Raw genomic sequence first — 72,089 nt, 5'->3', positions numbered from 1 at the left:
TACCCAACCGCAAATACCCCAATACAGAATTTCGGCTGAAGGTGAGAACGGATTGAAGAGTATTGTTACAGATTTGGTGAAATTAGGGGTAATCGATGAAATTACAGGCAGTACATGCAACAGCCCGATCTTCCGGTTTATAAAAAAGGAGGCATTGAGGTACCATATCGTTTTATAATTGATTTGCGTGCATTGAATAAGGTAGTAGATCCACAAGTTCCTCTAGTGCCAGATGTCACTACAATATTGACAATGATACCTGTTTCAGCAGAATATTTTAGTGTAGTAGATTTGAAAAACGCGTTCTTCAGTATTTCAGTGGACAAGGACAGCAGATATTTGTTCGCGTTCACATTAGGAGGACGATCATTTACATTTACGCGGATTCCGCAAGGTTACACAGAAAGTCCAAGTATTTACAAAAGAGCATTAAAAGAGTAGCTAGACATGCTGGAATTACCCGTGAGTTGTGCACTCTTGCAATACATAGACGATCTATTGCTAGCTGCAGACACAGAGGAGATTTGTAAAGAAAGCACTGTATTACTACTGTCACACCTAGCGGCACATGACCATAAAGCTAGTTTGAAGAAATTTCAATATAATAGAAAGGAGGTGGCCTATTTGGGCTACCTACTTTCGAAAGGAGGGAGAAAACTAACGCCAGAACGCATAGAAAGTATTTTTTGTATGCCTATTCCAAAAAGGAGTCAGAGCCATAATAAGCATGACTTTATATTGCCGACAATGGATTGGTAATTTTGCGTTAATTGTGAAGCCGTTGGTGAATTTAACTAGAAAGGATGCGGTTATGCCTTTGCAGTGGGATGAGGAATGTCAGAAAGCATTTGATGGATTGAAAACTGCATTATTCTCGGCTCCAGTTTTGGGTACGCCGAATTATGAGAACATTTTTAGACTATTTGTGTGTGAAAGTGAAGGATGTGCATTGGCGGTTTTGACACAGGAACAAGGTGGAAGAAATAGGCTGTGCGGCTATTTTTCTTCTGCGCTGGACCCTGTAGCGCGCGCACTACCACGATGTTTGCGATCTGTCGCGGCGGCTGCTGCGTCAGTGAAACAAACGGAAGGGATGGTATTGGGGCACAGTTTAATTTTTATGGTGACACATGCCATAGACGTTCTATTAAATAGGACACAGACGCAACACCTCACCTCTGCTAGATTGACAATATATGAGATTATCTTGTTCGCGCCCCATATCCAAATTATGAGGTGTAGCGCTTTGAATGCTGCAGAATTAATGCCACCAACCATAAAAGAAATTGGGAAGAATGAATCACCCCCCCCCCACAATTGCTTAATGGTCACTAAGGAAGAAACCAAGGGGAGAGTTGATTTAAGTGATATCCCACAGAAAGAGCCAGATGGAGAGTTATTTTGTAACGGCTCATGTTTTAAATTACCAGATGGCACGACAACTGCCGCATATGCTATCACTACCCTAGAGAGCATTGTAGAAAGCAAAAGAATTCCCTATAATTCAGCACAAGCCGCAGAAATAATAGCATTAACCAGAGCCTGCGAGATTTCTGAAAATTTGAATGTGAATATATTTACTGATAGTCAGTATGCTTTTGGAGTGGTTCATAACTTTGGTCGACTCTGGGCTGAGAGAGGGTTTTTGACATCACATGGCGCCAGAATTCAACATGGCCCTTTGATTGTACGATTTCTGTCTGCACTCACGTTTCCAAAGTGCCTAGCAATAGTGAAATGCGAAGCACATAAAAAAGTAACATGCAAAGTAGGATAGGGAAACGCGTTTGCAGACAGAATTGCGAAACAAACAGCCACTGATTTGAATACCAAAATGATGACGGTTCAGACTAAGGAGGTACCCTGTATGATAGAAAATGGAGTTGCCACTGTCAAAGAAATGCAGGCCGAAGCTACGGCCGATGAAATACAGGGGAGGGCAGAGGGATCTGCTGAGTTGGATCTGGAGGGTTGTTGGGTGGACAAGGGAACTAGAAACTGGATGTTGCCAAATTCGTACGTGACTGCAATGGTCACAATGGCCCACAGCCCTACGCAAATCTGTGCGAAGAAGATAATACAGCACCTTTCTACAGTTTGGCAGAATGTAAACATAAAAAAGAATGCAGAGAGGTTGGTGCAGAACTGTATCACGTGTTTGCAACACAATGTAGGGAAGGGAACAGTGACTCCAACAGGCAGTTTTGGCCCGCCCTCTATGCCATTTGAGGTGATCCATTTTGATTTCATAGAGATGGAGAGGTGCCAAAACTTAAAATACGACTTGGTGGTGATCTGTGCATTCAGTAAGTGGGTGGAGGCATATCCCTTGAAGGACTGAACAGCAATGAGCACAGCAAAAGTAATGTTCAAGGAGTACTTTTCCAGATTTGGCTTGCCCCGTGTCCTATGGTCTGATAATGGACCACATTTTGTGGGCGTAGTGGTATTACAGATATGTGCTGGTCTTCAGATTGATAAGATATTCCATAGTTCAAGGCATCCGAGTTCTGCCGGTCTTGTGGAGAGGCACAACAGGATTCTTAAATCAAAGTTTAGCAAGATTTGTGCGGGAAGCAAGTTGAGTTGGGTGGATGCATTACCAATATCACTATTATGCATGCGTACGTCTGTACAGGCTAAAACTGGGCTCTCCCCGTACGAGATCGTGATGGGGAGGCCGGCAAATGTATGGTGCGCACCACAGCCAAAACAACTTAGTGAGGTAGAACATCCTGTGCTTAGTACTTATTTTGGCCTTTTAATGCAGAAATTACGTTTGATTCATCAGCAGGTCCAGGAGGCGTTACCAGTGACATACACCGGTCTGGGGCATGAGCTGGAGCCAGGCGACTGGGTGCTGCTTAAAAACCTTGAAAGAAAGTCATCATTAGCACCCAGGTGGCGCAGGCCCTATCAAGTACTCTTGGCGACGCAGACGGCAATACAGGTGGATGGAAGAAACGAAAGAAACTGTTGCCAGTAAGCAGCCACCTTATCTGCCAAAACGAGAAGTGAAACTCGAAACAAAGCCTGAGATGATTGCCAAAGAGGGGGAAGGGCAAAGAGTGCCCCAACGTTGCCCAGCAGAATCGACATCACTGCTGGCCGACACAAAATCTGCCATGCAAATACCAGCAGAAACAAATTGTGTACCCCTTTGGCGCCCACCAGCACTTGCCAACACGGCAAAGAATGGAACTGCATCATTGGCGCGGCGCACACCAGCACCTGCAGTAGCGCCACAGGCTGACTTTGAGCCTGAATCTGGAAGTGCACCGGCACTGTTCACGGATCACACGATACCAGGAGTGAGGCGATACAACTTGCGGCCTCGGAAGACAAAGTGATCCGCAGTTCTTTTTGGTGTTTATGTCAACCTCTGGTTCAGCTCATGGACGGAGAAGGAACTAGAGGTGTAGAGGAGAGAAGCATGAGAATTGTGCAAGTCGGACAATTCAAGACTCGCAGCTCCTCGGTGCGATCATAAAAGTTCATGTATCAGGAACCAGAGCGGACAAGCTGGGCACACATGGTACTATGGCAAATGAGATAACTGATTAAAAGTACATGTGTCAGGACCAGAGCGGACAAGCTGGGCGCACATGATACTAAGGCGATAAGATAACTGATCAAAGGTCCTCTGAGCAGTATAAGAAAGGACAAGTGATCTCGCCTAAAAACGAATAATTGAATCCAGGCAAAAAAAGGACAGGCAGAACTGAACTGTGACAATTCCGTTGAACTTATTGACATCAGAGCAAGCGCGACGAAGAGAGATATCCACAACGAAGTGTGGTTTGAAAGAAGAAGGACGATGAGAAACATGCCGGGGCAGGTTCCAGCCTCCTCCTGCACCACCACAGCTGAGAATGAGTCAATTATAAAGACTGTAAGCTTAAGAAAAACGCATGGTAAAACAAATTGTATGCTGGTGCTGACAATAATAATGTGCTTTATGAGCGTGGTAGCACCAATATTGGGTAGAAGCAATACACCCATTAGAAATGTTTTTACCAATAATTAATATATCCACTACTGAAAGCCCAGTTCAGGTGATCACTTATACCCTGCCCCCAATAGAAGAAAGACACAGGGAAGGTTTTGGAAATAATACTTTGCTATTGATCATGAACATGACACATGCAATTCTGAAGAAAACAAATTGCTGGGTATGTGCCCATTTAGCACAGCATGCTGGGAAAGGAATAGGGTGGTATGTGCAGCCACTACCATTAAGTTCTGCATGTAGTGCATCTTTAGGTGCAATGTTCTATGGGAAATGGAATGAGAGTAATAAGGGTCAATTAGACAGAACCAACATGAATGAGTTTGAGGAGATAATAATGAAGCCTGTGGGTTTTTCCATGTTCCATAAAGCACAAGTAATAGCCCCAGAGCCCACGAGGAAAAATACACGAAAAATAACATGACAAAATAGACGAGATAGATTGTCCCCACCAGAAAAAACATCTGTAATGACGTTTTGTGTAAGAACAGAAGGGGACAAAGATGCAATTCCCCCATTTTACACGTGAATTATAGCCCAAGAACTGTCCCTTTTTGTCTTAAAAAGAAAGGCTCTTTTTCAGTCGGAACATATACTGGTTGCATGAATACAGTGGTATTAAAATGGGAAATAGAACCAGTATATGTAGGTGATCCAGTATATTTTATATGTGGAGAGAAAGCATATCCTTGGTTGCCCAGAAACTGGGGAGGTACATGTTACCTAGGGCTACTGTTCCCAGGAGTATTCCTCTTAGAAACAGCAGCCATGGCCAGATTATCCAGAACTAGAGTCAAAAGGACTGACAAGGGTGTTTTTAATAGCAACTGATGTAGCAAAATCATTCCTTCCATTCTTAGGGCAGATAGTGAACTCCTATAATATAAGGCAAATGTCCAGAATCCTAAAAAATACAATAAACACAACAACAGCTATACTATTTAACATAATGTTGGAAGAAAGAGGAATCAGGTTAATGACGCTGCAAAATAAATGGCTCTCGATGTGATCCTGGTTGATCGTGGGGGAATTTGCAAAATAGTGGGATCAGCGTGTCGTGTTTATGTCGATGACTATTCTCCCCCGATCTTTGAAGCAATAAAGAAAATGCACGTCGTAAGCTCTAAACTCCCTACTGGAGAAGGGAGCTGGGGAATAGGATCTTGGTTTTGGGGAATACTACGTTCTTGGGGATGGAAGTTGATCTCAATATTAGTAGTGGTGTTTGGAATATTCCTAACATGCTGTTGTTGTATACATTGTCTACCCATAGTTTGCCATAGGTAACTGAGGGATGTACGGAAAAATGTATGCATATGATGACAAAGAAAAAACAACCCCATGGTCGAACTGACCAAGACCCAAATGAGATGAGAGCAGTAAAAGAGTTGATGGCAATAGATATTGATGAAGACGATGATGTTTACGATAGCATGCAAAATTCAGACATAAGTACTTCAGACTCATCATCGCTAGAGGAGGTTTCAATGAATAGATGAGACGTTTGGCATACGGCCAAAGGAGGGTTTGTCAGTCTAGAAAAATGGATACCTCTACTTTGTGACCGCAAACATATTTTGGTGGCCGTGGGCCAATCGTTTTATGAATGGCCATTTTGATGTAACAAGAATCGCCATTTTGTTTTCTAACCATTGCTCATTGCTTTCTGTTCCTATTGCTTTGCAGTATATTTCCCGCTTACACTGCTCGACTGTAAAACATTTTTGTCTGTATGTGAAAAGGACAAGGCCGCAGGGCCGAGAGGATAACAAGAGTTAGTTGAAACACAAACGTAGGCAGCGCCAGGAAGAATGCCCGGCTCCGTCCCGAATGTAGCCTTGAAGCAGAGCTGCAGGGCATTTAATCATTTCGCAGCTGCCAGCCAGTCTTGTTATATGGTAGAATATGCTAGAATAATACCGCTAAAGGCTTGAATTATGCTTTTCTTACGGCGCCCCTTTGCTGAGCCCGCTAGAGCGTGTCGGCCGCCAGGACACGAATAGCACCTAATAGATAGCAAGCTCCAGAATGCAACTCTTCCCACCCGTATGAAGCTCGCTTCCAAGAACAGAAGCGCTGTGTTCTATTCAACAACTGAAAGATGCCTTCACACTCACAAATTGCAAATTGTTACTAGCATAGATGTTTGAAGGTGTCATAGTTGTCGGAGATGTCCATCATCTCACCAAGTTCCAAGAAACCCAATAAAAGGGGGGTGTTAAACATGTCATAGCTGATTGTTTGATATGCATTTTGTATATATGTAACTGATGTACGTAATTTCTCTCTCTTGCGCCCCTCGAGGTCTAGAGATACACGTTGCGGGGCGTGAGACCGAGTTGGCCAACTGAGACTTTTGCTTTGCAATAAACCCTAGCTTTGGGAATACAACCTTGTGTCTGGCATATCTATCGTGTGTGGTGACTCGCCTTGTTACCATAGACGTCAGGGTCCCCTAGGGGCCCCTTTTACTGTGACACAGCAAAAATAGTTTCATGAAAAAAGCATGTGTATGCTGGTTGTTGCTCCGCTTTCCGTGGATCCAAGATGTCGGGGGCATCCAAACCATCTGACGCAGAACACGTCTTTCAGCAGCCAATGGGTAGAGACGTTGCGTGTTCGCGGTCATGACGCCAGCCCCTTAGCCAGTCGGTATCTTGTTCGTCGACCGAACAGGGAAGTGTGACCGAGGAGCAAACATAGATATCACTAATTATTTCAGACCTACTTTTTGATAATTATAAAGAAACATACTGCACGGATGGTGACCAAATTTACAAAAGCACGCTTTCTGGACCAAGCCCCTGTACCTGCCGCAGATTTCGTCAAAACTCGTCCAGCGGTTTCACCTGTAGCTGTGCGCAAAGATTTTCCCCCATTCAGTCTATGGGAAAAAAGACGTTTTGGGATCCCCCTATAACTTTGCCCCCCCTGGCCCAAACTTCTCCAAACTTCAGAGTGGCCCATATACTTTTTTTGCAAAGTTTGGTGAGGATTCATCCAGGGGGAGCGGAGTTATAAGCCGCCCAAAAAGTGCTCTTCCTATGGAAACAGCAACTTAACCATAACTACACGGCCACTACCGTGGCCGTGTAATATATGTATATGTATATATGTATATTCAATGAAAAAACTTTGTTAAAGGGACGTTATGGTTAAGTTGCAGTAATAAAAACAGTGATGTCATCAATGACATTTGTGATGTTATCTTTGATGCCCTGGGTGTTAGTCTTAGCAGTGCACAGTGGTGGCGCAGGTTATGGTTGCTTAGCTTACCATGACTGGCGAATTTCAGGGGTTTTTCGATTTTACTTGGAACCATAATGTCTGTTTAACAACGTTTTTTTCTTTGAATTTCATAGGTTTTTATTAGTCCAACTTAACCATAACGTCCCTTCAACTACGTTTTTTCATTGAATTCCATAGGTTTTTATTAGTGTAACTTAACCATTACGTCCCTTTAACAAAGTTTTTTCATTGAATTTCATAGGTTTTTACCAGTGCATGCTATTTTCCTACAACTTACTAATATCATACTTACCCAATATAGCAATATTTGTGTCCAATTTCCAAAGTTTCACCTTAAAAATCTGCCATTTCCCACCATCTGGAATATTTTTTAACACTTGTATTCACTTCTTGCAACTATTTCAACTAGTTTTGCATCCATAGATGTCTACGAACATCTGACTTCATAGCGGACCTTCTGGACAGTGCCACATGACCATACGCTGGCACGCGGCATGATGACGTGTCTGAGAACCCGTCCTCACTTCACGATAAGATCTCTGCTTGGTGGACAGTTCGGAACTGCATTTTCTACTGATCTAGGAACTTCCAACTTCAAAATTTCCTTGCACAGCTCCAACACCTATTCCTATTCATTATCCATTAACAATCTAGTACACAGTACATACTTTTAGCAAAACTGCTATGTATCTTAAAATGCCATCAGCTAATGCCATCCCTCCTCCCCAAGAGCCACCACCACTCATGTAATCAAGGAGCATGAGAAACAGTGCCCCCTAACTTAGAAATAACACACACGCAACATTTTCCCTTGTCCACCTACCCCTCCATATTAGTGTTTGGTTGCTCTTCCCTCATTTCCCTCCCCACCTTTCATTCTCAGCTCTCCTGCCAAAAAAAATACATCCAAAAACAACAAACGACATATTCCTTTAGGAACCACCTTTCACAGTTAAAAAAGAGAACTAAAAAAAAAAAAATGTATAGACTCCATCTACTTTATATTTCTCAGTAAAGTAGATAGACTAAATACGATTTTCCAACATTTCCATTTGCATTTTGTGTTATGCTAATGGGAATATTGTGACATTCATCCTCTGTTCCAGGGACTGGAAAGGTGGATACCGGCTCAGCAGCCCAAGTTATCAGCCCAAGCAAAGGGAGGGTTGGTAACAAGGTCTCTGGACCATTATCCCCCCATTCCAGCCCCTGAATTGGGGGATGAAGGCCATTAGCACCCTAACTTCCCAAAGCAGGAACCCGGGGTGCTAAAAAATAGGATTTTTCTTCCAACACCGGGACGCCTTCGGTGTCCCGGTGTTGGAAGGAAAATCCTTTTCCAGGATGGACACCATGGAAAGGGAAGATGAGGGTTCCATACAGGGTCCCTCTTCGCTTTCCATAGCAGCCTGAAGAGGGCAAAAAGAGAACCCTATGACCATATTACCATGAGCACATTTTTCTTTTCTTTCAAATCTACCCTAATTTCGAGTAACTTTACAACAAAGCCAGTCCAAAGTGGACATGGCCACTTTAATCCTATGTTTTGTCCCTTGTGGTCATTGCCAGTAGCCAGATTGTCCTGATCATGACCTTATTCCATGACCCAGAGAATCTGGCCACTGCCCATGGCCACAGGCTACCCCTCAGTCACTAAAGGTACACCGCTATTTTTTGTAGCTACATTATGACGTGGACATCAGCTGCTGTCCGTGAATCCAATATGGCGGGCGTTTCCAAAAATCTGACACACTTCACGCTCCTCACCATCCAATCAGCGAACACGTCGCATGTCTGCGGACATAACGCAAGCCAATTAGCCAATCAGGACACTGTCCTCGGAGCGAACAGGGAAGTGTGTCCGCGGACCGGACATGGATATCACTAATTTTTTGTGATCTACTTTTTAAAAAAAAACTACTGGATGGATTTTCACCAAATTTACAAAAACACGCTTTCGGGACCAATCTGCTGCTCCTGCCGCACATTTGGTGAAAATACGTCCAGCGGTTTGGGCTGTAGGCGTGAGCAAAGTTTTTTCCCCATTCAGTCTATGGGAAAAAAAGAAATTTTGGGACCCCCCCTCTAACTTTGTTAAAAATTAGTGATATCTATGTCCACTCCGTGGTCACACTTCCCTGTTCGCTCAGCGGACAAGATACCGATTGGCTAAGGGGCTGCCGTCATGGACGTGGACACCCAACGTGTTCTGCGTCAGATTGTTTGGATGCGCCCGACCTCTTGGATCTGCCGGCAGCACAGCGGGGACCAGCGGGAACATGCTATTTCGAAAACTATTTTGCTGTGTCATAGTGCTTGGGGAGGTTCACCGACTAAGAGATGGGTGAAAAACTGTATTTGTTTAGGCGGTAGGTGTTAATGATGTATTTTATATGCTCGCCTTGTTCGAAATGTTTCACCTACAGAAAATGAGGGGTTTAATATGGGTCGTCTTTCACACAGTGCTGTGGAAAGGCACGTTGAAACTTTTCTAAGGACACGCATGGTCTTAGCAAACATTGAAATTGCGTACATATCGTTATTACAATATTTTTTCATATGGGTGTGCTGTTGATTAGTACACCGCCATGGGTGCAGTCAGTGCTGTGGAAAGGCACCTTGAAACTGTTCTAAGGACACGCGTGGTGCTAGCGAACATTGCAATTGACTACATATCGCTGCTACAAATGCCACCATGGGTGCAGTCAGTGCTGTGGAAAGGCACCTTGAAACTGTTCAAAGGACACGCATGGTGTTAGCGAACATTGCAATTGACTACATATCGCTATTACATTACTTTTCCCAATGGGTGTGCTGTTTATTAGTACCCCGCCTTGGGTTTGTCATGCTGTGGTGGTTGTGGCCAGGGCCTAGAGTCTTGGATGCATGGCCGTAGGCCGAAGGCCATACTTTCAAGACTGTAGGCCCTGGCCACAACCACCGCAGCATGACACACCTAAGGGATACACCTGTTGTATATTATTGCTTAACAATTAGGTGGTTATGGGGAGTGTGTACAGTCTGGGATGCAATGCCGAAGGCCATGAAACCGAGAAACAACTTGTCAACTCTAATACTGTAGAACTTGCCCACAAGCAGTGCAGGATATCACATTCATACATCACACTCATACATTCTATTACGTATCTGGTAGGTGTAGGCAGGGCCTTGAGTCCTGGGTACAAAATGAGTACATGCTACAGCTATACTGTTTAATTGTATGGGTGTGTTACTCATGCATAAGCGAGCATGGGTGTAATATGCTGTGGTGGTTGTGGTCAGGGCCTAGAGTCTTGGGTGCATGGCCGTAGGCCGTAGGCCGAAGGCCATACTTCCAAGACTGTAGGCCCTGGCCACAACCACCGCAGCATGTCACACCCATGGATACACTTGTAGTATTGGTAATGGGTTAGATGGTTGAGGAGAGTGTGCACAGATTTGGGTGCATGACGGAAGGCCATGCACCCAAGAACAAAGTTGTAAGCATGAGAGTAAAAAGCTACTGCACACCCATACATTGCAATATCTATGGACATACAGGTAAGAGTCTATACTCTCGCCACATCCACTGCTGCATACACACGTATAGACACACCCGTACTTTTGTACATCACTCAGGTTATAACCTCTTAACTTATCAGCCAACATGGGTTTTACATACTACAGTGGTTGTGGGCAAGACATAGACTTTTCGATTCATGGCTGCAGGCCCTGCTCCCAAAACAAACTTTATACATATGAAATTATATGCCACAGTGGTTGCGATATTCTTTGGTGGATCTGGGCAGCACCCAGAGGCTTGGGTGCATGGCCAAAGGGCATGCACCCAACACTGAAGTAATAAGCAGTGAGGTTATAAGTGAACATGGATGTGGTGTGGTGGGTGTGTGTACGTTGTAGTGTCTTGGCTGCATGGCTGCAGAGCATGCACCGAAATGTACACTTAGAAGTAGTGATAATAGAAGCAGCATGGCTTTAATATGGAGTGATGGTTCTGGGTAGGACCTATAGTCTTTCTTGATTGGCTGTAGGGTGTAGGTGGTAGGTTGTTCATCAAAGATGCTAGGCCTGCCTGCAGGCTCTGTACCATATTATTGCCATAGAATAGCCATGTAAATTCACATATGTAAGAAATTACTGTTATTATACTTACTGTTTCATTTGTTCAGAATCCATACATGTGTTTCATGATTACATGATTGCAGTACTTGTCGAGAGTAGCCTTTTTTAATTCCTGTTATAACAGTAAAAAGCATGTTAGTAATTGCATTTTATAAAGATATTTTACAAAGTATAATAGACAGTTCATTTTTTCCCCACCTATTTAGTTCACAAACCAGTGTACTGTGCATTGTGCTCAGTTTCTGTGTTTGTTTTTCTAATCCTTGGGTCTGGGGGAAAAAAAATCCTTGTCGGATAAAAAAAAACCTTAATTTGCTATGCTACAAACTATTTGTTTACTTTCTTTGAGTGTTTCCTTGTTCTTTCTGCTTAATGTTAAGTTTGTTGCCTTGTTGCCGATTTTTAACAACAGCTAAATACCTGTTTGCGTATTCTAACTGTGCATTATTGTTATGGTTCTGCGGTATTCATTTATCTGTGTCCTTATTGAGCAGTGTTGGGCAGTTAGATACCCGATGGCATATTCTAACTGTCTGTACTTTTTCACTTTGTTTTTTGGTAATGTAGAAGTACTCATTAGTTATTAAACTTTGGCTTCAAGAAGATTACGCATTTGTAAGATTAACCGGTAATCTCGGCTTTAGAGTAATGGTGGTATCATCACATTCCACCCATTCACATTTGTTTTTAATGTATGCAGTGTAGTGACCTGCATTGGTTGTGGCTCCTGCATGGTATATTATACCTACTGTTGTAAAGGTTTTCTTTCCAAGTGACACTTGACCATGTGTGAATCTAGTCAGCTATCAGTTTTTTTTGGTACCATCTGCTTTATAACGTAGCAGCATAAGTATTATGTACTTACTATGTGTTTGTATTACTAAGGTGGACCGATTGTCTGAATTACACATAGTACATAATCTGCCATGGTTAGTATTCAGTTCAAGATGCTGAAATGGAATGGAATCACAATTAGGTATGGATCCATACACTAATCGGTCATTTGGGATTTGTTCCTGTACCACATTGCTTCAGAGAGGGCATGTATGTTTCCACATGTATGAAATCTGAAAGGTTTCAATTATAGGTATGCTTTTGTTTTCCAGTACTTGTAGTAAGTACATTAGACATTCTTGTGGATCTTCTTGTGAGTTTATAGTGAATTTCAGTATTCCAGCACAGTAGACCAATTCTTGTTTTATTCCGTGAACACTGTACCGTTGCCAGGATTGTTTGTTGTGTTTCTATGAAGGACTAACTTTTGTAAACACAATTGGTCTGTACTGTGTTGGCGGGGCAGTAATTCCCCATTGAACCATGGCCCTTCCCCATTCCCATTTTCGCCCCATAGGGCTCTATGGGAATGGGGAAGGTGCTAAGTACGGTACCGTAAATTGCGGTACCGTACTTAGCACCAAGGTCCCTTTGTGGATCCCTACATTAACGGCTGGTGTAGACCAGCCGTTAAGGTCCGGTCCCGCAAAGGGACCTCGTAATCAGGCGCTAATGGGTTAACGGCGCCGCCGCCTTTTACGGCGCTGTTAACCCATTAGCACCAGGGTTGTAATGAGGCCCCATGTTTCCTATATCTATCATTGCTTTGTCTAGGGTAAGACCTTGGGATTTATGAATGGTGACTGCATATGCAAGAGTTAGAAAAAAATGTTCTCTACGTACATACATGTCTTTGAATAGCAGGAATCGAGCAGTTGAGCGCCCTATCCTTTTCACTTCTGAAAGTTTGTCAAAGCGAATATTGACAAACTGAATTTTGGTGTCACGTGGGTATGACTAAAAGCCAACAACTGTACCCAGTGCTCCATTCACTAGCCCTTGCTCTATGTCAAGGTTACGTTTAAGCATTACTCTACAATTTAAGGATCATTTTAATATTTTTTCCAACCCAGCTGGGTTGGAGATTGAATTTTCAAAGCTATTTAGTCTTGTTGTGGCGTGCTCACACATGGGTAGTGTCATGCCATGTACGTCTAGTTTGTCTGTGGCGCACATTTCCATTATTGGTTGCATTTCTTTATTTAACATTGTTTCATTGAATTTGAAACACATTTTTGTGTGCTAATTGTTCCATAACATCAGTAGCACATTCATTATCGCCATAAAGTGCATGCATGTGCCAGTTTCTCAATATTGCCTGTGCTTCTTGAGATAGTACACCAACTCTAATATTTTTTAGGATGTTGGCATAAGTGAGATTTGCAGATTGCTGTATGTTTTCTGTTACTTCTCTGTATTGGAAATGTTACCAAAGGTTGACATTTCCTATGCTGCCAACTGTTTTGCGGCACAGTTTGTGTCCTATGGTTTTAAAAATAGGTTCCCCTTTCACTGGTGTCAATTGTAGAAGATCTCCGAAAACGATAATGTGTTTCCCTGCAAAGAGTTCTTCGTAGTTTTTTTTAAGTACTTCTTCAATCTGAGGTCAATCAAAGCTAACATTAGGTTGGAGACCATGCTTACTTCATCTATTAGTAGAATTTCCATTTGCTTTAATACTCTGCGTAGTTCCATTGCAGCTTCTGCAGAAAGTTTGTAATAGTCTAATTTATTTTGGTGTTCTACTGGAAGAAAGTGACACCGCCTATGTTGTGGCAGCTAAACCTGTGTGGGCAGTTACAACCGCTGACAATTTGTTGTTTGTCAATTGCTGAAGGAACTTGCTAATGATTTTGATTAAGAATGTTTTTCCTGATCCAGCTTCACCACTGATCTACAGTAGTAGTGGTTTGTAATTTTGGTACATTCTTTATTTTCGTGCTGTACACCTTGTAGTATTTGTTTTGTTACGTCTTCAAAAATGATGCGCTGATCTTTGTTGCTTATTGTACAGTTAAGTCTTCTATATTTTCTTGATAATGACACATGGGGCCTCATTACGACCCAGACGTTAAGGGGTTAACGGCGCCGTAAAAGGTTGCGGCGCCGTTAACCCCTTAACGCCTTACTACGAGGTCCCTTTGCGGCTCCCGAACTTAACGGCTGGTCTGTACCAGCTGTTAAGGTAGGGACCCGCAAAGGGACCTTGAAGGTAATTACGGTACCTTCACGCCTTCGGTGTCCCGGTGTTGGAAGGAAAATCCTTTTCCAGGATGGACACCATGGAAAGGGAAGATGAGGGTTCCATACAGGGCCCCTCTTCGCTTTCCATAGCAGCCTGAAGAGGGCAAAAAGAGAACCCTATGACCATATTACCATGAGCACATTTTTCTTTTCTTTCAAATCTATCCTAATTTCGAATAACTTTACAACAAAGACAGTCCAAAGTGGACATGGCCACTTTAATCCTATGTTTTGTCCCTTGTGGTCATTGCCAGTAGCCAGATTGTCCTGATCATGACCTTATTCCATGACCCAGAGAATCTGGCCACTGCCCATGGCCACAGGCTACCCCTCAGTCACTAAAGGTACACCGCTATTTTTTGTAGCTACATTATGACGTGGACATCAGCTGCTGTCCGTGAATCCAATATGGCGGGCGTTTCCAAAAATCTGACGCACTTCACGCTCCTCACCATCCAATCAGCGAACACGTCGCATGTCTGCGGACATAATGCAAGCCAATTAGCCAATCAGGACACTGTCCGCGGAGCGAACAGGGAAGTGTGTCCGCGGACCGGACATGGATATCACTAATTTTTTGTGATCTAATTTTAAAAAAAAAACTACTGGACGAATTTTCACCAAATTTACAAAACTCGCTTTCGGGACCAATCTGCTGCTCCTGCCGCACATTTGGTGAAAATACGTCCAGCGGTTTGGGCTGTAGGCGTGAGCAAAGTTTTTTCCCCATTCAGTCTATGGGAAAAAAAGAAATTTTGGGACCCCCCCTCTAACTTTGTTAAAAATTAGTGATATCTATGTCCGCTCCATGGTCACACTTCCCTGTTCGCTCAGCGGACAAGATACCGATTGGCTAAGGGGCTGCCGTCATGGACGTGGACACCCAACGTGTTCTGCGTCAGATTGTTTGGATGCGCCCGACCTCTTGGATCTGCCGGCAGCACAGCGGGGACCAGCGGGAACATGCTATTTCGAAAACTATTTTGCTGTGTCATAGTGCTTGGGGAGGTTCACCGACTAAGAGATGGGTGAAAAACTGTATTTGTTTAGGCGGTATGTGTTAATGATGTATTTTATATGCTCGCCTTGTTCGAAATGTTTGCACCTACAGAAAATGAGGGGTTTAATAAGGGTCGTCTTTCACACAGTGCTGTGGAAAGGCATGTTGAAACTTTTCTAAGGACACGCGTGATGTTAGCGAACATTGAAATTTAATATATATCGTTATTACATTATTTTTTCTTATGGGTGTGCTGTTGACTAGTATGCCGCCATGGGTGCAGTCAGTACTGTGCAAAGGCACCTTGAAATTCTTCTAAGGACACGCATGGTCTTTGCAAACATTGAAATTGCGTACATATCGTTATTACAATATTTTTTCATATGGGTGTGCTGTTGATTAGTACACCGCCATGGGTGCAGTCAGTGCTGTGGAAAGGCACCTTGAAACTGTTCTAAGGACACGCGTGGTGTAAGCGAACATTGCAATTGACTACATATCGCTGCTACAAACGCCGCCATGGGTGCAGTCAGTGCTGTGGAAAGGCACCTTGAAACTGTTCAAAGGACACGCATGGTGTTAGCGAACATTGCAATTGACGACATATCGCTATTACATTACTTTTCCCAATGGGTGTGCTGTTTATTAGTACCCCGCCTTGGGTTTGTCATGCTGTGGTGGTTGTGGCCAGGGCCTAGAGTCTTGGATGCATGGCCGTAGGCCGAAGGCCATACTTTCAAGACTGTAGGCCCTGGCCACAACCACCGCAGCATGACACACCTAAGGGATACACCTGTTGTATATTATTGCTTAACAATTAGGTGGTTATGGGGAGTGTGTACAGTCTGGGATGCATGGCCAAAGGCCATGAAACCGAGAAACAACTTGTCAACTCTAATACTGTAGAACTTGCCCACAAGCAGTGCAGGATATCACATTCATACATCACACTCATACATTCTATTACGTATCTGGTAGGTGTGGGTAGGGCCTTGAGTCCTGGGTACAAAATGAGTACATGCTACAGCTATACTGTTTAATTGTATGGGTGTGTTACTCATGCATAAGCGAGCATGGGTGTAATATGCTGTGGTGGTTGTGGTCAGGGCCTAGAGTCTTGGGTGCATGGCCGTAGGCCGTAGGCCGAAGGCCATACTTCCAAGACTGTAGGCCCTGGCCACAACCACCGCAGCATGTCACACCCATGGATACACTTGTAGTATTGGTAATGGGTTAGATGGTTGAGGAGAGTGTGCACAGATTTGGGTGCATGGCGGAAGGCCATGCACCCAAGAACAAAGTTGTAAGCATGAGAGTAATAAGCTACTGCACACCCTTACATTGCAATATCTATGGACATACAGGTAAGAGTCTATACTCTCGCCACATCCACTGCGGCATACACACGTATAGACACACCCGTACTTTTGTACATCACTCAGGTTATAACCTCTTAACTTATCAGCCAACATGGGTTTTACATACTACAGTGGTTGTGGGCAAGACATAGACTTTTCGATTTATGGCTGCAGGCCCTGCTCCCAAAACAAACTTTATACATATGAAATTATATGCCACAGTGGTTGTGATATGCTTTGGTGGATCTGGGCAGCACCCAGAGGCTTGGGTGCATGGCCAAAGGGCATGCACCCAACACTGAAGTAATAAGCAGTGAGGTTATAAGTGAACATGGATGTGGTGCGGTGGGTGTGTGTACGTTGTAGTGTCTTGGCTGCATGGCTGCAGAGCATGCACCGAAATGTACACTTAGAAGTAGTGATAATAGAAGCAGCATGGCTTTAATATGGAGTGATGGTTCTGGGTAGGACCTCTAGTCTTTCTTGATTGGCTGTAGGGTGTAGGTGGTAGGTTGTTCATCAAAGATGCTAGGCCTGCCTGCAGGCTCTCTACCATATTATTGCCATAGAATAGCCATGTAAATTCACATATGTAAGAAATTACTGTTATTATACTTACTGTTTAATTTGTTCAGAATCCATACATGTGTTTCATGATTACATGATTGCAGTACTTGTCGAAATTAGCCTTTTTTAATTCCTGTTATAACAGTAAAAAGCATGTTAGTAATTGCATTTTATAAAGATATTTTACAAAGTATAATAGACAGTTCATTTTTACCCACCTATTTAGTTCACAAACCAGTGTACTGTGCATTGTGCTCAGTTTCTGTGTTTGTTTTTCTAATCCTTGGGTCTGGGGGAAAAAAAATCTGTGTCGGATTAAAAAAAAAACTTAATTTGCTATGCTACAAACTATTTGTTTACTTTCTTTGAGTGTTTCCTTGTTCTTCCTGCTTAATGTTAAGTTTGTTGCCTTGTTGCCGATTTTTAACAACAGCTAAATACCTGTTTGCGTATTCTAACTGTGCATTATTGTTATGGTTCTGCGGTATTCATTTATCTGTGTCCTTATTTTGAACAGTGTTGGGCAGTTAGATACCTGATGGCATATTCTAACTGTCTGTACTTTTTCACTTCGTTTTTTGGTAATGTAGAAGTACTCATTAGTTATTAAACTTTGGCTTCAAGAAGATTACGCATTTGTAAGATTAACCGGTAATCTCGGCTTTAGAGTAATGGTGGTATCATTACATTCCACCCATTCACATTTGTTTTTAATGTGTGCAGTGTAGTGACCTGCATTGGTTGTGTCTCCTGCATGGTATATTATACCTACTGTTGTAAAGGTTTTCTTTCCAAGTGACACTTGACCGTGTGTGAATCTAGTCAGCTTGCAATTGTTTTTGGTACCATCTGCTTTATAACGTAGCAGCATAAGTATTATGTAATTACTATGTTTTTGTATTACTAAGGTGGACCGATTGTCTGAATTACACATAGTACATAATCTGCCATGGTTAGTATTCAGTACAAGATGCTGAAATGGAATGGAATCACAATTAGGTATGGATCCATACACAAATCGGTCATTTGGGATTTGTTCCTGTACCACATTGCTTCAGAGAGTGCATGTATGTTTCCACATGTATGAAATCTGGAAGGTTTCAATTATAGGTATGCTTTTGTTTTCCAGTACTTGTAGTAAGTACATTAGACATTCTTGTGGATCTTCTTGTGAGTTTATAGTGAATTTCAGTATTCCAGCACAGTAGACCAATTCTTGTCTTATTCCGTGAACACTGTACATGTTGCCAGGATTGTTTGTTGTGTTTCTATGAAGGACTAACTTTTGTAAACACAATTGGTCTGTACTGTGTTGGCGGGGCAGTAATTCCCCATTGAACCATGGCCCTTCCCCATTCCCATTTTCGCCCCATAGGGCTCTGTGGGAATGGGGAAGGTGCTAAGTACGGTACCGTAAATTGCGGTACCATACTTAGCACCAAGGTCCCTTTGTGGATCCCTACTTTAACGGCTGGTGTAGACCAGCCGTTAAGGTCCGGTCCCGCAAAGGGACCTCGTAATCAGGCACTGATGGGTTAACGGCGCCGCCGCCTTTTACGGCGCTGTTAACCCATTAGCACCAGGGTTGTAATGAGGCCCCGTGTTTCCTATATCTATCAATGCTTTTTCTAGGGTAAGACCTTGGGATTTATGAATGGTGACTGCATATGCAAGAGTTAGAAAAAATTGTTCTCTACGTACATACATGTCTTTGAATAGCAGGAATCGAGCAGTTGAGCGCCCTATCCTTTTCACTTCTGAAAGTTTGTCAAAGCGAATATTGACAAACTGAATGTTGGTGTCATGTGGGTATGACTAAAAGCCAACAACTGTACCCAGTGCTCCATTCACTAGCCCTTGCTCTATGTCAAGGTTACGTTTAAGCATTACTCTACAATTTAAGGATCATTTTAATATTTTTTCCAACCCAGCTGGGTTGGAGATTGAATTTTCAAAGCTATTTAGTCTTGTTGTGGCGTGCTCACACATGGGTAGTGTCATGCCATGTACGTCTAGTTTGTCTGTGGCGCACATTTCCATTATTGGTTGCATTTCTTTATTTAACATTGTTTCATTGAATTTGAAACACATTTTTGTGTGCTAATTGTTCCATAACATCAGTAGCACATTCATTATCGCCATAAAGTGCATGAATGTGCCAGTTTCTCAATATTGCCTGTGCGTCTTGACATAGTACACCAACTCTAATATTTTTTAAGATGTTGGCATAAGTGAGATCTGCAGATTGCTGCATGTTTTCTGTTAATTCTCTGTATTGGAAATGTTACCAAAGGTTGACATTTCCTATGCTGCCAACTGTTTTGCGGCACAGTTTGTGTCCTACGGTTTTAAAAATAGGTTCCCCTTTCACTGGTGTCAATTGTAGAAGATCTCAGAAAACGATAATGTGTTTCCCTGCAAAGAGTTCTTCGTAGTTTTTTTTAAGTACTTCTTCAATCTGAGGTCAATCAAAGCTAATATTAGGTTGGAGACCATGCTTACTTCATCTATTAGTACCATTTCCATTTGCTTTAGTACTCTGCGTAGTTCCATTGCAGCTTCTGCAGAAAGTTTGTAATAGTCTAATTTATTTTGGTGTTCTACTGGAAGAAAGTGACACCGCCTATGTTGTGGCAGCTAAACCTGTGGGGGCAGTTACAACCGCTGACATTTTGTTGTTTGTCAATTGCTGAAGGAACTTGCTAATGATTTTGATTAAGAATGTTTTTCCTGACCCAGCTTCACCACTGATCTACAGTAGTAGTGGTTTGTAATTTTGGTACATTCTTTATTTTCGTGCTGTACACCATGTAGTATTTGTTTTGTTACGTCTTCAGAAATGATGCGCTGATCTTTGTTAAGTTTTGCTTATTGTACAGTTAAGTCTTCTATATTTTCTTGATAATGACACATGGGGCCTCATTACGACCCAGACGTTAAGGGGTTAACGGCGCCGTAAAAGGTTGCGGCGCCGTTAACCCTTAACGCCTTACTACGAGGTCCCTTTGCGGCTCCCGACCTTAACGGCTGGTCTGTACCAGCTGTTAAGGTAGGGACCCGCAAAGGGACCTTGAAGGTAATTACGGTACCGCAATTTGCGGTACCGTAATTACCGCCTTCCCCATTCCCATTGAGCCCTATGGGTCAAAATGGGAATGGGGAAGGGCCAGTGGTAAATGGGGAATTACCACCCCGCCAATCTTGGAATGGGGTTGTAATTCCCCATTTCACCATGGCAGATTCGGTAAGTTACCAGCGTTAACCATGGCGCTAATAGCACCATTGGTTAACGCCAGGATCCTAATGAGGGCCATGGTGTTTTCCACTTCTGTCATAGCTAATTCTGCCTCATTTGTTACTAGTGGCTGTCCTAGTGGTTCTTGGCTTCCTGTTACAGAAGGTTGACACTGTCAGAAGAGTCCTTATCTAGCTGGGCCTGAAGTTCTTCTTCGTGTTGCTGTTCATTGTGCAACATTGTTTTGTACTGCGTAAAGTTCACAACGGTGATAGCGCTTTCACTCGCTTTGAAGGCATCTTCATAGCAGTCATAGTTATCTAGTATTTCTTCCTCTTTTCTCCATGGTTTAAAAAGTTGTAGCAGAGACATGTAATATAGTTCTTTCTGTTGAGGAGTTTTTAATGACAATTTAACATGATTTATTAAGCTACTTTTGGTAAGTTTAACTAAGCTACCTTCACAATCTGTGACTCTATATCTGCCTTTGTTTTCATCGGGTTTTATATTATTTTTGTATGCAGAGTTTTGAGCTATGTGGTATAGACACATGTTTTCCAAAGTCATGCTCCTGTTCGGATAGTGTGTCCAGTTAATTGTTTTTTAAAATGTCTTCGCTGTTGGGATCATTTCTGGCAATGGTTTCTATGTCTTCATATGATTTCAGAACTCTTTTTCTACATTTAGCAGGACCAAGCCATACTATGTTGTCTGATTTTCCATACAAAGCAGTACCGGTTAAATATCTGCCGCTTCAAAGGCGCCACATTCTCTATGAGAGAGCATTTTTATGCCTAGACTGTACAATTTCTGATATACAGCCTCATTACGACCCAGGCGTTAAGGGTTAACGCTGTCGTTAACCCTTAACGCCTGATTCCAATTTTAACGGCTGCTTTTTGCAGCCGTTAAAATACATGGCGCTAACCCGCCATGATGCTAATTACGCCACCGTAATTTACGGTGGCGTAATTAGCGCCTTCCCCACTCCCATTATGCCCTATGGGGCAAAAATGGGAATGGGGAAGGGAAAATGGGAAATGGGGATTTACCGCCCCACTCACCTTGGTGTAAACGTAGTTATTTTTGTTCACATTCCGTTTATTGATAAGTTTCTTTTGTAGTTTGGTACTTAGTTTTGTTAGTGGTTTCATCCTATTTAATACTAATATGAACAGATTTCTTTTCAGAAGGATTGCACTGTCTGCAAGAGCGTTTAAGATTAATTTTCTACAGTAGATTTTAAGGGTTGAGGGTTTTTACTATAGTTTCTTGTCACTGTATCAGGATTAATAGTAGCATTGTTAGGAGTACTGGTAGCCGATTTTTTGTGAGGACTTTTGTCTTTCGTGCCACATTTTGTTGGAGGAGGTAAAGTTTTGGTAGTTGAAGCTTTCTTTGTTTTGCTAAATGACTGTGTTAGCTGTATTGTTCCAACGTTCTCTACAAACTCTGTTACAGATGGATTGTTAGGTTGGACACTTTTATTTGTATTGGCTCTATTTCTACGTTCCTTTCTATGGACTTGCTTTTTGGGAGGCATTCTTAGGGGTCTGTAGAAAAAAAGAAGGCATGGTTTGGTGTGTTGTAAAATGTATGTGTGCTGTGTGAATGCGTGCATGAGTTTAATGGGGAAGCTCTTTGTGGTGGTGTGTGAATGTGCATTGGTCTCTTAGAATGATTTGGGGAGGATATTTGTAGGTTTCTATACTACTAAAATGTGCTTGAGATGAGAATACAAAGAGGCCTAGTGGTGAGGAGATGCATTAATAGTAAACGTAATGGCATTAAATTGAAACAGCTATTTTTTTTCTAGTAGTAACATTGTAAGGCGTTTGTATGTTATTTGGGTTCTAAACAGACAGGGATTTTTGAGCCATTCTGCCTGTTTATCTGTGTTTAATAAATGGAAATTTGTGGATAGAATGGTTCAGAAATCATTGTTTGGTTTGGTGCGCAAATTAAATACATAACCCACACACTTTGTTTCAGGGATAGTTAGAATATAAAGGTCGTGCTGTACTTACTTTTTTTGCAGAATGACCACGTTTCTTGGGATATGTCGTTTGCAATGTAGATGCTGTTGATTTTCAGGACAGTAGTCTTCACTGCGACTGTAAAAAGAAGAAGTTAGTATGTTTAAAGCAGTGATGTTACTACACACATTAATTTTGCATCTGTCGTCTGAGTATTCTCCTTTGATATTTAACACAGTGCATGTGTGCATTTCACTTCACTATGTATGTTAATTGCAGTATGTTAGTTGCAAGTGCTTTAGAAATTAATACAATTTTAAGATTATGAAAAGCTGTGTTATGTATAGCAGAGAGGTTTGCTGGGAAACATTTCGGTAGTTTCTTATTATAAGTATGAGTTCGAAAAATCTGGAGACCCTCAGAGTGCCATGTCACCACAGCAATCGGGAGCATTTATTTTTCTCATACGATTGTATTGGAAGTAGCATTAATGTAGGTGGAATACAGTAAAAAATTGTGCCATTTTCTAATGGAAAATCGAGTTTCGCTCTACATAGGGAAGGTTGTAAGGTATGTATAGGTTATGCAGGAGACAGTAAGAAGTAGTGCGGTTTGTTAATGTACAATCGGACATCTTGCACTTAAAGGGGGAGCGTTGGTATGTATTGGCTATGCAGATTTAGTGGCAGTAAGTTGGTTAAATGAAATCACACGGGTTGTACATGTTCTCTGATTAAAATATGCATACCTGTACCTTATATGGATGCATGTGCGCTCGATGGAGCTGTACGTAGAAATCTGCGACACTTGTACAGTACTTTTCGAAGTAGGTGCTTTGCAATGATATGTGCCTTGTACTTAGAGTGATCAATAGTACATTTGAAGTGCGAAATTTTGATGACAGAGTTAGATGTACGTATGTTCAATCTGATTGGTGGATGGTTGTGTGACTGCTTAGCTGTGACCAATGAGGGAATGGATTCGTGAGTGATGTGGAAAGGGTAGAAGGACTAGTTAAGAGTTATGTGCTGAACGTACACAAAACTTGTGCGCGGGTAGGTCATGTCACATACAGGCTTCTACAGCAAATCTAGCATGGAAAGGGAACTGTAGCCATCAGCCAATCAGATGTTCCCATAGCTCTTTTGTGTCGAAAGAAGGTGCGTATACTGAAGATGGCAGAGGTGCAGAGGGTGAAGGTTTTGGTAGATATTTTTGTCCATGGTTTACAGCACTATGCCGAAAGTAGGAATGTAGCGCACCATTTCGATGTGAGAGGAGTAGAGGTGGTGTGGAGCGCTGAGACTGATCGCAATGTGGCAGCAATTCTACAAGTTTGCACCGAGATGCATGCGATGACCACTCCTCATGTGGTGATTTTGCACTATGCTGCTTGTCATTTGGGCTACGTCAGTGCACGTACTTTGTTGGACGATTTGGAGCAGTTGGTGCAAGCAGTCATGAACATATTTCCAACTGCAAAATTATTTTTTTCTGGGTTACTCCCTAGAGGAAAATGGGACAACAATTCTGTTTTCTGTCCTGATCAAGGAATTGGGAGGTGTATCATCAATGGCAGCATGCATGATTTTATGTTACGCTCTGCTCTGTTTTTCTGCAGCCACGAGAACATTGTTCCCAGTAATGCAGCTTATTTTGAAGCAGATGGTGTTGCGTTATCGTCTTTGGGAAATGCCATGTTCTTTTGGAATTTGAGGCTTGCTTTGGAGAAGGGTCTGCAATGGTTGTACGGGTATAGTAAGAAGAACAAATATGAAAAAAATACAAAATAACAGATGTCTGTAAGGCATCTGCCCAAAAAATAAAAGATAAATGGCTCTGTTCAGAGCCCACCTTAAAGGGGAAAAGGGGAATAATATTTAAATGTACAGTCCTCACGCTCTCATCCTGTATGTGTCCGCGAACATGACAGTAGTTTGCAGGCGGCGCCGATTGTGGGGTGGAGACGCATGCAAATGAGAATGTGCAAAGCTAGGGATTGATCAGTAAAGTTCAGTGGGTGTGTTTTGTACAGAGAAATTTAGTGAGAACGTGTTTTCCCTGACAGGCGACCTGACAGCCATGGCTCTGTGTGCTCAAAAACAGATTATCTGGATTTTGGGAGCATCATGGATACATTGGTTGAAGGTGCATGCTGAAATTTGCGGTCTATGTGCAGATCTTGGATTTCCTAATGTAGAAGTGCACTGGCATGGTGTGCGTGGAATGAGGTGGCTGGACTTGGTACCTCGCTGTGCAAATTTACAGACAGAGCGTCATCCGAACATACTTATTATTCATTGCGGTGGAAACAGTTTAGGCCATGTGTCTGGAATTTCTTTGCAATGTGCAATGAAGGAAGGACTTCTGAAGGTCATGGACATGTTTCCAAATGGCCAGTTTTTTCCTGTATAGCACAAAGACAGATATGGTTGCGTTCCTCTGCATTTGGTCCACAAATGGAGAAAGCGAGGCGCAATGTGAATAATGTCCTCAATGAAAACATTTTGTTTCGTAGTTCTTTACTTTTCATACAGATGGCGTCCATCTCACATATGTTGGCAATCAGATCTTTCTTTCTTTCTTCGCAATGTACAAAATGCGTTGCGTTTTTTTTTTGACATCATAGTAACCTATTTCACAATCCGTTTTTTCTCACCTAAATTTCTTGAGGGATACACACCACCACCGAAAGGCTCTTTTCAGAGCCACCACTTACTCCCAGCAAAAAGTCCATTGGTTTTGTTATGCTTACCCTGTGTGTCCTACGACTGTCCGCAGACTTTTAAAAAAATGCGCAGGGGGCCTACAACAGTCACTTGACAGTTCTATTGTTTAACTGAGAAAGGCAACTCTGAAAAGAGCCTTTTTATTAATTTTTGTAATTTTCCAGTTTACTACTTTTGACGACACGAGACACTAGGAGAGGAAAGCAAAGGAAGGTAAGGAAGGGACACCAACCACAGTGATAAGAAGGGGCAGATGGAAAAAGATATAGGGTGGCCTTTACTTAGGTAGGGAGCAGTGTTTCTGGTGCTCCTTGACCGTAGCCTCAAAAGCACTTCGAAGACTCTCCCCGCTGCATAGTACTGCGTCACAATACACACACAATATTGTGACCCTCGAAAGGTAAGGGTCAACAGCATTGCAAATGGCTTGTGAGGCAGCTGGAGGGATGCCCTCCCCCACAGGAGTGTCTCTTGTGGTGAGAGGATCGGACACGGAGGATGCTCTAGAGGAACTCAATCTACTACGTTCTTCGAATGGCACCACCTTGCGAATGTCCGCACTGTGGAAAAAAGTTAGGTGGCGCTTCATGGTTGTCTTACAAAAGCTGTACGAACCAGGTCTCCTGCGACTGAGCACCAACTGGCAGAGATTACACTTGACAAAGTTCACACATGCTTTCGGTACGTTCCCTAAAACGGAAAACAACCGCCACACACACGACTCTCGCCGAGTATTAGTAGTGCGGAGTTCCTCCACCTCATTCTCTTCTTCCTCTTCTTCCTCGATCTCAACATCCTCACCCATATTTCCCTCTGCAGGCCCTTGGGGAGGTGGTGGCGGTGGAGGGTTTGGGGGTGGGGCTGAGGCTAATGCAGCAACAGCAGCCATGGATGCCATAAGGATTATTTACCTAATGGTCGCTACAGTAGTAAAGGCAGCACACCTCTAACTGCTATAGCCAGAAGCACAATGAAGATGAGCTTGGGGTGTGGCCATTTATAGGGGTCCAAGGATGTGGCTCGTGACCATATTGCTCGCTGAAAAGCGCTGCAAAAATTGCAAACAAGGTGGAGCTATTTTATGGGAAATGTCAAATGGTGATTTTATACTGAAAAATCATTTCAGGTATGTGTAAGTTATTCTGCAATGTTGCAGAAGCAGACAAAGTGTGCAAATTAGTCCAAACGCTCAGCATGGGTGCGGTCACATGATGACGTCCTGAACACATCCGCGAGGGAAAGGTATGCCTGCACGACAGCAAATGCAGACTAACAGATGTGCGCATGCGCGCCAGTGTTCTACAGACAGTGTTCGGGTCCTGCAACTAATTAAAAGTGCAACACAAGTGAGATGGATAGTTAGGGACAGGTGGGATGTTCGCAGTACTTATGGGTGTACTGCGCATGTGCTTACCTCATCTGATGATTGCAGGGACAAGTCCAGTGTCCTTAGAACACCTCAATTTTCTTTGACAACGAACATTCTGGCCACCGCACCTGTTCTACGGACGGTTCCATCTTGCTGCGGATGATAAGGACAGATATAGTGTCCATAGGACACTTCCAATTTACTTAATTTATATACATCCCACCCACCTAGTATGTTCTAGGAACATGTTTTATCTCGTTCGTGAGCCGTACGGAGAGCAATAATGTCCTTAGCATGCCCCATTCTCTTCATTTACGCAGAACTTGCACAGATGGTGCATTCTAAGATCATTTCCATCTTGGTTGGCATTGGTACAGGTAGGTGTATTGCCATTAGAACATCCACATTGAATTGCTTACGGCTAGTTCGAACAGGCGCGCTGTTCGCGAACATTTTAAGTCTTTTTAAAAAAAATGTTTTTCTCAACCCCTTACACTACAACAAATATACAAACACTTTCTAAAAAACTACACGCACTTTAATCAACAGAAACACAGGGGGATGCAGACACTGACACAAATATAGGGGAATTAGGGTTCAACACGGGCTGATTGTGAGGAGATGATTTGTTTGGGGAAGAAGGGAGGGATGTTTCATCAAAACGTCTATTTTCTTGTTCAAGGTTTTGGGATGGTTCACTAGGGAATGGAGAAGGGGGGCAGGTACAGGTGGGACAGTGATACCGTATTTTTCCTCTAACAAATTCTTCCACAAATTCCCTTAAACTATTAAAATTGACATTCAGTGCGTCCATTTTAAGTTCTATTCTTTTTAGCCTGTCTTCCTCTGTGTTGTTTGTTGGCATTTCTTGTTTTTCCCCTGGTCTGCTACAAATAAATATATATATGTTAAATGGCCATAAAACACTGAACATTATTTTGCTTATGCAGAGCACTATGTACCATTACTGTCGCAAACTTCGGACATTTCCCCAATCGGAAAATTCTCATCCAGCCACTCCAAAGTTCTGCACATTTCTGTCTGAAAAGAACAGAAAGAAATATTTTTTTCAGCCCCTTATACCAAAAAAAGAACACACTTGTATAAGAAAAATGAAGTTAACTTACTTTTTTGCTGTAATTTGTCTTCGTTGAAGTGCGTGCGTCTACTGTCGGTCCTGGCTGCAGAGTTTCTGTGAGGTACTTACGTTGGAGTCATACTTTCTTTTTTTATGGTACAATCCATTTCATTCTACATGGTCATTAAATGCATGGTTTTTATTTCAGATGTTTAGGTTTCCCTATTTATTTACTAGTAATTATTATGTCTTTAGGTGTCCTTTCTCTAAGTTGAGCATTTTTTGTGTAAAACAATAGTACAATTTCAGATGGCCCTGACTGTTTCGGTAGTGATGACCTCGTCCGCGTCCATCCGCAGACTGGTGCTCAGTCCGTGCCTTCACAATATCGATAGCGAGGAGTTTCTGTATGGTCTACGTTATATGTTTGTAAGTAATCAAATTAAACTACATATCTCCCAAGATCACATGATGATAGTTTATATTCAGCATAAAAACTTTATTAACACAATATTATGATTAGGTTCCCCTTCAGAAAATCTGTGAAATTCAGTTACAATAACATTTTTGTTAAAGGGACATTATGGTAAATTGCCCTACTAAACACCCCTACAATTCACTAAAAAAAACTTTGTTAAGGGGACGTTATGTTTAAGTTGCCCGACCAAAAACCTGTGCTCTTCACTAAAAAACCTATTCAAATGTGCCATTATGGTTCAAAGTAAAACCAAAAAACCCCTGAAATTCGCCAGTTATGGTAGCTAAGCAACCATAACTCGCGCCACCACCGTGCACCGGTAAGACTAACACCCAGGACATTAAAGATGACATCACAAATATCATTTGAAAATCCGTCCAGCCCAAACCGCTGGACGGATTTTCACCAAATGTGCAGCAGGAGCGGCAGCTTGGTCTCAAAAGTGAGCTTTTTTTAATTTGCCGTAACTCCGTCCAGTAGTTTGTTTTTTTTAAACGTAAGGCAATAAAATTTGTGATATATATGTCCGCTCCACGGACACACTTCCCTGTTCGCTCTGTGGACAGGCCACCGATTGGCCAATCGGCTTGGTCATGTCTGCGGACACGCGATGTGTTCTCTGATTGGCTGGGATGAGGCGTAGGTTTGTTATATTGTTTCGATGCACCTGCCATATTGGATCAATGGACATCCGTGGACTGTGCGGCATGGAAGTGAGCTTACATCCAATTTTGGGGAGTGTGTTGGTGTGTATGAGTGCTTGGAGTTGGTGGGGGAGTAAGAGATGCGTCAAATGCTGTGTTTGTTTCGGTCAGAGAAGGCCGTGATGTGTTAGTGGTCTCCGCGGTAACCACGGTTGTCCGCAGACATAGTAAACACTGGGTGCACTACTAGCTATTTCACTATACTATGATGTTGGTTTTGGGCCATTAGTAGAGCATTGGGTGAAGAGGGTATATATTGAAGAGTGTGTACGTTGGTTCTATTTATTATTTTAGAATGTTAATTGAAGTGGATAGGTTTTGAGGTGGATGTGTCATATTTTTGGGTTGTGGTAATTTGGTAGGTGTTTGTTTCTATGGGTGTGTTATGCTGCTGTGGTTGTGGCCAGGGTCTAGAGTCATGGGTGCATGGCCGAAGTGCTGCAGGCCATGCACCCAATACTCTAGGCCCTGGCTACAACCACCGCTGCATAACACACCCATGTTATCAAAGATTTTAACTGTGGTATGTGGGCTGCTTAGGGGATATGTTTTAAAAAATATATGTACTGATTGGTAGTAGTGTAATATTGTTTATAGTATAGTGAGATGATGTGTGTTAGTTTGTTTGTTGGATTGTGTTCAGAATGTTGGTTTTGAAGACCTTAGGCATTTTGGGTTGTATTTATTGGTGAGGTGTTTGTGAGTTCAATTATTATATACTTACTGTTTCTTTTGTTGAGGCTGTATGCAGAGTTTTGGCCAGGCCATGCAGTAAAGATGTAGTGTTTGGCAACAAGCGCTGCAGCATAAGATACCCATGGAAGCAAACGTTTTAGATTGTGGTTTATGGTAGGGTGTTTTTGAATGGGTGTTTTATGCTATGGTCTTTGTGAGTCAAATCATTATATACTTACTGTTTGACTTTTTGTGGTTGTATGTAGTGTTTTCATGGCATGGGTAGTTGGAGCAGACATTTCTTTTCAATCACTGTGATAGAAGAAAAAATCACATGTTAGTGTAGGAAGTTTATAATGAGTATTGCATTGCATAGCAGACATTTCTGTATTTTGTCGCCCCTCATAGTTAGTACTTTAGAAGTACTATAGTTCAAACCAGTGTACAGTGAAATGTACTCAGTTCCTGTGTTTGTTGATTAAATCATTGGGTCTGTGGTAAAAAAAAAATCCATGCTGCATTAAAAAAAGAAACCTTCTACGTTGTGGTTCAATATATTTCTTTCACTGAGTTCAGTAGGAGAAATTGAATATGTGTAAGGTTTTTGATTTGGAAGTGGTGGTAGTATTGTTGCAATATGATAGCAGTTGGTGTATTCTATGTGCCTGTTGTAATGCTATTGAATTTCATGAGTGGCTTTCAGTTCCAAAATATATTCTCTGGATATGTTCTATTTCTTCGAGTAGTTGTTTGGCTGTACCATGTAGAAGGTTGTTATTTAAATTGGCTAAAGCACGACTTTTGGCATAGTACAGTTTATGGACCAGATTTCTTATAGTTGAATGATGTGTTGATATAATTTTGATATGTTGGAAGGTGCTTTGGCAAATTGGTCCAGAAATGCAGGCTAATGAATGTCCTTGTAGTCCTGTGTATTTGTGCTTGTAACACATTGATATGCACAGCCATTTGTAGAGTGGACATATTGGTTCAGTGGAATGGACAGTTGATAGTGAGTTTTCTGGGGATATTTTTGTGAGCAGCGTTTCTTGTTCCATAATGGTATTATTCCGTTTTTCATAACCTCGTCCAATGCTATGTATGGAAATGGGTTTATTTGCTTTTGCATATATGCTTCTTCCTTGAAATATGGTTCTGTGCTCGTGGTGTGACTACATTCACCTCCACAGATGTTTGTGAAGCTATCTTTGTTGAGATTCCGTTTATTGAGAAGTATTTTTTGTAGTTTACTACACCTCCACAGATGCTTTGAAGCTATCTTTGTTGATATTCATTTTATTGAGAAGTATTTTTTTGTAGTTTACTTTCTTTTGTTAGTGGTTTCATTTTGTTAAGGTTGTGAAGTTCTCGGGGGCAAATTATTTTTTGTAAAATAGTTTTTTTGTTTTTTTTGGTATGCTTACTTGCCACTACATCAAGATGTATAGGTACAGTGTTAGCGCTAGTGGTAGCTGCAGTCTTGTTAATGAATTTCTGTTTTGTTTTACATTTTGTAAAGAGGAGGCAAAGTTTATGTAATGGAAGCTTGTTTTGTTTCGCTTAATTACTGTATTAGATGTTTTGTTTGAAATCTTTGTACACATTCTGCCAGAGGTGGATGCTTATTTTGGAGAGTTTTAGTTTGATTTTGTTTACTTTTGTGTTGGTTTCTGCGGAGTTGGTTGCGGTTGTTGGTAGGCATTCTTTGGGGTCTGTTGGAAAAAAACAAAAGTGTGGGTTGGGATCTTGTGCAGTGTATGTGTGCTTTGTGCATGAGTGTCTGAGTATGATAGAAAGGATGTATGTAGAGGTGTGTGATTGTGCAATGGGCTGCTATATCAGGTTGGGAAGGGTATTCTTGTATTTGTGTGTTACTATACTGATGTTCAGATTACAATACAAAGTATGGAGCTGGTTTGGGGAAGCACTAATACTGAATCTAATGTTGCAGGGTTAATACAATTGTGTGTTCTAGAATACTAGAATTCTACAGTGTTTGAGTAACAGTTACAACATTATGGCAGTATTGCCCTTTTTTGGATGGAAAGAATAGGTTTCTTCTCAGTTCTCCTTTGAACTTCAGACGGTGCTGCTTTTCAGGGGAGTGGTCTTCACTGCAATTGTGAAAGAAAGAAGTTAGTAAATATGTGTGTTAATAGCACTGTATTTAATGTAGAAATTGATTTTTTTGTTTTTGCAGTAGTAGTGCTCTCTGATAACTGTGTGTAGCATGTACATGCACTTTCCTTTGTCTATGTGTTTTCTGTATATTTTTAGAATGTGTTAGTTGAATGTGCTTCAGAAATTAGTACAATAGTAAGCGCACAGAGCACAGGCAGTGTTATTGGATGTTAGTAGATAGAAGAAATAATCATTTGCTTTGTTTGCAATTTTTACAGGCTAAATGGCAGGAACTATACGGAAAAGTATGCAATGTATGTGTTTGTGAAGGTGTGGGAAATAAAGCAGAAGGATTTGATGGGGTCAGCAGCTTATTACTCAGTAGGTCATTACCAAACTACTGGGTGATTCTGTGGTGCTTGAAGATGGGAGAGTCTGAAATAAGGTAAGGGTTGCAAGGAAGGATCTGGTGCTTGTGTTGCAGACTGAAGGGAAGGGGGAAATGTTGTATGTCTTGCTTCACAACACTGTACATAGTTGTAGATGATGTGATAGACATGGCTGCACATGTGCATAGTTGAATGCTGTTGTAAATGCTAGAAAGGAAAGGACAACAAGCTTGAATGAGAGAGCTGTCTAGATTGGAAGAACAGTTGTAGAGGCAGTGGCGTTGTTTCAGCTTGGAGACTTTCAAATGATATTGGCTATCTGTGTGCATAAATAAAGATGCATGTACTAATCCTGGCTGCGTGTCATTTTAGAACACACTAGAAAGCCTTTTTGCACAATTATACTGTTATTTCTCCCATCTATTAACATGAAATGACACTTGGTTAGATAACTGTGTGTGTTGTGTGTGATTACACTTGGTTAGATAGCTGTGTGTGTTGTGTGTGATTACTATTATAAACATGTGTAAAGGAAGTGGAAATGGTAGAATGTATGTTAAATATGCAGAATGTATATATAGGAAATTGTATGGACATCTTATGCACTATCATGCATTAAATGCTATTATGGTTGAAATGTGGAGAAATAGGTAGCAGTGGTTACACAAATGATAGCCTGAGTGAAGAAAAGAACAGTTTGCACATTGCAGTTAATAATATGGGTAAATAAACATTTAGAGAACAGACAACTTTGCAAGTGACACTTGATCATAGCAGACGAGAGAAATGACAGTAAGCTTGTTTTACAGGTTAAACAGGGTAAGTAGCAGTTACTCTGTTTATGTGCATTTGTACAAGAGATGTACATGTACTGTGTGGAAAATATTCATACCTGTAGTTTGTATTAATGCATGTGGATGTGCATGAATCAGCAAGTAGAAATGTTGGAGAGTTTACTATTAGTTGCTGTAGGTGCTTTGCAGTCACAGCCCAATTGTACTCAGAAAGATCAACTGTACATCTGAAGTGCTGAATTGTGATGATGGAGTTAGATGTAGAGGTCTTGGATGTGATTGGTGGATGGTTGTTTGACTGCTTAATAGTAGCCAACGAGGGAATGGTGCAGAGAGTGAAGTGGAAATGGTAGAAGGGCTGCCCCAGTGTTACACGCTCCGTGGACACCGTGGCTGTTCGTGGAGAGGGCGTGTCACATCTAGGGTTTCTCAGCAAATCCAGCATGGAAGGGGGACTGTAGGGATTAGCCAATCAGGTGTTGAGGTTCTGCTTTGTATTGAGAGAGGCTGTGTGTAGTGAAGATTTCAGAGGTGGAGAAAGTCAGGGTGTTAGTGCTTGGAGATATGTTTGTGATTTTTTCGAGCAGTATGCAAAGTGTAGGAATGTGGGAATCAATTTTGATGTAAAAGGAGTGGAGGCGGTGTGGTGCACTGTGCCTGGTTTCAATTTGCAAGCAATGGCAGAAGTTTTTCACGATATGGCTAGGGTTAACAATGCACATGTGGTTGTCCTGCATTGTAGTGCTTCGCATTTGGGTTATGTAAGTGCCCCTTCTTTGTTTGAAGATCTGTAAAACTTGGTTCAGGCACAAATACCAAGATACATTTTTGTGGTTTGATACCTAGTGCAATATGGGACAATAGATCTCTTTTTTTGACATGAGCAAAATATTGCTAGGTGGTTAATTAACCGAGGCATGTTTGTTTTTATGACTAGAGCTGGCATGTTCTTTTGCAACAATAACAACATTGAGTCTGGTAATGTTGATTACTTTAAAGAAGATGGCATGTCTGTATCTTTTATGGGAAATTCCATGCTGTTTTGGAACATAAGGTTTGCTTTGGAGAAGCTAATGTGAAGATTTTTGGAGGAAAATAAGAAAAAGAAACAAAAAGAAATAAAAACTAAAAGGTGTTTCTGAAGCATCTGCAGAAAAAAACAAAAAATGTGTCTTTTCAGAGCCAATCCAAAAGGGGAAATGGGGCACACTATTTAAATTTGATTCCCCACGCTCAGCTTTTGTGATTTGTTCACGGACATGCGTATTACATACAGAGATTTTAAGGCTGAGAGGCATGCAAATGTGATTTAGCAGAGCAAGTGATTGGTCAATAGGGTTTACTGGGTGCGATGTGTGAGCAGAGACATTGTCAGAAATTCATTTAACTGAGAGGAGAGCATATAGCTATGGTTGTGTGTTTCAGAAAGCAGATTTTTTGGATTTAGGGAGATACGTGGATAAATTGGATGGAGGTGCATGCAGATCGCTGTGGAGTGGCTGTACATCATGATTCTCTCATGTGGAAATGCTTGTGATGGTGCTTATGCACAAACTTCGAGCAACAGTTTGCCCTCGCAATCCAAGTAACGAGTAAGTGTACTCTAGTTGTGATGTCACTTAGCCCACTACCATTTCATGATTGACTCCTGTATTGTCGTAACTTTGATCTATCAATGGCAAACTAAGGTACTCTTGCAATTCTATACATCACTCACAATTTGGGGAAATCATATTTGCATACTTAAGTTTATTTCATGTACAGCCATGAAGCAATATTTATTGGTGTCCCAAATGTAATGGAATGCATAGTCATTCAATAATGTACAGTGTCTAAGTGACATGTGCACTGACAACAATGCCATTGGATACTAGATTCGTCATTGTCAAGTAAGGTTTAATACACTTATTTTGTTCATTTAAAAACAGTTTGTATCTTTCTCTTTCACAGGTGGTACAGGCTGGTGGCCTATCGTTCATTTACATGGTGGCTTCATGGGAGACTTGGACACTGCATTCGACGAGCAATACCCGCCTGTGTTGTTGGTGACATTAGAGAAACTTTCTCCAGTGACAGCAGTCCTACAGGGGATTTTCCCTTACTTTGCTGCAGCCAGAACTTTATAATGTGTAGTACATTTGTGCCATCAAAATCAGCAACAAAATAAAGCACAACGGAACTTTCATTAATGGTTGTTTCAATTTTTCAGTGAATCAAGTGTATGTCCATTCAGCGGTGTTCCAGCCCTTGCCGCATTCTGTGATTGTGTCTCTGACTCTGTCATTCTGTCATTCTGTCAAACTGAGAATATTTTTATTTAAATCTTCCTCTGACATCAATGTCCTGTGTGTCAGGGCCAAACCATGACTTGTAGTTGTTCATCCATCTCAAAAAATGTTCCCTGCTGCTGGAAAATTACTGCTTTTTCAACCTTGTGCCCCTCTAAAGCTACTCTTTTCATGTACCAGAAGTGTGACACTTCCTTGCGGACCACCTTAGAGTTCCTCAAAATAAAACAAGACCCCAGTCACATTATATTCTGTCCTAAACTAACATGTGTCACTCCATCCCCTTTCTAGCCCTGATGTGCTAGTCCTGGCAGTTATCAATTCCGACCCCCGCCGGATGTCTCAGGGGCAAGATCCACACACCCTTCACCTCGCTGCTGACCCAAAGTGGGAAAGTATAAACACATTTGTGCAAATTATAGGCATCTAATATATAACTGCAGTCATGGGTTCACAGGACCCTGGCTTTGCCATACGGGGTTGTCGCAAGGCTTGTTCAGACATTCTCGTATGAGCACATTTTGTCAGGGCTCCAGACTTGCTCCTTGCCAAAAATGTATACGTGATTTGCCATGTAAACATGTGATGGGCTGAGCTGACAGGTGGTTTGGGATGGCTGTGGAAGTCGCTGGGAGAGTGCAAAGTTCTCCAAAAGAACAAAGTAAATCACTACAAATTTTGCGCATCAATGGTGGATGGTAGCAAACAATTCATATGTTTTTCAAAAACATTTCCAATGCCAATATAGTCTGATTGGCTATTGACTCCCATTCTGAGTGAAGGACAGCGGTTGTGAATTTTTGCTTGTGAGCTGAGGAAATCAACGCATCATACACAGTATAAGGTTCAATTGTTTTTCGACCTTGAAAGAAAGTGAGGATTCCGAAAGGAATGACTGAAGGGAGGGATATAATACCACTAAATATGATAAGGCTCACCATTCCAAAATCGGACAAAGGAAGATGTAATTTCATTTTATGAAAATGTGTTGACTTGCGTTATGCTGAGAGAATGGAAATGCTGAATATTATGTAAGTTTTACTTTCAACGATTTTATAGACCAGCGAGTCAACTTATCATTCGCCAACTGTTATTTCTGGCTTACATTGTACTTGATTGTTCTTTGTGGCATATTGCAATGACATGCAATGACATGCAAATACAACTTGTGTGTACTTGTCTTTGTCCCGGGCACATGGCCTGTACAGCATTGAAATGCATATAGTGCACCACTGGGTTCCCCCAGGTTCAACAAATGCTTAACTTAACACTAATATTTAATTAAAATTCCTTCTATGTGTTCTTCTTGCCCTTAGCTAGCTCCCTGATTGTAGCGTCAATCTCTGCATCCCATTTCGAGCTGAACATACTCCATAGCACTAACCTCTGAAGCAAATTGTGAACTACTTTCCACATTGTTTTCTCTGTGTTCCCATTGTTTTACGTCTGTATTCATCATTACTTCTAACATGGGGCCGAATTAATGGGTGAAATGATAAATTGTAGTAAAGTTCGTCCACTGACACATATTTCTATTGTGTTTTTGAAACAGCTTCATTCTGCCTTTCTGCGATTGTCATCGATTCCAGATACCAACTGGCAAGTTTTTTTAACCGGCAGCTGCAGATACACTTGAATGGATGGATCACAATGACCCTTTTTTGGGACGATCGCCACGGGCCAATATGCCCTTACGCGATACCAGCGATAAGGAGCAACCTGACATTGTTTACCATGGCCTAGCGGCAAGCCTATGCAAAAGCCTTGCGATTGACGGTGCGTCTAATGCGCTTCTTGTATCCAAAACAAACACCGTGTGACTCACGATAAACATTTTTGGAGAACAAAAAAAATTATACCCATTTGAGTGGCAATCGCCAGATGTTCTCGGAGCGTTTATTCTGAAATAAAAGTACTTTACAAATTGTACAGTTTTGCTATTTCCTTTAAAAGTATAGTTTTATATTCAACATTGGGTCGCACTGTGTTGTGAAATGATGTGTGTTGATATTACGGGTTGTCCGTCAAGTAACGTGAACACGTAGATGATGACTGGGCATGTTTGGCTACGCTACCCATACGCTACCCAGTAATGTCCTGGAGATAGGCAGAGATTATCACTAGGTTTGGTGATGTCAGCTTCAGGAGCGGGCATATGAATTATTGCCGCCAGGGCAGTTCACCTTGGGCAATGCGGCAACGGAATAAGATTATCACAAGATGGACGCGTCCAGCTGCCTGATTTCGCTTGTGTAAAAAAGAGGAAAAGTATGGCAAGGTGCATAGGCAATGTTTGTACGATCGATCAATGTATGCTTAAAAACACATGCCGAATCCTTGGGACAATAATATTTCTGAGCACACTATTCCTTTAATAGATCCATTTTTTTGCTCCATTTGCTGCAGATGATTTTCTAAGTTCTCTGGTTCTGTATTAATTTTAATGTCTGTATGGTGTCTTACATATACAATTTCCACTTTTTAATATTAATGAATGTAATGTATTTATGTGCTGCTTTTTTAACATGGTCATTGTTTTTATTGCATGATGCAACAATGTAAGATACACCCTGAGTTTTTGGATAATGTTGCTGCTGACCACGTCTGTCCACAGACATATGTATAGTGCACAGACATCAGAACCACTAGTGCAGGTAGGGGGTTCAGTATGTTCTATGTTTTATGTATATAAACTGAGGGAATCCTAGTACACATTTATCAAATGTATATTATCTATATCTATATTCAGTGAAAGAACTTTGTTACAGGAATATTATGGTTAAGTTGTGCTACTAAAAACCTATGAAATTCAGTAAAAAACGTTGTTAAAGGGACATTATGGTTAAGTTGCACTACTAAAAACATATGAAATTCAGTGAAAAAAACGTTGTTAAAGGGACGTTATGGTTCCAAGTAAAACCAAAAAACCCCTGAAATTCACGAGTTATGATAACCTAAGCAACCATAACTCACCCACCACCGTGAACTGCTAAGACTAACACCCAGGACATCAAAGATGACATCATAAATGTCATTGATGACATCACTGATGACATCACATGTGCATTTATTTTTCATGAAAAGTCTGTACAAGGGATTGTTATTGTACTGTTGATAAAAAAGTGTCAAGGATCATTGGAATAAATATCATGAGGTACGTAGTGCATTAAGCAATGCATTGACACAAATAGCATTCTATTATGAAGTTATTTCCAGTATAGTAAGCTACTGATGTAGAAACATAGGCATTGTGTGCACCATAAATGATGGAGGTGCAATATTAATAATCTGAATAGTAAAATGATAAATGCTTCCTTATTAGAGTTGTGCGTACTGTGAAACATTTAATAGGTAGCTAATAAAACCCACTTACTACGTAATTCCATTATTGCAGACAAAACAAAAAGAGATAACAACACATACATATATGAGCAAGTACAGGGAAATTGAAGTAAGCAAAAAAAGCAGCAGTACTACCAGACAATGTTCATAACCTAACTGATTATCTTCATGAACAGAAATGATTGCTCTGCTTCAAAGATGCTACTTCCCCTATGTATAAGTATCACATGATGTGACTGGACCCTAAGGAAAGTAGTGTGAGTCCAATGTATACAAATATGAGCATATCCAGGGAAAGTGCACTAATAAAAAAACAGCAAAACTATCAGAAAGTGCTGATAATCTTACTGATTATCTTCATGCACAGAAAGGATTGCTGTCTTTCAAGCCTGTGTCTTCCCCTATATATATGTTTCATGTGCTGTGAGTAGACCCTAAGGGAATTACTGGAAGAACATATTTGAAGGATACGTCTACAAATATAGTACCTTTTGAATTTGTAGTTCCTGACTGTTACTGAAGGAAACCATGTGGCCTAGATATGTCAGTAAAGAAAAAAGAGGGAGTGAGACAACATGTGATGTCATCAGTGATGTCATCAATGACATTTATGATGTCATTGTTGATGTCCTGGGTGTTAGTCTTAGCAGTATACAGTGGTGGCTCGAGTTATGGTTGCTTAGGTTACCATAAATTGCAAATTTCAGAGGTTTTCGGTTTTACTTGGAACCATAACATCCCTTTTTAAATGTTTTAAATGTTTTTAAATGTTTTTTCAATTTTTAAAGTGAACAAAGCAACATGCTACTAAACTAAACTATTTCTTTAAACTTGCAAAAAAGTAGGAATTTGGTTTTCACCATCTTTCTATGCATTTTCTTCTCACTTACGGGAACATGCTTTCTATATTTACAAAAAGTGCATCAAAGTATTTTGAATATTTTGGAGAAAAGCTAGTTACCGGCATCAGTAAGATGTGCTCCATCTCTGTGGAAAATATTGGCAATGTCAAATTTTATATTTTCATTATGGAAAGATGTCATGCCAAAAATGCACAGACAGCCTTGTTGACATTGTGTCTTGCTTTCTCCATTTGTGGACCAAATAAACTCTAGCACATCTACATCTGTCTCTGGGCAATGCGACAAAAAAGCAGTCTAGAATTCGGGAAACTTTACTTCAATTTGCTAAATGTCTCCTTCATTGCAAACTGCAGTGACATTCCAGTGTCATACCCTAAACTGTTCCCTCCACAATGAACAATGATAATGTCTGCTTGTTGCAGTTTGACTAAATTGACACAAAGTGGGAGCAAGTCCACCCACTTCATCCCGCACACTCCATTCTATTGCACATAAACATAATGAAATCCAAGATGTTCAGCCACTCCACACTGCTCTGAATACACCTTCACCCAATGGATCCAGGAGTCCCCCAAAACCAAACCACTCTGCCTCCTGAAAGACAAAGACATAGCCATAGCCACCTGCACTCCTCTCAGCAAACAGACCTTCTGCCACACTCTCTCCTTGCATACGACACCCAGGAAACCTCATTGGCTAATATCCTTACCTGCACAGACCCAGTCCCATTTCCATGGCTGCCATCCTCAAAAGATCCAGATGTGGCATGTGCCGTCCACAGACTACTGCAGTGTCTATTTATTGTTTAGTGGTGGCTCTGAAAACAACCTTGTTTTCTCTTTTTTTGGGGGGCTTTTCACACATTTTTTCCTACAACTTCTCACATGCACAACATTTTCACAAGACATTTCTCAGTGCATTTTGAGTATTTTCAAGAAAGATTGCATTTGCCACAATCAGTAAAAGTCATTCAATCTGGAGAGTGCTCTCATTTGTGAAAGATGTCATCCCAACACCATAAAAAAATGCACTTACCACTTTGTTCACAAGGCACTTTACTGCATCTTGCTGATAACAAAACACATTGGTGCCTCTCTATAGTGCCCTAGAAGGTATGTGTGAAAAGATTATCTTTCCCCATGGAAATAGTTCCATAAGTTCTTTCATCAAATGTTTCAATGCAATCTGCAAAAATATTGCACTGATGTAGCCCAAACATTGTACTCCACAATGCACCACAATGCTGTCTGAACACTGGAAATAAGACATATGTTTGCAATGTGCAAATGAAGACTTCTAGTTTTGGCCAGGCACACCATACCAAAAAACCTCCAATCCTGCTTATCCAAGGTTAGCAGAAATGCCACACATCAAAAACTACCATAACAATCTCCAAGATTTATATTTGCAGATTCAACCACATCTGCATCTATCAACACAAAGTTCATGCATGCATATATTTTGCAAATTACATTTCCAACTCTTTTACAAATGCATGTAAACAGGGTTCCTGCCACTTACCCCACATTAACCTACGCAATAATCATATTCTCCTTTGTCCCACCTCCAAGTGGCAGTTACTTACAATGTTGTGTGTTTGCAAAGTTGTCTTTTAATGAGCATTTCCATAACAGTTTAAAATGCGTATTTGCAATTTCAGCAGGAGTCTTTGATTGGTACTCCAATAACTAGGATAATCATAGATTGATCTATTGCCCATTGCACTCCTACAGTTTCTACATTTTCATTAAGATCTATGTAAAAATATACTACTTGCCACAAATGCCTTTTAGTAATTCAGAAGGAGGTAATTTGGCTGTTTTGGGTTTGAAGACGTATTATAGCTTTAAATGGGTGTACAGTTTGGATTATAATGCTCTCATACAAATTAATCTGTTGGTGAGGTTTTGGGAGAGGGAATATTTCCAAGTTATTAGTGACAGTACGTGAAGGCATTTGGTTATTATCAAGATTTGTATTGCAGTATGTGCAAAGTATTGTATGATCCCTTATTTTGTATTTATTTTCTGTTATAAGATATAGAGCTAATTGGACACACTGGGATTCTTCATTGTCTTCTATTTTCTAATACATATGTACATTTTTTGCGCTCATTTTATAAAAAGTTCTCTGACAACACACACATACTTGGTTTGGTACTCCAGCAGATGTGTTTTTAAACTTTGCTATTTCTTTTTTGTATGTATTTATTAGAAGATCAGCTGAAGGATGAGCAATTTAGCATTTTCCTAGAAGAGAATTAATACATTGAATATGGTTTGAAGCATGAAAGTTAAACTTGTAGCTGTCAACATTCTAAACTTCTACTCCTCTTTGTAAGTGGTGAGGCTGGTTCTGAAATATCATTCTTAATAAAACCATCAGCAAATTCCTACAAAAGTTAACAAACAACAACCTTTTAGCTGTTGCAACAGCCCTCAAATGTACATCTGCCTACACCATAGGAGATATGACTTTACACTGACTACTACTCCTTCCAGTAGAACACCAATACAAATTAGAGTACTACAAACTATTAATATAAGCTGCTACTGAAGTACGCAGAATTCTGAAACAAATGAAAATGCTCCTAATAGATGAGGTAAGCATGGTTTCCAATCTAATGTTGGCTTTAATTCACCTCAGATTGCAAGAAGTCCGTAAAACAGACAATGAAGAACTCTTTGGAGGAAAACACATTATTGTTTTTGGAGATATCCTACAATTAACACCAGTGAAAGGTAAAGCCATTCTTAAAACCTTAGGACACAAGCAGTGCCACAACACACTTGGAAGCATAGGAAATGTAAATATCTGGCAACATTTCCAATACAGAGAACTACATGTGTCAGTCTGCAGACCTCACCTATGCTAACATTTTAAAAAGCAGTAGGATTTGTCTTATTTCTAAAGATGCACACTCTATCTTAAATAGACTCATCCTTGAGCTATATGGGCATGACACATCTTCTCCTGATGTCATGGAACAATAAGTACAACTCGTTTTAAATGTATGTCCTTAATGCCAACCCTAGCAAGCTGTACGCAGTTCAATGAGACAATGTGAAAAAAAATACAAACAATAGTGCATATTAGCTCCATAGACAAACTGGAAGTGCAGGGCATGACATTCCCTATGTGTCAACAAGCAAGAGCATGACTAAATAGCTTTGAAAAATGTTTTGCCAACATATCTGTATGATTCCATCTTTTCAAAGACATGTATGTGCGTAGTGAGCAATTCTCTCTGTCTCTTGCATATGCAGTCACTGTTCACAAATCACACGGTCTAACTCTAGTTCAGGCATTGATTAACATTGGCATCACAGTCTTTAAAGAAGGTATGAGTTATGAAGCATGTTCACATCTATGTACACTTGATAGACTATTTCTAGTCAATTCTGATGCAAACAAAGTCAAGGCTGACATTACTTGCATCCTAGAGGACAACAGACTATGTGCACTCTACAAACCCAGTCTCAATATGTACCCTGTTCCTGAAAAAGGTAACATTTTGAAAAGAAAAGTAATGCAAACAAAACTTATACCAGATCTCCCAACAATCCCACCAAAGAAACTAAAAACAACTGCTATTCTGTCAAGTAGTACAACCACACAACTATCTAGTCCACCAGGATATATAAAGAGACATATTTCTTCTAAAAAAACAAGTGGAGGTCCAGGAATTTAAAAGGAGACAGAACTCCCTGGTCCATTTCAATTTTCCAACCCAACTGGGTTAAATTGCTATGCAAATGTAGCAATCAATCTTCTACTCCAATTGCCACCAATTGTTCAAAACATTTACTTGAACGACTCCGACCAGTTGTGTGTGCAAATGCTCATTCCTTCATAGAAATGCTACAAATAATCCTGACAACACTTACAGTGTCTCAGAAATAAGGCAAGAGTTGTACAAATGTGCAGGAATGGTAAAATTCAACATATACACCCACGAAGATCCACAATAATTTCTAATGTACTTACTGCAAGCAAAACAAAACAAAAAAATACCTATAAATGAAATATTCCAGATTTCATACACGTGGAAACATACATGCCCTCTCTGCAGCCATGTTGCACAAGAGCACATACCCAATGAACAATTTGTGTATGTATCTATACCAAATTGTGACTCCATTCCATTTCATCAGCTGGTGCAAAGTGAAACCTTCACAACAGCAGGCATAATCTACCACACTGGTCTCACATCCAGTGCAGGTCACTATACTGGATGCATTAAAACAAGATATGGTTGGTTTGCATGCAACAATACTGTCATTACCCTAAAACAGAGATTACAAGCAAATCTAACACAGGCCTACTTAATATTACTTAAACCTACATTTACTCACTGAACTGTAAAACTATCACTAGCCAGTGCACTTTAAACATTCCCTTAGGTACTGCACACTTCAAACAAACATGCTGTGATAGTTAAAATCACATAAATGTAGTACTTTTTTAATGCTGTATAGATGTTTTCCCAATGACCCAATGATTATGCAAACTGAAATAACAACTCTGCAAAACACACAGTAATGTTGTTTCACCCATAGTACATAGAATGTAGGGATTATGAGGGTCTACAATGTTTAGTCACTGACTTGTAGAACTATGAACAGTTAGAATACGCCAACTGGTATCTAACTGCAGCCATACTACTTTTGAATAGCAAAACAATTATAATACACCAACAGGAATTGAACTGCTTCAAAAAATACCCTTCCGAACCGTAAAACTATCAACAGTTAAAATATGCCAACTGGTATCTACTGCATCCATAATACTGAAATGTTACTTTTGAATAGTAAAATAGTTAGAATACACCAACAGGTATGTAACTACTTCAAAAAATACCCTTCAGAACTATAAAACGATCAACAGTCGGAATACGCCAACTGGTATCTAACTACATTCATAGTACTGCAATGCTGCTTTTGAAATGGAAAACAGTTTCAATACCCCAACAGATATCTAAGTACTTCAAAAATTCCTATAAAAGAATAGTTCAACAGCACTTTTGAAAAACAAAACTGTTACAATACACCAACAGGTATCTAACTACATCAAAAATACCCTTCATTTCACTTCAATGCAAATACACCATTACTATTCTTCCTACTGCAACACTGCTTGTAAAAACAAATACACTTATTTGTGGACCTTAAACATTTCCTTACATACTGCAAACTTCAAACAAACATACTGTGACATGTTGCATAAAATAAATGTAGTAGTTTCTTTTTTTTAAATCCTGTTTGGATTTTGTTTCCCAATTACCCAATGATTATGCAAAAAAACAGTAACTGTGCAGCATGCACAGTAATGTTGTTTCAAACATAGTACTTAGAATGTACTGATTATGCGGGTCTAAAAAGTACATGAATATGTGAGAGTGTATGCAATGAGACCTAACATATTATACTGTGTTTGTTTCACAGAAAAAGAAGCAAACATTTCTCCTTCATTACCATGTACAACAAACACAAGCTGTACCCCCAATAGTAGAACATTCATAAGTACTATAGGCACTTCAATTGTATTGTGTCTACATGTTACAAATAATATATACTGCCCACACAATATCTATAATTACTATACACATATTATTATAATGGGTGTATCCAATGGCCGGATTACATTTCTGTAGACATATTATTATAATGGTTGCGGCCAGTGGCCAGATTCTTGGGTGCATGGTCGTATTATTTTGTGGTGATTGTGGCCACTGCTTAGATTGTCGAGTGAATGGCCTATTTTTCACCTATGCAAATATCCCCATATCATCTAGATTCCACTCCCCTACCATGAAAAAGCCCTCCTGCAGTCACCAACAAACCCCAAATGTGTTTCTACAGCCATGGACCCAAGAATCTAGGCACTGGCCGGTCAGTTGTGGCTGTCCGCGGATACAACATGGCGTTTTGGAAACTATGACGCACCTCACACTTTTCACCATCCAATCGACAGCCACGTCTGATGTATGTGGACATCTCGTCAGCCCCTGGGCCAATTGGATGCCCATCCATGGAGTGAACAGGGAAATTAGTCTGCCGACCGAACCCAGAATCACTAATTTGTTTGTACCTACTTTGGCCAATTTTAAAGCAAACTACTGGAAGGATTTACACCAAATTTATAAAAACACACTTTCGGGATCAAGCCGCCACTCCTGCAGCAGATTTGGTGAAAATGTGTCCAGTGGTTTGGGCTGTAGATGTGAGCAGATTTCTTTTTCCAATGCTTCCTTAATAACTTTTTTGATATTTTAACAAATCTTTTCCAAAATGTCCAGTCTCTCGGGGCCTGTGACGAAAACTCTATTTGGAAAATGTCATCCAAATCCGTCATTCAAGTCAAAAGTTATTCGCAGTAGAATTTTTGGATTTTGTATAACCTTAACAATAGAGTGGCAACATAAATTAACAATTTAGCTATATAGAGAGGTGTTATAAGTGGCATGCACTGAGCACTTAATCATATGAGGTGGAGAGAGGTAACATGTATATTTGCCCAGGATTGAAATATTAAGATAAGTGATAAAGTTGGGCTTTGAACCAAGTCTTTACTTGCTCACATCGTTAGTTGGCACAAATATTGGTTAATATTTGGCCTTCAAAGTCTAAAGTATTTCTGTTTTATAACGATGGCTTGAAAAATACAATCACACATGTTAGGCAGAAACCTGTGCAGTTCCCTTTGGGAACACTGCAAAAGATTTAGGACTACAGGTGTTAGCAGTAAACCCACTTGGTAGCAGTCTGTACCACCCAGATTTACCTGGTAGCTGTGGCTGAGCAGTCAGACTTCCCTCAAGAAGAGTTAGGCAGTATGCAAAGTATACACCATAGGCACTCAGACACAATAATACAAGCAAACACTGACCAGAGCTTTGGTATCAAAGTATACAATTATTTATTTAAAAACAGACTATTTGAAACACTCCAGCACTCTTATTGTAAAACACTCTAAACACAGTTACTATTATAATATATACAACCCTTATTCCTTATCAGATAAGTCTTAGTTAACACCACATATTTCCATACAGAGGTGAGCGCTTAACTATAGATGGCACTCCAATAAGTTCATGAAGAAGGGAGGGAAATAGACAGAATATGGAAAGATACACCACTCTAAGATTTAGGAACACTATTAGCAAGGCAGAAGAGCAAAAGTCACTTGTGAGCCAAAGTCCATAGGCTGGGCCCACTCTTAGAGAGAGCAGAGCACAATTGTGCCCAAGATCACACAGTTACACTAGGCTTAGAAAGTCTTGCAGAGAGTTCGAAAAGAGTTTAGAGAGCCTCAGAAAAGTTTAGCCAGGGTGTCCCAGACTAAACCAGTTTCGAACGTCGGGGGCTAAATCTACCCCGTACAGTCGGTGGCAAGGGAAGCCGGGCGGGACACAGTACCTTAAGTGGGAAGGTTCCTCCAGCGGTGGCAGTTGTTCCTGGCAGCGGGTGCAAGTCTCGTCGTCGTCCAGCGGAAGAGAAGATCTCAACTTGGAGGAAAGATGAAGGTCGTTGCACCGCCAGGGAAGAAACCAGCCGCGGAGTGTTTCAGTTAAAGGTATTACACTTTATTTTGCGGTTGTGGTAAAACGTGGTATTCCGGTTGCCGGGGTGCTTGGCACAGGCAAGGCGGCCACGGGATGCGTCGGGAAGGCGAAAAGACAGTGAAACTGGTTATCCCCACCAGTCAAAGGAAGAAGACTCTCTGGCAGGAGATCTCCTCTGTCGTTGGGAAAAGTGGTGAGACGGTCCAGCAGGGCTCCACCGGTGGTGTCGTCGTTGCAGGTTTGCTCAGCTTCTCCCTCTTTGGATTCTTAGGTCCTGTGGCGACTTCTCAAGTTCCAGTCCCCAAAGCCCTGCTTTTATGCAGAAAACCCCCATTCACTCAGCCTAGCTGTCACTCAAACATGCTAAGTGGTGAGCCGGCCGGCTCACCACTTGGGCCAATCAGGATGGAGTGCGACTTGAGTTGCCTAGGCAACTCAGTCCATGGTGCCTAAATGCCCCTCCACCCCTCCTAAGCACCTCAGACAGAGTGGCACCACTTTGGAGGGCTTCTGTGGAGAAGCCTGCTAAAAAGTGGAACAAAGGGCTCGACTTGGGTTGGAGTCACAGAAGAGAACACAAACGCCATTTTAGAACCGAGTTCTGGCAAAAAATACCAACCGGAGAATTAATAATAATTAAATAAACCAGCGGTATGTTCGAGGCTATCGTAATTAAATAAATAAAGATAGTAAAACTCGATCAGGGGGGACGGAGACGTGCCCCCTCGACTAACAGACCCCGGGGCAATCGAATTGCCCCAGCCATTACGTCCACAATATGATGGTTTGTACTGGTTCTGTTCAGAATTCAAGACTAGTAAAGTCAATGGTGACTTTACATGCCCTGGGAGACAGTAGTCAGTCCCGGGGTATGGCGTCTATACTGGGGGGTCACTATGACAACCCTGTGTTACTGCACTGAGGGTGCTGTGTAACACACATCACAAAAACACATGAAGCCCTATTGAGTAAAAGAACCCATAGCCCATTAAACACATCTAGAGTCAATGAAACACACTCAAATCATGCCCAAGAGTGAGGGTAAAAGAGTTTCACTCTTGGCAGGAGAAAAAAAAAACCAGAAATCCAGCAAAGCTGCTGGGGGACTCACTAGGTTAGGAAATTCAGCCTAAACAGAGATTTCTCCCTAACACTCGCCCCCCCCCCCCGCAGACTAAGGGACAGGAGGATTTAATCCACTCCTGGGTGAACCTCATACCTCTAGTCGATGACATACATCCTAGAGAGTCCATCAGCATTTTGATGGTGACACCCTGACCTGTGCTCAATGGTGAAATCAAACCCTTGCAGGCAGATTGACCATCTCAATAGTTTTGGATTTTCTCCCTTCATTTGCATTAACCATCTCAAGGGTTGGTGGTCAGTCTGAATGACAAACGTAGAACCATACAAGTATGGCCTAAACTTCTTCAGTGCCCACACAATAGCAAAGCATTCTCTTTCGATTGTGGCCCACCTTGTCTCAGGATCCTTCAGTTTACGGCTGATGAAGTAAATGGGGTGCTCCCTACCCTTCTCATCCAGTTGGCTTAGAACTGCACCTATACCTACATTGGAAGCATCAGTTTGTACAATGAAAGTTTGGTGGTAGTCAGGAGCTCTCAGTACTGGAGCTTGGCAAAGAGCTTTCTTCAGCTTTTCAAAGGCCTGATTGCACTCCTCATTCCATTTGACCTTTTTAGGGAATTTTGGAGAGGAGATTACATTCAGTGGAGAAGCTATGGTCCCATAGTTCTCAATGAAATGCCTGTAATACCCAGTGAGGCCTAGGAAGGCTCTCACCTGGGTTTGAGTAGTAGGTGATGTCCAATTTTGTACAGCTTCAATTTTGCTGAGCAAAGGCCTTATTTCTCCACCTACTACCTCATGCCCAAGGTAGACCACTTTACGTTGACCCATCTGGCATTTACTTGCCTTGATAGTCAAATTGGCCTGCTCAAGAGCCTGCAAAACATGCCCTAGGTGGTTCACATGTTCCTCCCAGGAGTGGCTGAAGACTGCAATGTCATCCAAGTATGCCATGCAGAAGTCCTCCATCCCAGCTAGAACTTGATTCACCATCCTTTGGAATGTAGCAGGTACATTTTTTAATCCAAAAGGCATGACCTTAAACTGGTACAAGCCAACTGGGGTTGAAAATGCAGTTTTCTCCTTGGCATGGTCTGTCAAGGCTATTTGCCAATAGCCTGACGTAAGGTCAAATGTGCTGAGGTACTTGGCTGCACCAAGTTTATCCACCAACTCATCTGTCCTTGGCAAAGGGTGGGCATCAGTCTTCGTGACTGCATTATGAGCTCTATAGTCCACACAGAATTTCAAGTCTTTGGATCCTGCATTTGGTACTAACACAACTGGGCTAGACCATGGACTAGTAGAGGGCTCTATTACCCCGAGATCAAGCATCTTCTTGACCTCCCCTTTGATATGGGTTCTCACATTTTTTGACATTCTGTATCCTCTGCTTTTGACTGGCAGACAGTCACCAGTGAGTATCTCATACTGTCCTCAAGGGGTCAAGCCTGGTGAGAGTGAGAACAGGGAGGCAAACTGATTTAACACAGATTTGCACTCCTCTTGTTGCTCAGGTGTCAGATCTGAAGATAGATTGACTCCTTCAATCTTCTCATCTAAAGGTACACCTCTGAGGAGATCAGGGAGAGATTCACTCTCTTCTTCCTCTGCTTCTGGAGCTAGAAGCAAGGCTCCTACTTCAGGTCTGGAGACGTGCGCTTTCAGTCGGTTGGTGTGGAAGACTCTAGGAGCTTCCCTGGGTCTGCCCAGATCCACCAGATAGTTGACCTCCACAAGTTTTCCCACAACTTTGAAGGGTCCCTTCCATTTGTCTTGCAAGGCCCTCTGCCTTGTTGGGAGCATAACGAGAACTAGCTGGTCTTGAGTGAACTCAACCATGTTAGCCTTTTGATCATGCCAATGCTTGACCAAAGCTTGTCCAGCTTTCAGGTTATCACTAGCTTCTGCCATCATGTGTGACATTCTCCTTTGGAGACCTATCACATAGTCAGTCACTCTGACTGGCTTGAGGGGAGGAGCACATTCCAATCCCTCCTTAATCAGGGCCAACGGACCTCTGATTGGATGGCCACAGATAAGTTCAAAGGGAGAATAACCTAATCCCTCCTGAGGGACTTCTCTATAAGCAAAGAGAAGGCATGGCAGTAGAAGGTCCCACTTTCTTTTCAGAGGTTCTTCTAAAGCACCTATCATGCTCTTCATGGTTCTGTTAAACCTTTCCACCAACCCATTTGTCTGGGGGTGGTATGCGGTTGAGAACTTGTAAATAACTCCACAGGATTTCCACATGGCTTTCATGTAGCGGGACATAAAGTTTGACCCCCTGTCGGATATTACTTCCTTAGGAAACCCAACCCTGGTAAAAATACCAAGGAGGGCATTAGCCACAGCCGGAGCTGTAACAGTCCTCATAGGAATTGCCTCAGGGTATCTAGTAGCATGGTCTACTACAACAAGGATAAACCTGTTGCCTGAGGAGGTTGGGGGATCAAGGGGACCAACAATGTCAATCCCTAACCTCTCAAATGGGACTCCCACAACTGGGAGAGGCACTAAAGGTGCCACATTCTTGAAGCCAACCTTACCAGAAGTTTGGCAGGTATGGCAGCTCTTGCAAAACTTATCTACTTCCGCCCCCATTTTTGGCCAATAGAAGTAGAGTGAGAGCCTTTCCTTGGTCTTCTTGAAACTCAAGTGACCAGCCAAAGGAATCTCGTGGGCTAAGTGCAAGAACTGTTGTCTGTTTTCTTGAGGTACTACAAGGCGCTTGTAGTCTCCAGGTTCAGACTCAGTTGGTTCACTGTAGAAGAGGCCATCTTCCCAGTGCAACCTATACTTCCCAGGCTCTTGCCCATCAGCCTGAGCAGCTGCCTGGTGGCGGAGACCCTTCAGAGTTGGACATTCTCTTTGTCCCTTATGAAAAGCTGCCCTGCTGGGCCCACCTTCTGCCAGTAAAGACTGCAGCTCAGGATGGTCCTCAGGGTCCAGATCTCCAATAAGTTATTGGCCTCCTACTAGCTCTTCTTCGGAGTCTAGTTCAACCACACAGGGTTGTACCTCCCTCTCAGCCGCAGCTGGAGGTGGAGTTACAGGTATAACTGTGGACAACCGAGGGGAAGTCCTTGTTGGAAGCATTGGAGTGCTTGCTGCTGGCTTTTTCCTAGGAGTCTTGGGTTGCCCCATTGCTCCTGATCTGGTAGTTACTGCAGTAAGTTGCTCCAGTGGTAAAGGAGTGATCTCTGTCATCATCTCCTTAGATAACCCTTGCAGGGTTTTCTCTCTTGCATGTTTTGTGAGCTCCTGTAACCTTTTACTAGGCGGTCTGGGGGTATGTGACACAACTCCAAGAGCTTTCAGGTCATTACCCAACAGAACCCTACCTGGTACTTCACATTGTATACTGACAGGTATCCTTACAGCCATATCATTACACTGGATGAGAACTGGTAACTGGGGACACATCTGCACAGGCCCTCCAGCTAACTTGGTGAGGCATTTGGGTGCCTTAGCAACATCCTCTGCCTTGAAAAATGATTCATCCACCACAGTTATGCTGGCCCCAGTGTCTCTAATGGCAGAAGTCTCCTGACCATTCACCTGGACACTGTCTTTATAATACTCTTTAGTATTATCTGGGATAGAATTATACGCATCTAAATTCTGTTGTTCCCACAACCCCAGAGAGATTAAAGAAACTAAGGAGGCTAAGGAGGCAAGTTGGATCCCTGAAGGTTTACCCTTCCATCTGGGATCTCCTTTCACATGGTCAGTAGAGCCACAAACAAAGCATTTACCGAATGCCTTCTGGAATGGTGGCTTGTTCTGGCCTCCCTCTGGTTTGGCACCAGAGGGTACACTATTCTGCTGTGGTTTCCCTTGTGGCTTACCCTTATGGTTTTATTTGGGGCCCTCTTTGGAATTTGCAGTATTAAAATTCTCTTTGGAGTCCTTTTTAGGCTGTTTCCCCTCATCCTTTTTCTGAGTTACCCCAGAATCCTTGTGAGTGGCCCTGTTGGCAACCCACAAGTCAGTAGCCTTAGCTACCTTTCGGGAATCTAATTCCTTTGAATCAGCCAAGTGCTGTCTGAGCTCAGGAGGGCAGGCATCATGAATTGACTCCAACATAAAAAGATTCTTTATACCTTCATAAGTGTTCACCTTGTAACCCTTAATCCATCCCTCTAAGTTTTTCAACCCTTCACTCACCCAGGTAGCCCATGGGATTACCCAGGTAGCCCATCATGCTTTTTGAGGGTTCTAAACCTCTTAAGATACTGGGAAGGGGTCTTACCAAATCTAGCTATCAGAGCTAGTTTCACACATTCATACTCTTTCCTATCCTCCTCCCCAACTCCATTACCACATCAGTTGCAACAGGGGGAAGCCTAGAGAACAACCAGATGAGTAAATCATTTCCTGTGATGTTCTGGAGCCCATGATTATATTCAAACAGAGACAACCAATCCAACACATCCAACTTAGGCTCATACATACCAACCTATTCTTTAGGCATCCGGGTTCTTTTAGGACTGAAACTTCTAGAGGAGCCAGAGAGAGAAGTATTTTCAACAGACAATTTCTTCATTTCTAGCTCATGCTTGAGCTCCATTTCCCTTAGCCTTAGTTCTTGATTCAGTTCCTGGTGTCTTTGTTCAGCCTGAGTATTACGTTTTTAAACTCTAATTCAAGTTTCATTTTCTCTAGTTCAAGATATTGAGGACTAAGTGTGGGACTTGGTGAAGGTCCAGTAGGTACAGCAGGTAGAGCAGACAGAGGCCTGGGTGGGACAGTCACAGCAGCCTCACCCTCCTCTTCTGATTCTTCCTCAAGATCATCAGCATTTGGTTCAGTTTCAATCTCAATACTGTTATCTACAGTTGCTGGAGTGGTAGGTTCCTCTGAACCATCATCCAGGCTTTGGTTAGCTAATAACCTTTCTATAAGTTCCATTTTCTTGCCTTTAGTCAGGAGATTCTTATGCTTACAGAGAACTCTTAAACAATCAGAAGTTTTTGTAGCAAGGGACTCTTGACTATAACTTTCCATAGTTAACATGTTAGAAAGATTACTTTTTCAGTGCTAAACTTTGTGGTTAGTTGCACTAAGGTATCCTAAAGCAATCTAAAATGTATACTCAATACAAATCCCACCGCTGTACACCAGAAACGGGCAAAAACCTGTGCAGTTCCCTTTGGGAACACTGCAAAAGATTTAGGACTACAGGTGTTAGCAGTAAACCCACTTGGTAGCAGTCTGTACCACCCAGAGTTACCTGGTAACTGTGGCTGAGCAGTCAGACTTCCCTCAAGAAGAGTTAGGCAGTATGCAAAGTATACACCATAGGCACTCAGGCACAATAATACAAGCAAACACTGACCAGAGCTTTGGTATCAAAGTATATAATTATTTATTTAAAAACAGACTGTTTGAAACACTCCAGCACTCTTATTGTAAAACACTCTAAACACAGTTACTATTATAATATATACAACCCTTATTCCTTATCAGATAAGTCTTAGTTAACACCACTTATTTCCATACAGAGGTGAGCGCTTAACTATAGATGGCACTCCTATAAATTCATGAAGAAGGGAGGGAAAAAGACAGAATACGGAAAGATACACCACTCTAAGATTTAGGAACACTATTAGCAAGGCAGAAGAGCAAAAGTCACTTGTGAGCCAAAGTCCATAGGCTGGGCCCACTCTTAGAGAGAGCAGAGCACAAATGCGCTCAAGATCACACAGTTACACTAGGTTTAGAAAGTCCTGCAGAGAGTTTGAAAAGAGTTTAGAGAGGCTCAGAAAAGTTTAGTCAGGGTGTCCCAGGCTAACCCAGGTTCGAAAGCCGGGAGCGAAATCTACCCCATACAGTCGGTGGCAAGGGAAGAAGGGCGGGACACGGTACCTTAAGTGGAAAGGATCCTCCAGCGGTGGCAGTTGTTCCTGGCAACGGGTGCAAGTCTTGTCGTCGTCCAGGGGAAGAGAAGATCTCGACTTGGAGGAAAGATGAAGGTCGTTGCACTGCCAGGAAAGAAACCAGCCGCAGAGTTTTCCGGTTAAAGGTATTACCCTTTATTTCGCGGTCGTGGTAAAACGTGGTATTCCGGTGCCGGGGTGCTTGGCACAGGCAAGGCGGCCACGAGATGCGTTGGGAAGGCGAAAAGACGGTGAAACTGGTTATCCCCACCAGTCATAGGAAGAAGACTCTCCGGCGGGAGATCTCCGCTGTCGTTGGGAAAAGTGGTGAGGCGGTCCAGCAGGGCTCCACCAGTGGTGTCGTCTTGGCAGGTCGACTCAGCTTCTCCCTCTTCGGATTCTTAGGTCATGTGGCGACTTCTCAAGTTCCAGTCCCCAAAGCCCTGCTTTTATACAGAAAACCCCCATTCACTCAGCCTAGCTGTCACTCAAACATGCTAAGTGGTGAGCCGGCCGGCTCACCACTTGGGCCAATCAAGACGGAGTGCGACTTGTGTTGCCTAGGCAACTCAGTCCAGGGTGCCTAAATCCGCCTCCACCTAAGTACCCCAGACAGAGTGGCCCCACTTTGGAGGGCTTCTGTGGCGAAGCCCGCCAAAAAGTGGAACAAAGGGCTCGACTTGGGTTGGAGTCACAGAAGAGAACACAAACGCCATTTTAGAACCGAGTTCTGGCAAAAAATACCAACCGGAGAATTAATAATAATTAAATAAACCGGCGGTATGTTCGAGGCTATCGTAATTAAATAAATAAAGATAGTAGCCTCGAACAATGGGAAAATCCCATAGAGAAATATTTGCGGTTGAATATAAAAAGTAGTATCCACTGCCACCAGCCAAAACTCGATCAGGGGGGACGGAGACGTACCCCCTCGACTAACAGACCCCAGGCAATCGAATTGCCCCAGCCAGTACGTCCACAATATGATGGTTTGTACTGGTTCTTTTCAGAATTCAAGACTAGTAAAGTCAATGGTGACTTTACATGCCCTGGGAGACAGTAGTCAGTCCCAGGGTATGGAGTCTATACTGGGGGGTCACTATGACAACCCTGTGTTAGTGTACTGAGGTTGCTGTGTAACATACATCACAAAAACACATGAAGCCCTATGGAGTAAAAGACCCCATAGCCCATTAAACACATCTAGAGTCAAAGAAACACACTCAAATCATGCCCAAGAGTGAGGGTAAAAGAGTCTCACTCTTGGTAGGAGAAAAAAATAAACCCCAAAAATCCAGCAAAGCTGCTGGGGGACTCACTAGGTTAGGGAATTCAGCCTAAACAGAGAATTCTCCCTAACAGCACAATACACCAAACTGACAAAAATATTAAAGCTCGTAGAAACATGATATTATGAAGTATCTCTGACTGATGCTCATGCGTGTGTTTAGTGATTTCCAAGCATAATCTTCCCAATTGGGGCGAGAACACACAAAGCAACTCTGTTTATCATGTAAACATTAAAAACAAACACACTTCCCATTCAACATCTATCTGGCATAATGGTCTAACTAGTCTCGGGAAAGCACACTTAGCATGAAACACATGTTGGCAATGGTTATAATTGATTATATATATAATAGATATAACATGATTTTGATTAATGCTGAGTTGGGATAGCAAATAAATATATTCATTTTTAATATTAAACGCATGCAGTGTTCTGTGTGTTTTTTCTCCTTATTTGTAATGATTATGACTCACTATAGCTAAGCTCAGGTGTGTGAACATGAGTCACAGGCACTTATAATCTCACATATACAAGGCTTGCAAACGGCTGATACTCTGACTCACCATACTGCCAAGCAGTCTGGAGTCGACAACCAGTAATAATTTATATACTGACATATTCTCCTCAGACATTATTTAAAGGGAACGATTTGAGCAGAGGTTTGACATATTGCCTGTAATCAGTTTTGTGTGGATTATATTTTGCCTATAGAGACATTTTAAACAAAAAGGGTACATGTCTGTACTCTACAAAATGCAAGAATGCAAAGTAACTTGAAAAACGTTCTCCAACATTTGCATGTGTTCTATCAAGACTTTAAAAAGACATAAAGCAATATTTACTGTGTGATGTGTTATAATACATGATGTCATGAGGTTCCATACTAAGGATCTGTTTTGTGGATGTCAAACAGGCATGCTACTCAAAAAGATATCATAATAAAAATAAAAACAGCAGGTTTAGAATGGGTATTTGTTTTATGCTTCAATTTAATTCTTTTAAGAGAAAGAACTGATTAGGAAAGCTAAATCTCGGGAACAAAGAGCGATCATATACACATAGCATGATCCAAATCTAACTTACACCTGACATGCAAACTAGGAACATTTCTTCATTACACACAATCCTTCAGGCATCATTAAAAATGTCTTGTAGATGTGCCCTAATTCTTCCTTATGGAAAACCCCATGCGCAAAAAGGTAATAACACATGTACATTTGTATGGTACCAGTCAAATGTAGCTCCTTGCAGCTGTTGGTGTCATGCTAACAAGTGTAGGGGAGGCATGGAATCACAAGTATGACACTAACACAAAAGGTACAATTTTCAAAACATTTATTTAAGATTCAGTGGGGTTGGAGAAACTCCTACTTTGCCCGATAGCTGAGATGGGAGTAGTCTCGACCATCAAATAAATAAAAACAGTCTTAGTTGAGTCTGGCAAAAGGAAATGGCCTTTACTAACAAAAACCTAATACCTGCCCTATATCTTGTACAAAAAGTGTAAAAAGGAGAATATGTGTATAAAGGAAAATCAGTGTTCAAATATAAAGAATAAATGTGGCTGAGTGAGCTCTCCTCCCTACGTTGGACAGCACGGAGTAAGGAGTACCATGTAGGCAAGATGACAAGCTCTGGCTCCGGCTCTTAACACAAAGGCATTTCAATACGTGGGTCGAGACCCACCTGGCCTTGCACGTTAAAGTCTTTCTTTCCAATTTTCAAACACAGTTCACCAAACAGTTAAAACAGTTAACATCGGCCCCCGTCGGGCTCAGACCTTTCAGAGCCAAAAGTTCACATTGGTCTCCTCAAGCAGGTTCAGACCTTTTACAGCAAAACAAAACACTTGCAGGGGTTCCCTTCCCCAAGCTTCATACACCTCCTTTAGCGGTTCCCTTCCCCTAGCTTTTTAAAACTATGGTCTCCCTCTGTCGGGCTCGGGCCATTTCTTGAGACTTTCAAATATGCACGGCTTTTTCTTCAGCCCTCCTCAGGACCACTTCGACTTTCCAGCTTGTGAATTTACACTCCTATATTGGTTGCCCCAGTGCTTACTGATCTGGGTATTTCACTGTATTATGCACCAAAGTTCAACGTTCACCTTTTTACTCTCCCCTTTTCTTGGGGTCAATTTCAATTACCTCACTTTTACAGCTCATTGACTTTATAGCTATAAACCTTTCACCTTTAAATGAGACTTTTGAGTGGGCTACTTCCTTTTGTGGGACCACTCCATTACTCAGTATCACTGACTTTACAGCTATCGTCACTTCAAAGGTCATTCACAGGTCTCCCTTTCTTTGTGTCTCATTCACATGCATGCAGCTTTCAATTGTGTGATAATATTCTGCTACTTCCATCTTTCCTTAGCACACACCAGTCTCTCACATCGCTTGCCAACTCACTGGCTGTGTGCTTTTCTTTTCTGTTTTGTGCTGCTTTGATTCTCAAGTAAAGGTTAGTACCACAGGCTTGACCTCACCTACCCAACTCAGCCATTGACCCGCGAGGGTTGCTGGTATCCTTGAAACACAATTCAGCTTTCTTGTTTGGGACTCAGCCTTCTCCACGTGTCTTTTGTGACCTTTTGGAGGCAACAACCGCCTCCATTCTGGGATTCTCCACCTATGGCACTCGTCCCTTGCTCTGCTCCAGTAGGTTCACTGTTGCTGCAGATGTTCTGCTCTTACTCGTGTTCCACCTTGCTCAGAGTGTGTTTCTATGTTCTGCCTTTTATCTTTGTGACATGAGCTAATTGATATCAGATGTATGCACTTAGAGTCAAGTGCCTAACTTTGTCGGACTCAATTAGTGGTACATGTCCAATGCGATGTGTAAAAGTTAGCGTTATTACTCTCAGCCGCCCTCTTCCTCACCCCAGTGTTTGTGTGGAAAAGAGGGGGAGTTCAGACATTGGAGAATCCTATGAAGTAGGAGGAACCATGGGCACAGGAAATGGAGGAATACTGTGTTTCGCCCATGGCTGCCTCGCCACCAATCCGTGAAGACCCCGCACCCAGGTGATCCTCCCACTCTGGTCCAGCACCAGGGTCGAAATCCAAAGCCGATGGGCGTGCTCTGGTCACCTGAGAGAGAGATCCCCGGTGACTAACAGGTGAGACGCCCATTGGTTTCTCACACAAGGCTATTTCCAGCTACAAACGGGAGTGAAATAGTTCAATCACTGAAATTACGATGTAAGTAGTACACATATTGGTGGTTTGATCACCTTCATGGAAGCTTGCATCACCTACACAGTTCTAATGTCCAAGATGATATCTTACTTAGCTGAAATGATCACCTTATCAGGTGGTTATGGCAACACAAGGTGCCAAAATATTGCCAGACTGGTATCAAAGAAGTGCAAGAAGAAGCAGGAGAGAATAACAAGCGAACTATGCTCCCATGCTCTGCAAAAATCTTTCTGATAACATCAGGCTGGCACCATCCATCCTGCGATACAGGAAGGAACTAAAAATACTGCACTTAAAGCAACACTTTACTGACAAATGAGGACCATAGACTGGCAAGACACAACCACATCCCCCATTATGTACCGGCCGCTCTATTGTATGTTCTTCAAATGCTTTCTAGCTAGGTTTGCACAAATGTAAATCACCGAGTCTGTGGCTCTGTGGACTAATGCATCCACTACAGGGGCCTGTGTTTGACCTCATGGTCCAGGTTCGAATACCAGCAGGTCCACTCAGCCCTTCATCCTTCCGAGATCAATAAAATGAGTACCATTAAGTTGGGTAACAATAAACATTGGTCATTAGTGCCAAGATGCCCCTTTGGGGGTAAACGTGTGCTTTACAAATACACCTGTTATGTTACATACATCCATGCATACATAAGTGAGGTGATAAGCTGGATAAACCAGCATTATAGTGAACAGCCCATTACTGAAATATAAAAGGCAATGCACTCCCAGCAAAGATCTGGGCACATGTGTTTATTTGTTCTTTTTTTAGAAATCCATAGATTGCAGATTTTCCAAATTTTTTGTAACATTGTATGAAATGTTCATCTTAATTGGTTCTGGAGCAATACAATTAAAACCAAGATTTTTCCCATGATGTCAACTATAGGGTTTGCCCCCAAAAATATTATGTATTGATATATTTATTCCATTTGAATAGTGCACACAGACCCTCAGGCATCCGGGTGCTGTTGTCAACCAGTTACAAGTGATCCTGAGGTACATAGCAAGTTTCAGGCAAATGGCCACATTATTAGGGCTCTGTGGAATGCCTGATAGGATTCTTCTGCCCTTAGCGCAGGTGGGAGAGAATTCCCTTGTTTGGCAGCAATGACTGGAAGGCTTGACACCCCTGCCTTGGCATGTTTGAGATTAGGCAGTCCAAGTCTATAGATGTGGGGGATTTGGTAGATTTATCCAGTTGATTCTTAGCATTGTTCTGGCCCAGGCAAGGTAGGGAAGATTTGGAGATGCACCTGAGCATGATAGTGGCTGTCTTAAAAGAGATCCTTTACGGGATGGGGAGCCAGTGTACTGCTCTTTGGGCAGTAGATATATGTTCTGATATTGGAATATTCAGAGCAGCTCATACGGCATTGTTTTGGATGGCCTGGAGTTTTCATATGTTGCAAGCTGATGTACCAGTGAAGAGTGCATTGCAGTAGTCCAGCTTTGCGCCAACGACTTCACGAGTGATCGTTAGTCAGCTGTCTACTGAGAGATAAGGTCTTGCGGCATTGAGACTTTTGATTGAATAGGCCACTGAAGAGGATATGCCATTTACTTGTCTCGTTAGGGAGAGTGTTGTGTCAAGGTATACTGCTAGAGGTTTTACCACTGGTGAAACTGAGACCAGTGTGCCATCAATGTTGAAGGCTAAGTATTCTCTGTCCAGTTTTATTAGCATGGAGGGGGCCCAATGAAGAGACATACAGTCTTCTCATTATTGAGGAAGAGGCCATGGGTTTCCATCCAGGCTTAGTTTGCAGCATCATTGGTGTAGGTGCGGGAGACAGGGAGGAGAATTTGGGTATTGTCAGTATAGTCAGTATATGCTATAACCTGGGAGTTCACAAGGTCAAAGAGATGATTTGTGAATATGTTGTACAAAGTCGGAGAGACGCATGACCCCTGGTGTACTCCACAACTGATAGGGGAATAGACAGCATAGGTATTTTCTGAGAATACTTTCATTAATTTCATTAATCTACCTCCTAGGAAGGATGTGATCCATTATGCTGCTTTCAGGGAAAATGTTGTGGAAAGGTCTAGTAGGAGCAGAAAGGCAGGTTTTTCCACATCCCTGATCGCATCCAACTGGTTCTTAAGGTCTAAGTGAGCTGACTCTGTACCATGGCCTGGGCAGAAGCCAGACTGACAGACTTCTAGGATATGGTTGGATTCTGGGTGGTTTTGGAGTTGAACATATGCTGCACTGTCAAGTATTTTTAATAGGATGGGGTCTCTAATGATGGACCAGTAGTTGTTGGGTATTGTAGGGTCAATTTCTTTTGGTTTTTTTTTAGTAGAGGGAGAACCCATGATATTTGAGGCTGGTTGGTACAGAGCCTGTTGAGAAGAAGGATTTTATGAAGGCTGAGATAAATGGGGCACTGGCTTTTCCACTGTCTTTGTTAAGAGGGGCCAGACAGTGTCCCCATTGCACCTTGATGGCTTTAGGATGGATAGGGTATCCTGAATGGTGATTTTGCTCAAGCTGAACAAGGTGGTTCCTAGGATATTAGAGGTTGGAGTGTGGGTGGGTACAGTTTCCTCACAAAAGTGTCTAAGGCTAGCTTTTTTCTCAAGAATTTCTTTCTGCAGCATACACATTTTTCGTAGCATGGCCTTCTGTATGCTGGGTCTTTGATCAAGGGGGAAGCTTGGTGAACTGGGGCTTCCAGGCCCCTAATGATGGTGAATAGTTCTCTGGTGTCTGAGTTGGCGTTGACTATTCTAGTGTTCAATATGGTGGCTATGGCAAGGATAATAGCTTGTTTGTATTGTTTGGAGAGGTTAGCCAATTCACTGTTCAAGGGCAGGAGAGGGGTTATTTTTCCAAACGGTTTCCGCAAGTCTTTTTTTAGATCTAAGATGAGATAGATTATGGGTGTAGCGAGAATTGATGTGAGCTGCAGATTTGGCTTTTTTGAGGGCTATAGGGGCAATAGCGTTCATAGCACTAGTTAGAGGATATCTGACCAGAGGCGTCCAGGAACTCAAGTTTGGGGACATCAAGGTATGGTAAGAGACTATCTTTGGTTAGATTCCTAGAACTACGAGCCAGAGATGGCGGTAGCCGCTTGGTAGGAAGTTTGGTGTGCAGGGCAATAGAGAGTGTGAATGTGATGATGTGGTGATCCAACCATGGACAGGGAGTATTGGACTTGAAAGAGATATGGCAGTTGAGTCCACAAGCCAATCCAGCGATTAATAATAATAATAATAATAATAATAATAATAATAATAATAATAATAATAATAATAATAATAATAATAATAATATTGCACATTGTAATTCAACCACAGCTTCAAGATGTAGAACTATACAATTTGCAGCAGCATTCATATTATCTATGCTGTTACAATGCCTATGTTTCTTGATGTATGTTTACTGAACAATGATGGAAAGATGAGCAATCCTGTGAAAGTGATCACCAAAGATTGTACAGTCTCCTCTTGAAAAGTTAAAATAAGGCTTTTATCACAAACAACACAAAGAAGTAAGCTCCTTGAAATACCTATAATTTTTAAAAGGATTATTGTGGTTAACAGGTTGGAGCAGTGGAGATGAGGGAACCTTAGAAAACCACTGCATAAGCAAGAATATTTCACAAGGTATAATTTGGCCTTAATGAAGTAGCGATGTATACATCGAAACTTTGCACAGTTGCAAGTCTTATTTTGCATGATATTGCCAGTGGAGCATGATTTGCCATCTAGCAAACATATTTTTTTAAAGCATTATCTATACTGGGCAGTTGTCACTATTATATACAGTGCCATGTTAACATTAGATGTAACAAGGGGGTTGTCCTCCCCTCTATAAATCTAGGAGGTGTACAGGGAGAATTCAGTGTACACTGGTTATTTAGACCCTAATGGGAACACATATCATTCTGGGCAACCATTAAGAAAAGCAACATGCTTGCTGTTGCTAAACACATGACTCAAAAATATATGTAAAATGAATTTTAATTTATCATTTAACTTTCTATTATGAGCTTTTTTTAATAAACTTTATATTGCAAAAAAATCCAGTTGTTTCTTTTCATAACAATCTATGATGTCCATTCATGAAAAAACATACATAGTTGAAAATTCACTATATAAAGGAAACTGTACTCAGTGACATAATATTCGTCTCGTGAGCCCTGTGAGAAAACAATGAAGGTACTGATGAACACTGAGGTAAGATAGTATAAAGGCTACCTTGGTCTGGTCGTTAGGGAAGGCCCCGGGTCTGCATAGAAAGTGTAAACGACATTGGTTCATAAAGACAGCATATTTCTTGGGATCCCCCGCAAAACGTTCAGGCGGGGACAAAGGCATTTGTCCAGGTAGATTGATTTGTACCGGGTTATTCAAACCCATTGATGTGGAAGTACCTCCGGAATTAGATAAAGGAGTGTGCCCTGCCTGGGCCTGCAAAAACCTTTTGGCCAGGTCATCTGTTCTTTCCTTGTATAGGATCAGTTCTCTTTTGAGAGCGTTAGTCTCCTGGCTGGCTGAGTGCACTTCTGCCCGTAATTCCCCCAAAAGCTGGGCAAGCTGATCTGTCTCGGAAGTCTCCATAGCGCCCGGGTGGGAAATTGTGGGTAGGCTTTGCGTTCTGTCACGCTCACCTGATTCCCACAGAGGCGCAGGTCTGGCTTCGAGTGCTGATGCTTCTTCAATGGTGAAGCACAGGACTCTGAGGATGGACAGGTAGGGCCCCTCTACTCTGGCTTCTCTGGCTCGCAGGAATATTCCCCTGTGCGTGAAAAGGGAGTTTTACCTACTGACGGAATAATGCTCAAGCCTCCCACTCCCTTCCAACCCTCCATGATACCCTTCCACGATTCCCGTGAAGTCTCACCTTAGGGTCTGGAAGGATGAGTTCACCATCCTGCTTCTGATGCAGGGGCGCGTTGAAACCCAGTTTCTTCACTGGATTGAGGTTTGATGGGAGTTAAAATAAGCTTGACTATTCAGGTAAGGCGCTGTAAGAGTTCTGTAGAAAGTTCAAAAGTTCAAGCTTAATAATAATGTTCATTGTCTTATTGCAGCAAGCGCTAACGCTTATGTCTTTTTCCCCTTAGGGGCCGGGGTTCGGAATGCCGGAGATATGGCGCTGACCCGAAGTGAAACGTGCAGTTCCAGTAAATGACAGGTAAGTTCTGGATGAGCGTTCGGGTAATGTCTTTGCATTCGCTCATTCAATGTCCTTGTCTTTTTTCCCGATAGGGGCCGGGGTCCGGAATGCCAGGAAGCGGCAGGACCCGAAATGAAACGGGAATGACCCAACAGGTAAGTCTTAGAAGGAAACTGAGCTTTTCCTATTCCCTTCCTTCTCTCACCTTGTGTTCATGTCTTTTTCTCTCTAGGCTCTGGAAGTGGCTGCAGATCCGGATGATCGCTGCTGAAGATGGAGGTGCCCAGGAAAGGTGAGTGAAATGCAGCGCTGCAGCGATCGAAGCGAAATGCTTTTAAAAATGATGTCTTCCCTTTCAGGATCGTCGGTGTGAAGTCTCCGTGATGCAGCTTTAGCAGGTAAGGTCTTCTTTCTCTCCAATTCTCTCTTAGCAGGTGACCCAAGATGCTGACAGGCGTGGCTGAAGTCCAGATGCAGGAGCTGACACGGTGAGCGTCCAGCTGCGAGGAGCAGAACAACGCGAAGCGTGAGTTGCTGATCGGGCGTGGTTTAAATAGCTTTGGAAGAAGTTCCGGGTATGTATCCTTCCACCGATCAGGTGTATCCTTTCCCGACCACACCCAGGTGGAAAGTAGTCCCACAGGTAAAGTAGTTCCATTCAGGCCTCAAGAGGGCCTGGATGTAGCAGCATGGTCTGCATCAGGTAAGTGCACATTAAAACACTTGAACACATGTCTAGCTTTATGAGCCGGGCGCCTAAGGCGCCAGGACAGGGGTCCAACATGAGCCTGGCGCCCAAGGCACCAGGACTGTGTCGAAAGGGCCCCAGCTTGCCTGCCTCTGGGGTTGCTGGGTCGGACCTGGCTCCTTGGAGGTAGGCATCATGACACCGGGCACAGGAGACATAGATTCAACCGTCTCCCCATCTTACATTCTCACAGTGTGTTCTCCATTCTCAATGACATAGGACATTTTGATTTTCAAGTTGTTGGTCATATGCAAAAATGATGAACCTACATCTTATGTCACTGAGTACAGTTTCCTTTATATAGTGAATTTTCAACTATGTATGTTTTTTTCATGAATGGACATCATGGATTGTTATGAAAAGAAACAACTGGAATTTTTTGCAATATAAAGTTTATTAAAAAAAGCTCATAATAGAAAGTTAAATGATAAATTAAAATTCATTTTACATATCTTTTTGAGTCATCTGTTTAGCATCAGCAAGCATGTTGCTTTTCTTAATGGTTACCCAGAATGATATGTGTTCCCATTAGGGTCTAAATAACCAGTGTACACTGAATTCTCCCTGTACACCTCCTAGATTTATAGAGGGGAGGACAACCCCCTTGTTACAGCTTCTCCAGCCCTCCAGTCCTTCCAGCACCAGGGCAGCCTCTTTTTGTTCAACTATGTTAACATTAGATCGCACTTTGCCTTGATGCAAACTTGCAATGAAAGAATACGTTGTTTGCACCATGTCACTTTTTTCCATAATGCTAATAATTTTCACAATTGTACTTTCACAATTTCAAAGTTTTTAGAAAGTGGTTACATATGCACGCGTTTTATGAAAACGGAAATATCAAACTTAATAGCTGATTATTTTGTGTAAATCATCAAGGGCGCTGTGTATTGCAATCAACAGGAATTAATCAAATGCTAACTGCAAGTCTCAATAGGAAAACACAAAATAGAAAAATAAAGACGTTCAATGCTTGCAGTAAAGGTCAGATGAACAGAGGCAGTGAAAACATCCCTGAGCAATATATCAATGGCAAACACCTTGTTATAATTTTGATTTAGAATCACTTTGAGAAAATAAATGTATGCGCTGAATAATATGCTTTGTTTGTTTACAACATATTAAATGAAGGTAATGATTTGAGCAATAATGAACAGTAATGTTACAGTTTCATTACCACATTAGGCATTTAGCGGTTGATTTGCAAACTATTCCAATTCAGGTGTATCTTACTCAGTCGAAATCACAATTAATTTGGGAGTAGTTACATGTTTGATACAGTTTTAAATTACATCTGGTTTATTTGTAAATACCATTTTTAGACATTATCAGAAAATCATTCTTGCGGCTGAGATGCCACTGCTTTGGCAAGGGGAACATAACGACACACGTTCTCTGATTTTGAAATCATCCCACTGGCTCAGCACTAAGCGGATATGAGATTCCCTGAATCCAAGGGACATGTTGATGTTAAGGACAAGATTGGTAAGGACAAGAAAATATGAACTTCAATGTGATTGTGCGGTTGTTACATTAAGTAATGTGCTGTTTGCCAACATACTGTTTTCACAATACGAAACTGCTAGTGGTACCACCCGGAGTTGCACGGGTCAATAGCTGACATGTACGTGGGGGTCTGCTATAGCATTGTGTATGTTTTATTGTGTCATAACTTTCTATTGTTGAAAAATCGCACAATCAGCAATCTCTCAGAATCACCTATACTGCTAGCACAGGGTACTGGGAATGGGGGTAGAACACTAGAATATCCAGGTCACTGCGCTGATCATGATGGAAAAGAGTGGGTCCTGCTGCCAGTGAGAGGTTCTTGGGAGACAGTGCTCTTCTGTCTCTGTGAGTTACAAATGGCCTTTTGGTAAAAACCCTGTTTACTCAGGAGCTGGAATACTGTTTATAAGGGTTGTGACTTGACCTAATTGCTACACAATAAATGATGAGTCTTGTCCCTAGTTTCTAGGGTATAACAGTGATTTATTATTGTTTCAAGCAGGCATTTACTATTAGAATATCCTATGCTGGGAGACGATTACTGGAGAGCACATCAAAAGCTAGTCCCATCCATGAATTAACCCGACGCCGATCAATTCTGAAGTACTATATTTACTGCATCTTCGGTGGTGATGAGTGGGGCTGCAGGATAGCTCTGGAAAGAGGTTATTTTGATGCAAGAAAAAAGCGGCTGTAAAAACATTCATATGAAATGTGTTTGTCTTTTATAACTAATTGTCTAGTAAGAGAGCACAAAATTATTAATATGTTGATGACATTGTTTTTACTTCATTGGACGTTTTTAATCAATTGGAATGTTAGTAATTTTTTAAGGAACTGATCTGTTAGTAATTGTGTAACTTAAATTACTTTTATCTGTATTGCTTTCTTTAGTGTAAAGGTTTACTTAAAATGTAAGCACTTTATAAATAAAATATAGTAGTGATGTGTGCTTTGCAAAACCATATTATCATAACATATTATTTATTATATATGAAGTTTTTCAGCTGTTTAAGATTTACACAGTAACCCTCCCGAGTTTTCGCCCTGACCCAGTCGTTGCCACAAATCCTGGATAAAACCAGAACACAATGTTAGGGATTATATTTCAACTTATATATGATTTCTTTTGTAATTAATGTTTGTTATATTTGGTTTCATTTTTGTGTGTGCATATGCTATGGTAGCCTAAATTATAACATAGCACAGTATGTATGTTTTCTTTGAGATACATATATATCAAACAATATATGAGATAGGAGAGTGTAAGGTTAGCTTGTTTGTCGATAATTTCTTTCTGCACTGTATCAATTTTTACCACCATGCTCTTCTTTATGCTAGTGCACCAGGCTGGGTCTTTGATCAAGGTGGAAGCTTGGCGAACTGGGTTTTTCAGGCCCTTAAAGATGGTGAATAGTTCTCTGGTGTCTGAGTTGCCATTGGATATTCTAGTGTTGAATGTCATACCTTTGGCGAGGATGATAGCTTATTGTTTGGACAGGTAAGTTAATTCACTGTTTAAGGGTAGCAGAGCGGTTATTTTGCCAACCGGTTCCGAGAGTCATTTTTAAAATCTAAAATGAGATAGATTATCGGTATTCCAATAATTGATGTGAGCTGCTGCTATGTCTTATTTGGGGGCTAGAGAGGCAATAGTGTTGATGGCACTAGTTAGATTTTTAGTATAGAGATCAGCTAGGATCTCTGGGCCAGAGGCGTCCAGGAACTCAAGTTGAAGACATCAAGGAATGGTAAGAGGCTGTCTTTTGTTAGCTTCCTGGAACTAGGAGCCAGAGACGGCAGTAGCTGCCTGATGGGAGATTTGGTGTGCAGGCCAAGAGAGAGCATGAAGGTGATGATGTGGTGATCCGACCATGGACAGGGAGTATTGGACTTGAAATAAATATGGCTGTTGAGGTCCACTAGCCAATCCAGTGATGAATAATAATAATAATAATAATAATAATAATAATCACAATAATAATAATGCAGATTGTAATTCAAACACAGCTTCAAGATGAAGAACTATATAATTTGCAACATTATTTATATTATGTATTCTGCTACAATGCTCATGTTGCTTTATGTATGTTTACTGAACAGTGAAAGAAAGATGAGCAATCCTGTGAAAGCAATCACCAAAGATCGTACATTCTCCTATTGAAAAGTTCAAATAATGTTTTCATCACAAACAGAACAAAGAAGTAAGCTGTGTGAAATAGCTATACTTTTCCAAAGGAATATTGTAGTTAATAGTTTGGAGCAGTGGTGATGACCAAACTTCAGAAAACCACATAGTCAAAAATATTTCACAAAGTACAATTTGGTCTTAATGAAGTAGCGATGCAGTAATCGAAACTTTGCACGGTAGCAAGTCTTATTTTGCATGATATTGCCAGTGGAGCATGATTTTCCATCTATCAAAAAATAGAATTATTTTAATGCATTATCTCTACTGGACAGTTGTCAGTAATATATAGAGTGCTATGTTAACATTAGATTGCACTTTGCCTTGATGCAAACTTGCAATGAAAGAATACGTTGTTCACACAGGTCACTTTTTGTCATAATACTAATAATTTGCACAATTGCACTTTCACAATTTCAAAGTTTTTTAAAGTGGTTGCATATGCACGCTTTTTATGAAAACTACAATATCAAACTCGAAAGCTGATTATTTTGTGTAAATCATCGGGGGTGGTTTATTGCAATGAACAGAAATTAATCAAATTCTAACTGCAAGTCTCAATAGGAAAACACAAAAATAGAAAAATAAAGGCGTTCAATGCTTTCAGTAAAGGTCAAATGAATAGAGGCAGTGAAAACATCCCTGAGCAATATATCAAAGACAAAACCATTGTTATGATTTTGATTTAGAATCACTGTGAGAAAATAAATGCATGCGCTGAATAATATGCTTTGTTTGTTTGCAACAAATTAAATTATGGTAATGATTTGAGCAATAATGAACAGTAATGTTCTAATTTCATGACCGCATTAGGTATTTAGCTGTTGATTTGCAAACTACCCCAATTCAGGTGTAAGTTACTCAGTCGAACTCACAATGAATTTGGGAAGGAGTTGGATGTCTTTTTCAGACAGTTGTAAATTACATCTGGTTTATTTGTGAATCCCATTTTTTTAGATTATCAGAAAATCATTCCTGCAGCTGAGATCCCACTGCTTTGTCAAGGGGAACATGAGGACACACGTTCTCTGATTTAGAAATCATCCTACTGGCTCAACACTAAGCGGTTTGGAAGGAAATATGAACTTCAATGTGATTGTATGGTTCTTACATTAAGGAATGTTCTGTTTGACAAGATAATTTATTCACAATATGAAACTGCTAGCGGGAACCGCCAAAGTTGCACAGGTCTGTAACTGACATGCGCGTGGGGGTCTGCTATAGTCTTGTGTATGTTTTATTGTGTCATAACCTTCTATTGTTGATACATCGCAAAATTGGCATTCTCCCGGAATCACCTACACTGATAGCAGAGGGTCCTGGAAATGGGGGTAGAGCACTAGAATATCCAGATCACTGCTCAGATCATTATGGTTATGAGTGGGTCCTGCTGCCAGTCAGAGGTTCTTGGGAAACAGTACTCTTAAATCTAAGTTCACCCGGGAGCTGGAATACTGGTAATAAGGTTGTGACTTCAGCTAATTGACAACCAATAAATGAGGAGTCTTGCCTCTTGGTTATAGGGTATTACAGTGATTTATTATTGTGTCAAGCAGTTCATACAAGCAGGCATTTAATATTAGAATGTCCTATTTTGGAAGACGATTACTGTACAGAATATCAAAAACTAGTCCCATCCATGGATCAACTCCATGCCAATCAATTCTGGAGTACTATATTTACTCTTCGGTTGTGATGAGTTGGGCTGCAGCATACCCCTGGAAAGAGGTCTTTTGATGCTAGAGAAAAATCTGCTGTAAAAACAAGTTTATAACTAACTGTCTAGTAAGTGAGCACCATATTATTAATATGTTTATGACATTGTTTTTATTTCAATGGAAGTTTTTAATACATTGGAATGTTAGTAATTTTCTGAGGAACTGATCTGTTGGTAATTGTGTAACTTAAATGACTTTTATCTGTGTTTCTTTCTATGGTGTAAAGGTTTAAATAAAATATAAACACTTTATAAAGAAAAATAGTAGTGATGCGTGGTTTGCAAAACAATATTATCATGACATATTATTATATATTATTATATATGAAGTTCTTTAGCTGTTTAAGATTTATGCAGTAACCCGAGTTTTCACACTGACCCAGTCTTTGTGGTTGCCTCAAATCCTGGTCAAGACCAGAACACAATCTTAGGGTTGATATTTCAACTTACATATGAATACTTTTCTAATTAATGTTTGTTTTGTGTGTGCATATGCAATAGTAGCCTACGTTATAGCATAGCAGAGTATGTCAATTTTCTTTGTTTGAAATAGATATATCCCAGGGTCTGTGGTAGCAGCCCTGTAGTTATAGTTAAGTTGTTCAACCCAAAAGAAGGTCACTTTTTGGGCGGTTTATAACTTCGCCCTTCATGGACGAATCCTAACCACACTTTGCCAAGGAAGTATATGACTCAGAATGATCCTGCGAAGTGTGGTGCAGTTTCATCAAAGGGGGGAAAAGTTATAGGGGGGTCAAAAATGTTGTGAAAATCCTCATAGACCCAATGGGAAAAGAAATGTTGGTCACGTCTACTGCCCAAACCGCTGTATGGATTCTCACCCAATTTGTGCCAGGAGCGGCGGCTTGGTACCAAAAGTGTGCTTTTGCACATGTGGTGTAAATCTGTCCAGTAGTTTATTTTGTTTTAAACTGCCAAAAAGTAGGTAACTTTTTTCTGATATCTGGGTCCGGTCGGAGAGCTCACTTCCCTACTCGGCCCGCGGACAACCCCCTGGACCAATCAGGGTCCAGCATGATGTCCACGGACATCGAACGTGCCCGCTGATTGAATGCTCAAAAGCGTCAGGTGTGTCATATTATTTAAATGGTCGCCATGTTGGATCCTCGGACAGCGGCAGGTGTCCCTGTATAGTGCAGTTGGGGAAAAGTCTGGAAAACATATATTGGTGTTAGTTGATGGTCGAGAGAGGGACTGGAAAGGGTGTTGAAAGGAATAAAGATGACATGTGGATTTTTTATAGTTTTAAAAAGTGATGTGCAGGTGCCACAACAGTCTGCGGACAGTGAGGAAGTAAGTGGGCAGTGCTGAAAACAAACGGTTCGGAAAACACATTTGGGGTATTTGATGGCTGAAAGAGGGCGTGGGTAGGAGAGTGGAAGATGATATGGAGCTGTTTTTATAGGTGAAAAAGGGGTTTGCATATGTTGTCGAGTTCTCAGTTAATGTTAGTGTCCGCGGACATCCTTTCAATATCCGGGGGTTTAGTGCCAGTTTTGTTATTAGAAGGTGTATTGTACATATTTGTTATATGATTTAATGATATTGTGCTAGATGTGGCTACGGGACAGATTCTTGGGGGCATGGCTGCAGACCATGCCCCCAAGTATCCGGGCACAGGCCACACACACTATAGTAATATGTGTATAGTAATTAGTGGTTTGTAGGGGGAGTATACAGTATTTGTAATATGGTGGAATTATATAATTGAAGTGTATATGGTATTTATGATTGTAGTACAATTGAGGATAGCGCTTGTGGAATATGTATTTGTTTATACTTAATATGGTTACCTAGTTGCATACAGTAATAAAGCTGTAATCTGTGGTTCTTTTTCTGTGAAAAAAACAGTATAATTTGTTATGAAGGATAGTTTAATAGCTGTAATCGCATACCATTTTACATATACATTTATTTTGTTTGAAGCGCATAAACAGTACATTCTATGTACTATGTTTCGTATAACATTAGTGGGTTCTACACTGTTGTTGTATTGACATTAAGGGGGTAATTCATAGAATTCAGTGCACAAGTGGCGCACGCGGCTGGCGCACAGTGTGTGCGTGCGAATCCCTGTGCCAGCCGCGTGCGCTAAAATACATTTCCGCGCACAGCTTATTCATGGATTCCAGCCACCAAAACCAGCCGTGGCGCACACTGGCGCAGCGACCCTGCAGCAGCACCAGTAACGCCCCCAAGAACGCCCCTTGCCCAGGGAAAAGCCATCAAAATCCCCAATCCAGCGCAAAGGGCTGCGCTAACCCTGTACCAGCACGGCAAACAGGGTACGTGTATCACTGGGGTGCGCAGGAAGTTT

This window comes from Ambystoma mexicanum, chromosome 2p, assembly GCF_040938575.1.
Source record: "Ambystoma mexicanum isolate Mex_15411 chromosome 2p, UKY_AmexF1_1, whole genome shotgun sequence".
NCBI classification, from domain to species: domain Eukaryota; kingdom Metazoa; phylum Chordata; class Amphibia; order Caudata; family Ambystomatidae; genus Ambystoma; species Ambystoma mexicanum.
The sequence above is the reverse complement of the archived record's forward strand: the minus strand, read 5'-3'. Positions refer to the sequence as shown.